Source organism: Aegilops tauschii, chromosome 3, assembly GCF_002575655.3.
Source record: "Aegilops tauschii subsp. strangulata cultivar AL8/78 chromosome 3, Aet v6.0, whole genome shotgun sequence".
Lineage (NCBI taxonomy): Eukaryota > Viridiplantae > Streptophyta > Magnoliopsida > Poales > Poaceae > Aegilops > Aegilops tauschii.
Genome location: NC_053037.3, coordinates 139,826,529 through 139,898,617, shown reverse-complemented (window position 1 = coordinate 139,898,617; position 72,089 = coordinate 139,826,529). Strand labels below are relative to the sequence as shown.

The 72,089-nt window shown below is 46.2% G+C and overlaps 1 protein-coding gene and 3 long non-coding RNA genes across 8 annotated transcripts; all 4 read right to left on the bottom strand.

The window, feature by feature from the left end:
* Positions 1–15,309: 15,309 nt before the first annotated feature.
* On the bottom strand, positions 15,310–18,446 carry LOC109768406 (uncharacterized). 5 transcript variants are annotated; one of them, XR_012204476.1, is made up of 3 exons: positions 17,832–18,446; positions 16,756–17,192; positions 15,310–16,671 (listed from the first exon to the last, which is right to left on the bottom strand). It is a non-coding gene; the product is annotated as an uncharacterized lncRNA (long non-coding RNA). The 5 variants fall into 5 exon arrangements; XR_012204477.1 differs by having other exon boundaries at positions 16,756–17,173; XR_012204475.1 differs by having other exon boundaries at positions 16,756–16,884; positions 17,832–18,442.
* Positions 18,447–29,820: 11,374 nt separating this feature from the next.
* Positions 29,821–34,491, bottom strand: LOC109768423 (putative ubiquitin-conjugating enzyme E2 38). Its single transcript, XM_020327147.4, has 7 exons — positions 34,334–34,491; positions 34,124–34,214; positions 33,071–33,472; positions 32,882–32,945; positions 31,681–31,820; positions 31,289–31,600; positions 29,821–30,446 (listed from the first exon to the last, which is right to left on the bottom strand). Exons 1-7 carry the CDS (start codon positions 34,342–34,344, stop codon positions 30,111–30,113), a joined length of 1,356 nt encoding a protein of 451 aa, XP_020182736.1. The 5' UTR covers positions 34,345–34,491; the 3' UTR covers positions 29,821–30,110.
* A 1,968-nt stretch (positions 34,492–36,459) lies between these two features.
* LOC141042309 (uncharacterized) lies at positions 36,460–37,301 on the bottom strand. The gene is made up of 2 exons (XR_012204474.1): positions 37,074–37,301; positions 36,460–36,704 (listed from the first exon to the last, which is right to left on the bottom strand). It is a non-coding gene; the product is annotated as an uncharacterized lncRNA (long non-coding RNA).
* A 2-nt stretch (positions 37,302–37,303) lies between these two features.
* Positions 37,304–39,927, bottom strand: LOC120976559 (uncharacterized). The gene is made up of 5 exons (XR_012204473.1): positions 39,602–39,927; positions 39,337–39,487; positions 38,062–38,429; positions 37,872–37,968; positions 37,304–37,590 (listed from the first exon to the last, which is right to left on the bottom strand). It is a non-coding gene; the product is annotated as an uncharacterized lncRNA (long non-coding RNA).
* Between the last annotated feature and the right edge of the window lie 32,162 nt (positions 39,928–72,089).

Genomic DNA, 72,089 nt, shown 5'->3' with positions numbered 1-72,089 from the left:
AGTTTGAATACAAATCTGTTTGAATTCAAATTTTAAAACTTTCAAAAACATGTTTAAGTTGTTTATCTGGATAGAGGGGATCATAACGAAGACGAGTAAAAAGATGCTGGTTTCGTTGGATTTGGACAAACGAGTAAAAAGATGTGGTCGTGTGAAGTACAGGGACTAATCTGTGAAGAAATTTATCACGAATAGGTCCCTGGCCAAAAACTAAAATAAAAAGAAAAATCCTATCGAACGAACGTTCGCTAAATAGATCTACAGAAAGAAAATGTTCACTAAAACTAACTAAACAGAAAACGTTTGTTACTTAACTAAAATATATATATAAAGAAACAGTTTTAAACAAAACCGAAGAAACCCTAAACCTAAAAGAACCGGCGAACCAGGGACGATTTTATACCGGACCGGAAGGAACCGGCGGGTCGGGCGGCGGGCGGTTCCCGCGATCTGCGTCGACGGTGGGCAGCAGCTCCGGCGGCGGCGACGGCGCTAGCGGCACGGGGCGGCGCGACAGCTGCGGGAGGTGGCGCGGCAACGGCAGCTGCGGCGGCGAGCCGCGTGCGGCGGCGGTGGCGGATCTCGCCGGCGGCGGTTGGCGATCCGCAGCGCGGGGCGGTGGCGTGATGCGGGAGAGGCGGCGCGGCGCGGCAGACAGAGAGGCGGGGCCCGGGGCCGCTATTTAAGGAGGGGAGGGGGCGCGAGGCGTGGGCGAGGGGGCAGAGGAGGAGGCGGCGCGGCGGACTCCAGGGAAGGAGTCCCCGTCGGAGACGGCAGGGACGGCGGTGGGGAGCTGGGCTGCGGCCTGGGGAGATGCTGGGCCGGCCCAGTCGGCGAGGGAAACTTTAAAAAAACATTTTTTTCAGAGAACTAAAATAATAAAAACAAAATAACTAAAAATATTATATAGGCATATAATATATCAAAATTTTCAGAAAAATATTTCTATAACTTGAACATTTTTCTAGCGTCAAATAAAATCCACACAAATTTTTAATAAAGCAAAGAGTGCTACTGCTGCAATAAAACCTAATAAAAAATCATTTTAAAAATACCAAAATTAATTCAAAATTATTTCTCTCCAATTTTCTGATGTAGGGAGTCATTTTACCCTATTTTCTGTATATTTTATTTTAGGAGAAAAATAATTTGAATAAAAACCAAATAACTCCAAATTGAGAATAGTTTCAAAGGGACTTTAAAATTTGATTCTTTGAAACTCCCAACTCATATTTCATAAGTTTTGAAGAAGTCATTTTATCTTCTCTCTTGAAAATCATTGAGTTGCATAAGTTTCAGAATTGGAAATATTTTCAAATGAAATTCAAATATTTTCAACACCCCTTTTCATTTAAATAAATGGAAGAAGTCATGTCATCTTCTCTCCAGGGTTTTGTGGTGAAAAAAATTTGAATTCACGGAGATCATAAAATGCAAAATGAAACTTTGGGAAAGTCCTTTTATTCCCTCTCATTTAACTTTCAAAAAGTTTCGAATTTCACTCAATCAATCATCACAACAATCAAACAATCAATCTATCTATTTATTATAACATTCCAAAATTTAGAATTTTGGGATGTTACAGTATCACGGTGAGTTCTATGACCTTCATAGACGTCAGAGAGTCGGTCCCAGATAAGCTTTGCATGGCTGAGATGCATAATGTTCCTGAACTGATTTTGAGACAGACAGGAGCAGACGGTGTCCTTCGCCGTGAGGTTGAGAAGAGTGTACTTGCGAATGTCATCAGCCTCCGCCATCTTGCACAGATCGGTAAGACCAATTTTAGTGACGGTCCACAGCTCGCTGTTCATCGCCATGAGTCGCTTCTTCATCATGGCCTTCCACTTGGGATAATCATGACCGTCAAAGATGGGGCATGACACAGTCTTCAAACCTGCGATTGACATAACTAAAACTCCAGGTGGTTAAACCAAAATCACACAGAACAAGGGAGTACCTTGCTCTGATACCAATTGAAAGTGCGTTAAGTCGACTGGAGGGGGGTGAATAGGCGATTTTTATGAATTCTTCATTGAGGAATTTCAGGGTGAGGAAATTCCTAAGCAAAGAACTACTAGCAGCAGAATAAGTACTCAGATGCACACATAACAGAACATAAGCACAGTCATCATGATGAAATGAAAACAAGCACAGAGTACAAAAAGCGTAGACACAGGATAAGCAGGCCGAAGACAAACTGACTGAAGAAATTGAACTGAGGAAATTGAGAAAGTATTCAGTCAAAGTCTTCAAACAGTAACGATCAAGTACATAACACAGTAATGAGGAAATGAAAGGGTTGAGGAAATAGAACCAGATAGCTCGTTGAAGACAGTGATTTGGTAGACCAGTTCCAACTCCTGTGACAGTTGTACGTCTGGTTGGAGCGGCTAGGTATTTAAACCTGAGGACACACAATCCCGGACACACAGTCTTCATTGTATTCTCCTTGAGCTAAGGTCACACAGACCTCGCCCAATCACTCGTGGTAAGTCTTCAGGTGACTTCTAAACCTTCACAAACTCGGTCACTCGGCGATCCACAATTTCCTCTGGGATGCTCTACACCATGACGCCTAACCGTCTGGAAGATGCATAGTCTTCAAAGGTAACAAACGTTGGATCCACACAGGAACAATCTCTTCAGTGATACTCAATCAGTTCGTGTTTGTAGGTGTTTGGATTTGGGTTTTCCTCACTTGATGATTTTCGCTCAAAGTCCTCGGAGGATGGGATGCTCTCAATGGCAAGTGCCAGTTTCTCTCGGAGCAGCCAACCAGCTAGTGGTTGTAGGGGGCGGCTATTTATAGCCTAGGGAGCAGCCCGACATGATAAGACATAAATGCCCTTCAATGATATGACCGTTAGGTGGATAAGATATTTTGGGACAGCTGGCGCATAGCACAGCAACGGTCGGAAATTTGAGGTTCAAATTCCTCAGGGCTATCATGTTCCTCACTTGTAGGCAATCCGCACTACCGAATTCCTAACTCCTCAGTCAGAATAAATTCCTCAGAGACCAGAAGAACTTCGTCTCTATCACTGAAGAAATTGACTGAACTGGAGATTTCCAATGGCTTCACTCGAAGGGATTTGTAGGTGTAGGATTTTGAGTTGAGCATCACATGGAAACTTTTCCTTAGTATTTCCTCGACCCCCTTTAACAGTACGGTGTTTCCTATGACTCAAGAAATAGAAAATGAAACTATGAAAACAAAAGTCTTCACGCTTCATGTTCCTCGCATGAATATCAAGTCTTCACGGCCACACCAATTTCTTCACTTTCAAAGTCTTCAGAAAGCCACAGTCTTCAGTTGAAGACATTCATTTTTAGGGGTCAACTTTCTCTGTAAATATCAAACTCCTCATAGACTTATAGACCTGTGTACACTCACAAACACATTAGTCCCTTAACCTATAAGTCTTCAATGCACCAAAATCACTAAGGGGCGCTAGATGCACATACACATAGTTTTCATTTGCTTGCTTGATAGTTTGCCACAATCACTGTTTGCTGGACACACCTTTTGAGAGAGACACGCATTCATTATGATTTTTTAGAGTACTCTATGTGCTTCTCTTATATCTTTTGAGCTAGGCAGTTGCTCTTGTGCTTCACTTATATTTTTAGAGCACGGTGGTGGTTATGTTTTGTAGAAATGAGTGTACTCTCATGATTCACTTAAATCTTTTTGAGAGTCTTAAATAGGAAGTGGTAATGAGCACGGGTTATAAGACTAGTCGGAAAAGGATAGGTATTTAACATTGATATAATAAAAACTTTCATGTAGGTCACTAAATATGAAACATATGGTTTAATTATATGGATGTCGTAATATGAAAGAGTATGAGTTCATGATCATTGGTTAGTAGGAATATAGATATTAAAGCTTGTTATTAACTACTCATTTAAGTGTCTGACATGGCATGACGGGATGAGTGAGCATTTTTATATCTGATTGAAATCCTTGAGTGTTGTTATAATCGGACGGTGCGCGATGGTTAACTCCTACCAACCTCCCTCCTAGGGACATGCGAGTAGTACTTTGCTTCGAGGGCTAATAAACTTCCGCAATAAGTATATGAGTTCTTTATGACTAATGTGAGTTCATGGACAATTACGCATTCCTACCTTTCCGCAATTTGCTAGCCTCTTCGGTATCGTGCATTGCCCTTTCTCACCTCGAGAGTCGATGCAAACTTCACCGGTGCATCCAAACCCCGTGATATGATACGCTCTATCACACATAAGCCTACTTATATCTTCCTCGGAACAGCCACTATACCTACCTATCATGGCATTTCCATAGCCATTCTGAGATATATTACCATGCAACTTCCACCATTCTGTCTTATAACATGTGTGTTCATCATCATATTGCTTTGCATGATCACACAAAGCTGACATGATATTTGTGGCAAATCCACCGTTCATCATTGTTATACATGTTACACTAGATTATTGCACATCCTGGTACACTGTCAGAGGCATTCATATAGAGTCATATTGTTTCAGTTCATCGAGTTGTAATATTGAGTTGTAACTAAATAAAAGTGTGATGATCATCATTATTAGAGCATTGTCCAAGTGAGGAAAGGATGATGGAGACAATGATTCCCCCACAAGTTAGTATGAGACTCCGGACGAAAAAAAGAGAGGCCAAAAGAGCCCAACAAAAAAGAGAAAAAAAGAGAGAAGGGGCAATGTTACTATCCTTTTACCACAGTTGTGCTTTAGAGTAGCACCATGCTCTTCATATAGGGAGTCTCCTGAGTTATCACTTTTATATACTAGTGGGAATTTTTCATTATAGAACTTGTCTTGTATATTTCGATGATGGGCTTCCTCAAATGTCTGAGGTCTTCATGAGCAAGCAAGTTGGATGTACACCCACTTAGTTTCCATTGAGATTTCATACACTTATAGCTCTAGTGCATCTGTCGCATGGCAATCCCTACTCCTCGCATTGATATTGATTGATGGGCCTCTCCATTGCCCGTTGATCCGCCGAGTTGATGCGAGACTTTCTTCCTTTTTGACCTTTCCTATATATCTCTACCACCGTATTCTATTCCACCTATAATGCTAATGTCTGTGTCTCACGCTCATGTATTGAGTGGAGTTGAAAATGTTGAAGTGCGTTAAAAAGTATGATACAATTGCCTAGTTTAACACCGGGGTGCTCATGATTTATACTTATGCGGTGAAGGCGGAATCATGCCATGCTTACATAATTCAATGAGTAGGGATAACATTCGTTGAGCATCGTATATTCTGAAATAGTAATGATTATGTTCTTATATTCATGGATATTATTGTGTTGATGTTAATTACTTCATCGTTTCTCAATATTTATGTCGTAGAAGAGATTACATGACAAACATGCTAGGTAACATTCAACATCAAAAATTCTATTTTTTATCATTTACCTACTCGAGAACGAGCAGGAATTAAGCTTGGGGATGCTCATACGCCTCCAACTTATCTATATTTTTTTACTTTTTCATGCCATCATATTATCAATTTTAGATACTTTATATGCAACTTTATATCATTTTCGGGAACTAACCTATTAACTCAGTGCCTAGTGTTAGTTCTTGTTTTCTGCATGTCTTTGGTTTTTCAGGAAATCAATACTAAACGAAGTCCAAACACGATAAAAACTTTACGATGTTTTTTTCTGGACTAGAAGGGACCCTAGGAGCCTGGGGAGGAGACCAGGGGAGCTACGGGAGCTCCACAAGCTCACCAGACGCACCCCGTGAGCTTGTGGGACCGACGGGTCTCCGATTGAGTTAATTCCAACTCCATAAATTCCAATAAATCACGAAACCAACATAGAGCCACAAGAAACACCTTTTCTGCCGCCGCAAGCTTCTTTCCGTGATCCCATCTGGAGACCTTTTTCGGTACTCTGCCAGAGAAGAATCGATCACGAAGAGTTTCTACATCAACCTTGTTGCCCTCCAATGATGTGTGAGTAGTTTACCACAGACCTACGGGTCCATAGCTAGTAGCTAGATGGCTTCTTCTCTCTCTTTGATCTTCAATACAAAGTTCTCCATGATCTCCATGGAGTTCTATCCGATGCAATCTTCTTTTGCGGTATGTTTGTTTGGATCCGATGAATTGTGGGTTTATGATCAGATTATTTATTGAAAGTAATTGAGTATTTGTTGTACTTTATTATGCATGATTGTTATATCTTTGTATTTCTCTTTGATCTATTCGTTTAGTTTGTCCAACTAGATTGATTTATCTTCAGTGGGAGAGGTGCTTTGTAATGCGTTCAATCTTGTGGTGTCCTCACCTCGTGACAGAAGGGGTTGCGAGGCATGTATTTGTATTGTTGCCATTAGAATGAAGGGGTTCGTTCATACTGCTTGAGTTTATTCTGTCTACATTATGTCATCTTGCTTCATGCATTACTCTGTTTGTTATCAACTTAATACTATAAATGCATGCTGGATAGTAGTCGATTGGTGGAGTAATAGTAGTAGATGCAGTATCGTTTCGGTCTACTTGTCACGGACGTAATGCCTATATACATGATCATTGTCATGAATAACATGATAACTATGCATTTTTCTATCAACTGCCCAACAGTAATTTGTTCACCCATCGTATGCTATGTTTCAAGAGAGAAGGCTCTAGTGAAATTTATGGCCCCGGGGTCTACTTTTATCATATTACAAAAACCAAAAATACATTGTTGCAATTCTTTTACTTTAATTTTGTTTTGCGGTTTATATATCTACCACTGTCTGATTTAATCCTTGCAAGTAACGAGTTCAAGGGGATTGACAACCCTCTTGCCTGCGTTAGGTGCAAGTATTTGCTCGTGTGTGCAGGTGCTATACACTAGGCTTCGTGTGATTCTTCTATTGGTTCGATAACTTTAGTTCTCATCGAGGAAAATACTTATCAGCTACTATATTGCTTCACCCTTCCTCTTCGGGGAAAAACCCAACACAGCTCACAAGTAGCAATCTGCATTCTCTTCTTTCTTTCTTTTGATGTCAAATGGTAAAAAGGGATTATCAAAGTAACCGTCATCATCTTGTCTCCAAATTCAATACCACGAATGGAAGAACCACTTATGTGACCGCATTGTCGGCCGGTGACGTCCCCTCCTCACCACTGGTCCAGTATGCTGGTGTTTGCTGCTACTCGTCGCGTCGGATAGTGTTGCTCATGCACACTGCAACTGCTCCGGCATCTATAGCTCCTCGTCCACCTGGCAGCTATAGCTCCTTGTTGGTTAGCGCTAGTGCAAACACGCGTACGGTCACATTGTATTAGGGTCCTTGGGCTCGATTACCATCTCTCGAGTGAGAAAAGAAAGTATTAAGAGGATTGGCGGGTGGCTTTATTTCCTTTTGTAATATACTTGAAATCTTGTTGCAACCATTATATCTTGAAAACAATTTCGTGCTTTAATGTTTTATATAAATCAATTTGTGTTAGAAAAATAGGAGAGAGACCATACAGGTGCATTTGAATTTTCACCCCAAGTTACTTATAATTTGATGTTTAACCCATCTTGCAGTCATTTGCCCTCTCGTAGAATGAACTTTGATCTTTTGTCCATTTCGGAATAATCTAAATTCTTTGGTTTTCTTTTTTTAAGGATAAATGGTAAAAATAGATTACCAAAGTGTGCCTCATCATCTTCTCCCCGAATTCAATACCATAAACGGAAGAACCACTTTTTTAAGAAACCCGCGGGTATCAAATAAAGTTAGCAATTATAACATACGCGAATTGCACTGGACAACACCAGAGGGGACAACTGTCATGGCACATAAGCAAAAACCACCCTCGCATAAACAATATTTGTAAGCGGGCCTTGAAGGGGGTCGATTGTTGAACCAAATCATCATTATCCGCCAGCACGCCGCTAACGTCATCATCGGCCACGTTGTCGGTCGGTGCCGTCCCTCCTCACCGAGGGTGCTCATCCACGACGCCGGTGGGTGCTGGTACTCGCTGCCGCCGGATAGCGCCATTCATGCACGCCGCAACTGCTCCGCGACGCCGGTGGGTGCTGGTACTCGCTGCCGCCGGATAGCGCCACTCATGCACGCCGCAACTGCCCCGCGTCGGTAGCGCCACCGCCCCTTGTTCGGTAGCCGGCGCGCAAACACGCGTACGGTCGCGGCGTATTAGCGTCCTCACGCGGGATTACGGCTCGAGTGAGAACATAAAAAAATAAAAGAGGATGGCTTTAATTTCCTTTTGCAATACACCAGAAATCTTGAGGCAGCCATTAGATCTGGAACACAGTTTTGTGCCTCTGAATGTTATATATACAGCAGTTCCTTCGGAAATAGGGCAAACGCACAGGAGTTGAGAGGAGAGGAGAGGGATCGAATAAACCTCGGGGCCCTGCGGTTGTGTTGCCAATCGGCGAAGTGCACCGCGGCGCCGCGGATGGGGCCTCTCAAATCTCCCTTCTTGTCCCCCTCTGGCCCCAGGCCAACTTCCCCTGCAAGCAGAAGGCCACCGCCGCCCGGCCATCGTCATCACCGTCTGCCGCCGCCCCCTCCGCTGCCTCCTCCGCCCCCGCTTCCTCTGCCACCGCCGCCACCCCTTCCCTCGTCTTCCCTGCCATTGCCGCCTCCGTGCCCTCCAGCCGATGCCCTCCAGATGCCGCCGTCACCACCTCTGCCCCCGCCGCCGCCGCTACCCCCCGTCACCTCTCATCTGTCCCGTCTCTCGTCGTCTCCGCCATTGCCGCCTCCACGGCGTACCCTCCGGAAGCCGGCGCGCCGTCGGACTTCGCCGGTGGGGGGAGCCTCCTCGGCCTCCGACCTCCCCACCATCGTGCTGGCCCTCGCTTGTACTGCCCCTGCCAAGCGGGCGAGAGAGGGGCATTCTGTCGAACAACTGGCGCCCGCGCGTGGGTCTCCGAAGACCCTGCCCGCCTGCGACACCACGCCCGGTGAGGAGCTCGCCGGCGTCCCTCTGGAGCTGCTCCCGCCCAAGAAGAGGCTCGTGCGGTGCCTCCCATACGAGGCGGCCTCTACGATCCAGGAGATCGCCAGCCACGGCCGCGGCGACGGGTTCGGGGATCGGCCCGCCTCTCCCACCGTGGAAGGCGACCGCAACGCCGACGGGTTCGGGAATCGGCCCGTCTCTCCCACCGTGGAAGGCGACGGCAACGGCGACTGGTTCGGGAATCGGTCCGTCTCTCCCACCGTGGACGGCGACGGCGAGGGGTTCGGGAATCGGCCCTGCTCTCTTACCGAGGAAGGCGAATGGGACGGCCACGGCGACGGCGAGGTGTTCGGGAATCGGCCCGTCCCTCTCGCCGTGGACGGCGACGGCGGCAGCGACGCCGGCATCCACGGGGAGGAGCCTCAGGTCTACCGGGACGACGACGGACTTCGCGCCGAGCTTCACCGCCTCCACGTCCCCCGGCCGTCGCTGGTGCTGACGAAGCGGCTGACCCTCTCGGACCGCAGCCGCGACAAGGCGCGTCTCGTCCTGCCGGACGGCCTGGTGAGGGCCTCGCCGCTGCTCAGCACGATGACGCCGGGGGAGCGGCACATGGTCCTGGCCGGCGGCGGGCTGGCTGTGCCGGCGTTCGACCGCCTGGGCAGGTCGTACCACATGATGCTGAAGCGCGACCGCCTCGCCCGCACGTACCGCCTGACGGGCGAGTGGTCCCTGTTCCTGTCGCGGCACGGCGGCATGCGTGACGGGGACGCGGTGGAGGTGTTCGCCTTCCGGCCGCCCGGATGGCAGGCGCGCCTGGGCAGGTGCGGCCAGGGCGGGCTCGGCATGGCGCTGCTCCACTGCCGGCGCCCGCGCGCGGCCCCGGCGCCGGCCAACGCGGCGGACTGGAACGGCTGGGGCTGCGACGCGGCAGACGACGGCCTGGTGCTTCCCGACGAAAACCCTGCGAGGCGGGAAAGGCTGGCCCGGCGGCGCCGGCGGCGAGGTCGACCCGTGAATCACAACGGCCCCTTTCGTCCTTCCTAGGCGTGCCTGAGGCCCTGAGCCAGAGAGAGTGGGGTCGACGGAGAGGTAAGGAGATCCATATAGAGTAGAGTTTGTGCTGAAGCTGATGAGGGTGTGGCGGCCGCCGGCGACGTTGGTGGGCGGTGGCATGCGGTGGTTTTTAGCGATCAATGGAACCGGCAGCAATAGTAGTTTTCTGGAGTGGGCAGGAGCGATCAATGGATGCAGTTGCAGTACAATCCATCTCACTTGTAAGCTGCGCATTTTGGCATATGCATATGAAACAGTGGAATTTGAGGTTGAACGAGGCGCATCTGCCTGCGCTCGTTGTTTGGTTTTGGCTGGTGTTGTGTTGTAGTATAACCTGAAGCTTCCATTGCGGCCTTTGCACTCGTTGTTCGCTGTCTTAGAGCAACTCCAATGGGGCGACTCATTTCGTCCGCGGCCGTCCGTTTGGGTCGATGCGGACACAAAAGGCGGTCCAACGCGTCGACTTAAACGGACGGGCGTTCGTTTTTCGTCCGCGGGCAACCCATTCCCGGCCCATTTTTGAGCCGGATTTGTGTCGGCGCGGACATGCGACGGACGCGCGCGCTCGCCTACTCCTGTTCCCGGGCCCGTTGGTCTGTGGCACATTGGCCTCCCCTCTCACCCCCCGGCCAACAAGTAACCCTCGCCCGCCTCCTCCGTCGCCGACGCCGCAGCCCATTTTTGCCGGCGACTCTTCCATCTGCCACCGCCTCCACATCCGCCCAGCAACGCCGCCCCTCCCCCCCGTCGCCCTCCGTTGTCGTTTTGCCGCCGGGGAGCAAACTGCTTCCCACCACCGCTTCCCCCCACCGCACAGCCGCCCGCGACCAAGAAGCCGCCTCGCCGCCCCTGCCACATCCGACCGGCACGCTCGTCGGACGTCGTCACACTCGTCGGACGCCGACAGGGCAGCTAGCGGGTCTGTGGGCGACGCGACTCCCCTCGCCGGCCGTCTCCTTCAACGCCCGCGAGCTGTTTGACAGTTTGCCAAGGTACGAAATGGACTCCGCTGACGAGTTCTTTTTTCACAATTTCCTTTTCGACTCCGACGATTCGTCGTCCGACGATGAGGAGGAGATATTGGCTGCCGTATTGGTCCATCACCACCTCAACAGCCAGCGGCCGTTGTTTCGTGGCTCCATTCCGGGCCACCTTCCGGCGTTGAATCGCAACCGAGAGAGCGGGCATTTCCTTCTCTAGAAGGACTACTTTGATACAACAAACCCGTTGTTCAAACATCACAAATTCCGCCGCCGTTTCCGTATGAGTAGGCATGTTTTCAACCGTATTAGAGAGGGAGTGGTCGGCTATGACGACTACTTCGAGTGCAAAGAGGATGCCGTCGGCAAGATTGGTTTCTCCTCTTTCAGAAATGCACTGCCGCCATCCGAATGCTTGCATACGGAGTGTCCGGTGATCTCATTGACGAGTACGTCCGTATGAGCGAGTCTACATGCCTAGAGTCCCTGTATAAGTTCTGCAAGGCTGTTATTGTTATGTTTGGCCCTGAGTACTTGAGAGAGCCGACAGCTGAAGATACAGCCCGTTTGTTGGCAATGAATGCCAGCAGGGGCTTCCCGGGGATGCTTGGCAGCATAGACTGCATGCACTGGGAGTGGAAGAACTGCCCTTCTGCTTGGCAAGGGCACTATAAGGGACATGTCAGGGCTTGCACTGTCATACTAGAGGTCGTGGCGTCTCAAGATCTCTGGATCTGGCACTTTTTCTTTGGCATGGTTGGATCACACAATGATATCAACGTGCTTCAGCGCTCGCCGGTGTTTGCTAGGCTTGCCGAAGGCAACAGCCCACCGGTGAACTTTATTGTCAACGGACACAACTACGACAAAGGGTACTATCTGGGTGACGGTATCTATCCTCAGTGGACCACTATTGTCAAAACAATACCCAACCCTGTCGGAGAGAAAAGAAAAAGATTTGCCCAAGAGCAAGAGAGTGCTAGGAAGGATGTCGAGCGTGCCTTTGGTGTTTTGCAATATCGATGGGGCATCGTTCGGTATCCTGCTAATACTTGGAGCATGCAGAAACTGTGGGAGGTGATGACTGCTTGTGTGATCATGCACAATATGATCGTAGAAGACGAGCGCTCGGAACATCTGTACGATCAAGGCTTTCAGTTTCAGGGTGAGAATGTTGTGCCAGAGCATGGAGTAGCGGCAACATTTGAGCAGTTCACTCAATTTCATGAAGACATGCGTGATTGGGAAACTCACGTGCAACTGCAAAATGATTTGGTTGAGTATATGTGGGCTCATGTTGGCACCCAATAGATGTATCTTCTTTTATTCGTTTGCAAAACTATGTGAAACATTTTTATTTGTATTTGGTTTGTAAAACTATACTATTTATTTGGGCGGCCAGACTATTTGGCTTGTAAAAACATTTTCATTTGACAATATGTTGAATGCAAATCAATGTAAAATTGGGCGGCCAGCCGGCCACGCCGGCACATATGGGTCGGCGCGTTGGGCGCGCTGCCGACCCATATCAAAAACAGGGCGGACGCCGGGCGGGCGGTCAACCCAGACGGACAAAAAACGGACGAAATCGTCGTCTGTTTGGGGTGGCCCATTGGAGTTGCTCTTAGCAACTCCGATGCTGATTACCAAACAACCCGCAAATGTCTGGGCTGGATGATCAGAACCAGTGGCGGAGCCAGAAAAATAGGATGAGGAGGGCCGAGTATTGTTCAACCTTGTTGGGGTGGGCCAATCCATCAAAAACACCCATTTTAGCAAAAAAATCACTGCTACTATTCATCTATTAGGCCTAAATCACAGATGCTAGGGGGGCAGGGCACCCCTGTCTCCGCCACTGATCAGAACACTTTAGGTCATTCAACGGCGCTCATCGAATTTATCCGGTCCAAAGTCCAAAATCCTGCGACTCAGCATCGAATTCCGCTCTCTCTACGTCGTCTTGAGAACCGTCTGCGCACTCAGAGCGGACGTGATCGGCCGATTGCCTTCATTCTTGTTGGCTGGCCGGTCGTTCGCCTGCACGACACTCACACCGGGGCGGAGCCATAGAAGCCTACGCTGACGCTCTGCATTCAACCCGACACTCGCCCCGCCTCAGCTATTTAAGTTGGCTGACCACGTCCCAAAACCCTATCCCTCATAGCCCTTCTACCATCTGAGCAGTTGTCCAATCACTTGTTCTCATCCTCGCCCGTCGTCTCCCGTCACCATAGCCTGATCCTTTGCAATGTGGAACAAGAGCGTCACGTCGGCGCGTCTCGCCCAAATCGCAATGGAGGTCCGTGACGCGAAGCCCCGACTCCAAGCACGCATTGATCCCGACCAACCGGTCAGCTCTCCAGAGCGCTCAGAGGAGATGGAGGACGAGGAGGAGGGTGACCCATGATGGGGATCACCATGGAGGAGGGGCATGAGTCCGTGTCGGTGGAGGAGCCGTCGGTGTTCGGGTTCAGCATGGTGCAGGCGAGGTAGCACTACGAACGGGTGCTAGTGGAGGAGGAGCAGGCGCCCGTGCCGGTGGAGGAGGAGCAGGCGCCCGCGTTCAGGCAACTGCTGGCGAAGCAGCACTACAACCTTCAGCTTCTAGAGGAGTACCGGCCAACGAAGGACCAACTAGAGGCGGAGCGCGTGTCCAGAGTTGTCGTCGTGACCATTGTTGGTCGTGCTCGACTCCATTCACAACCTTTGCGCCATCCGTCGCGAGCATTGGAGGTTCCGCGTCCACAAGGCAGAGCGCAACCGCCTCTCCGAGGGGTTGGAGGCTGAGTACGATGACGTGTAACGGGCGATGATGCCAAAAAGGCATTCATTGTCACCACTGCCTCCTTCGTGCTGGCCCTCACCTCCGACGACCACGTCGATTTCCAGAGCAACGGAGGCGAAGATTTAGATTTGTTTTTTCTGCGGATGTTTTATTACTTGTTTCTAGGGTCTTTCCCATGCATTATTTTCAAAAATCAATGCAAAAATCGGTGCCAGCGGCCTTTAAATGACTCGGTTGGATGGAGCTCCTCGTCCGTAGGATGTCCATTTGATGATCCGTGTTGGAGTTGCCCCTAAATTGCCCGTGATGTCCATGAACAAGGTTGCATGCAAGATGGCGGCGAGGCTTGATGACGGCATGACAAGGTACCATATGATGTACGCTGGTTCCGCAATTGTGTCTATGGCTGAAGGCTATGCAAAGCGAGTCTTTTTGTTAACTTCTGTGACTTCATTAAACAATAATCATATCTGTTACATGGGAGGGGATTAAAAAGTCAGAAGGATAATTATGTCAGTCCTCAAAAAGTTTCTGTCTATAATTTGCTCACGCTAGCCAATGCGTAACGGCATTACTTTCTCGGACACAATACACAATCGCCGCCTTGCTGAAAGAAGTCATCAACTTCCGATAACCATCAATAATCACTGCTCCCAAAGCTCGGTATTCTAAAAGATCCAAGATGGCCTACACAATTTCCAGCCAGTCGCATTCAACAACCATTTGGAGGAATACCCATCTTATCAGCGAGACGCGACCCTAAGATTATGCACTCCAAAAGTTTCAATGGTTTTTTTTCCCCTTTGCAGCTAGCGCATTCGTTACAATGCCTCTAATGCTTAGAGCTGAACGTACAGGGGAGCCCGTGTTTTCATTATGAGGAATTTGACGGCGCTTCCATCAAATGTACTCTCTCTGGTCCATATTAATTGTTCTTGATTTAGTATAAAATATTATAATATTGATTTAGTATAAAATATTATATTTTATACTAAATTAATAACAATTAATGTAGATCGGAGGGAGTACCAACCAGCCACCATAATTGTTTCGATTTGGTTGGGTAATTGGGAGACGCCATATCTCCTGGTAGCTATCACACGGTAGTTGCTCCGGAATCACCGATGCAGAGCGCTCGTATGAAGATGTCATTTCAATGTACTCTTTCAAACCCAAGTTCCATCGCATCGACACAAGCCAAGTGAAAACTGAAAAGCATGTGCGGAAGGTCGTCAGGGTCAATAAGACACACGCGGGACAGACGACCGGAGATTTGATATCCCGGTCCGTCAAAGTACAGTAGCAAGGGATTTCATATGCCCATCCGTCAAAGTACAGTAGCAAGCGAGTCGTTTGTTACGTATTGCTAAGTGAGTGCTGGCAGTGTGTCGTCACATGGCCTGATTATTATGGGCTGCACGAAGATCTGCCTGCGCCGGTGGGTGTGATTTTTCCTATTTGTTCTTTCTTATACTATTAATGAAACTAGCTGAATGCCCGTGCGTTGCCACGGAACAATAAACTTAGACATAAGACATTGCTAAAAAAAATCAAATAAATTTTCATTCATATATGTTTTGAGAATAGAGTTGTATGTGCCATACATGTATTTCTTGCAATCAATTCAAAACAAATCAAACATATATCCCTTCCATGTAGTTCTTTGGGAAGTCAATTCGCTGCATGCAAGAAAATTAGAAAGTAGGTAGCATGCTCATAGTTTCCTGTCAATCGAGTGTTGCTCCACTAGTTATTGAACATCCGATCTTGTTGCCAGCCTCTTGGATAAGTAGATTCATTTCCAAAAGCTTAGCTTCTTAGTGTCTGAATTCAGGAGGAACTGTACATAAGTACTTGGGCCGGTGTAGTAGCAGTACACACGTAGCACGTTTTCCACTCATATCTAGACACAACATAATGATTGCTATCTTTGAACATTGTCCATTCTGCAAGGCTATTTGACTGTCGTCAATATGACTGCACTTGGTGGCATTGGTATTGGTACCAACAAAGGAAAGTGATTTTTACCAATTTATTATCCCATCTTGAAACAAACCATGTGGCAAACAACTGAAAAAGCACATCTCACTTCAAAATACTTAAACTATATTTGTTCCTGATTTAAAAAAATACAAATTCTATATGTGATGAGTCAAATATAAAAATTAGCCCATTTGATACACTGCAATCACAGCCCTAATATTACACATCAACTTTCAGTTACTCTGATCCAGAAGACTGGTTACAAACTGGTCAAAGAAGCAAACAAAAGAAAAACTCATCACTGAAACAAACAAATGAATATGATTTAAACTTCATTATGCAGTTACTGTCTTTCGCTCCAAGGATGTTGAGAATCATATAAATATGGTTATGGTTTATCTATATTAGCAAGACCACAAAAGACCCCTCACTTGAGAGTACCACAAAAGTCCAAAACAATTGTTCTCGAAGGGCTCTTCTCGGGGTGAATTAAACTTTTTCCGCCTGCACTATGCAATAAATTAAAATTTCTCAATAGTTTTTCAATGGCACGAGAGTTTTAGTACTATCCTCCTAGAACTAATTTTGGTACTATCATGTTTGTTACTAAAGGCAAGTTAAGAGGAGGTCATAATATACTCCCTCTGTTTGATATTAGTTGTCGTTGATTTAGTACTTTAACTAAATCAGCAATAACTAAAAAGGAGTGCCGAAGGCTTCATGTAACTTCAGTATACACTCAAAGTTTGAAACAAGATTTATCTTCTATTTCTTCATGCAGTTGAATACATTTCGCAATCACCAAAAATAATACGGGCTTAAAATAGACTATGACAACCATAGAAATAAATAAAAATGGGAAATATTTTTGTCCTTACCTTGATACCTCAGCAGCCAAATTACTATTCCATTGCCAAACACAACCTAAAGAATGAATCACATTACTGCTATAGTTGGTGAGATGTTGTCAAGCTTAGTGACAAACAAAAAGATCAGAATGTACCATACCTTCAGCTGGTGACCTCTTGGAGTTAAATAAAGATAATTTCCAAAACGAAAAGTGAGATGTTGTATCTGGTGCCTCACCCAAATACACTTATGTTCGTTCTCTTGCAAGAACTGTATATATTCAGTAGCCTGCAATAGAAAATGGTGTCAAGAAAACCCAACTTAATAAAATGGGTTGCAGCGTATAATCAATAACCTTCTAGGTGTGTGCCATATTACTTTTATGAAAACCAGAACAAAGTTATTTATATGCATCTCTAATTAGAACCCAACCGAAATTAATAAAATCTCTTAGGCGAAGAACACATACAAATTAATGGACTAAAAAAATAGCAGGATTGAGCAGAACAACCCCACTGTTGCTTGTTGGAAAGGGTAATCATTAAGACTTTAAGGTCGATCCATCACGAACCAAAGCCTGCACAAATGGTCAAATTCTGTACAAAAAAATCAATACAGACTACCGTTAACTAATACCTCAGGGAGCACTTTGAAGCAGGGAAAATATCATGACAGCTTTATTAACATGATTCTCGACAAGTCGGGTATTATACATTTTTCAAGCTTGACCTCCTATATGGAGTATCTTATACATCAGAGCAAGGTAGAAATAACAACTGGGACAATAAAAGGAACTACTACTTTTCTTTGAGCAGATTGTTAGAGTTCACCAACGATTGCTTGTCAAAGTAGTATAGAAATCATAAGTCTACTTTTCTTTGAGCAGTAATCGTAACTCTACCTAGCCAGGTGATACATGTAGCTCCTAGGTTGTATCAACGTGAGTTGAAGAAGTATAAACAGCAAATAGCGTTACATGCCAGTGTGTGCGTGTGTGTTGCTAGCTAGTCCATCAACAGAATCCACCTGCTAGTCGACCAATCAATCCATCGACTGGATCCATCTCAAGGCAAAGCTAGCTAGCTACGTTGTTAGCTGATTCAGTCCATCCCAAGACAAGCCAGGTTTGCTCTGTGTTCGTTTTGCCATCGGCCGAAAGCGCGCCAAGAGGAATATTGGTTCACGGGCACTTAATTAACCGACCAGAACGAAGGAAAGGATCGAGATGCACGCACCTGTGACAGAGTCCTGACGGGGGCAAAGGGCTTAAGTCTGAGCTGTTTGCCTTCTACGCGTCCTCGTACCCCATCTGCTCCGCCACATGTGTCCTCCCCATGGCCGCCTGCGATGAAGACGACCCGTCGAATTCACATAGAGGACGCACACCCCGGACCCTCCTCGCATAGTTCACGCCTGCCACAAACCCAAATCGTGGAAGCTGACGGCCGCGGAAGACGTCTTGGAGCCAAGTGGGTGGAGGGCGGAGGCGGAACAGGGCTCAACAGCGAGAAAGCCAGACGGCGAGCCGCCGGCCATCTTCGCCACGGCCGAGTCGAGTGAAGTTTCTCGGGAGAGATTAGATTGGAATCGAGCGGGGTGGAGGGAATTGAGACGGAGAATAGATGATCCTCATGCAGATGGGAGTGCGGGGCCGGCGGCGACGTCCACGGCCAGGACCGCAACCACGACGACCAGGAGAGGACGATGAGGGGAGCAGCGGCGGCGAATTTCTCGAGAGCGGAGAGATTGGTTGGGCTGTTTCTCTTTTCTTTGGGGTGAGGGGAGATGGAGGATGGGACGTGTGTTCGTCGGTGGGTCGTGGGCTCTGTTTTTCTTTCCTTTCTCTGCGCTGTTTTTTCGAAGCGGTGGGTAGTTTTTCTGATTTTTTTTTTAACGTACGAAGGGTGGGGGAAAGGGTATCGATAGGTAGGAGGTCGAACCATCACGACATTCGATTCTCCTTTAATAATAGAGATTTTTTTTAACGTACGAAGGGTGGGGGAAGGGGTATCGATAGGTAGGAGGTCTAACCAGATTGACTTTGTGTTTGAGAAAAGAGATCGATGGTTGTTGACGCGGCTACATAGAATGCACGTGGCATGTGGTCTGCTCGTGCTGTTGTTCTAGTAAAAAGAAAATTGGTTGTTCAATAGGATGCACGTAGGCTGGTTGACTGCACTCTAGTCGATCATCGCCAGTGTACGTTGAGGCTGGACGCGGCGGCGGCACGGGTAGCCACGTGGTTCCCCGCGTCCCTGGATCTGCCAGTACGGATCCACCTGGGCATGGCAAGACAGACGCTGAGCAATTGAGCATGAACAAGGCACCACAGCCTGACAGTAGAGCCGCAATGCTAAACCGGATGGAGCTGCCAATCCGCCCAGCAAGCATCAGCCTTTGCCGTCGGACTGGGCATCTTCCATTCCAATGGTGCTCCTTTCGGACTTTCACCGCCGCATTTTGATAATAGGACTTTACGTGTCACAGGTTCTGTTTGGATATTCTAACTCGGTTAGAGGTTAGAGTTAGATTCTAACCCTGAACTAACTCTAGCCAATGAGGTGTTTGGATGGCAGGGTTAGATGGAGCGCGGATACGGCGAGGTGCCTACACGGACGGTGCGAGAGGGAGGGAGAGGACGAGAAGCTTCAAGGAAGTGGGGAGGGATCTGCTGCGGGGAGAGCGAGAGAAAAAGGTGTTTTTTAGTGGTCCCGAGAAGAACTAACCCAAATAAGCACCTCTTGGGTGGGTTAGATTTTTTAATGGATTAGATGCATCTAACCCAAACTAACCCTCCTGTTTGGATATTTTTGGGTGTGACGCCCCCGACTCGACCGTACACTAATCATACACGCAAACGTGTACGATCAAGATCAGGGACTCACGGGAAGATATCACAATACAACTCTAGACACAAATGAAAGTCATACAAGCTCCATATTACAAGCCAGGGGCCTCGAGGGCTCGAATACATAGCTCGATACACAAGAGTCAGCGGAAGCAACAATATCTGAGTACAGACATAAAGTTAGACAAGACTGCCTTAAGAAGGCAGACACAAACATCAATGATCGAAGAGGCAAGGCCTCCTGCCTGGGACCTCCTAACTACTCCCGGTCGGCGGCGGTCTCCAAGTAGCAGTATCCGTCGGCAATGGCATCTGGCTCCAGGGATCCACCATCTGGTTGCATCAACCGGAAAGAAGAAGAAAGGGGGGAAAGGGGTAGCAAAGCAACCGTGAGTACTCATCCAAAGTACTCGCAAGCATCAGATCTACACTAAGTATGCATTGGTATCAAATGGAAGGGTTGTATCTGTGGACTAAACTGCAGAAAGCCAGAATAGAGGGGAAGGCCTAGCCTATCGAAGACTAGCATCTTCAAGCAGCTCCAAGCATCTTGCAGCATGTAGAAGAGTAAAGAATAGCAGTTTAATTAACAAGCATGTTGTAACATTAAGGCCCAGAGATCCTTCCTCGACTCCCTGCGAGAAAGCAATCCCGGAGCAACATATCTCAAGTATCCATTTCTAGTTGTAATTGATCAGGATATAAGTCTGAACGTCCATTACCGTGGACACAACTATTAATAGATAATCTTCCCTGCAGGGGTGCACCACGTTTTCCAACACTCTTGATTACTCTGGCCGGACACACCTTTCTGGGATCAATGTCCGGCCTTCGGAAGATCAACACGTCGTAGCCCTACCTAGGCTCAGCAGAGAGGTCCCCGCCGGTCTACATCCTAAGCACTCCAGGGTCTGGGCCCATCGCCCGTTGCACTCCGGGTCGTTGCGCGCAGGGCGGGTCCAGGCTCCACCTCTACATGGATGGTGCCGGCCCAACCGTGCCGCAATGCTGAACTGGACGTCTGACAAAGCTTCGGCTGATACTGCGACGTCGAGGCCCATAACTATTCTCGCGTGGTGGTTAGTGCGTAAAGGTCAAAGGCCAACTCAGAACAAATACCCAAACCATAGTGTATTATTAGCTTGCAGAGACGAACAGAGACTCACGATAATGTGACTCCGTCGCCCCGTCTCGAGGAAATACGGCAAGGGCTAGCCCAGCCCACTCGGGGGCGGCCTGCCGGCCCGGCCGTGCCTCGTAACCATCTTGCGGGTGCTCTCCGGGCCCGCCCGACTTTCCCAAGGGCCTCAAGTAAAGTCAAGGTAACCGTGTGTCCAGACATCAAGGGGAAAACTCGAGGAATCACCCCCAGTGGATTCCACTCAATGTAATCATGAAGGTGAACGTAAGAGGGACCACCCTCGAGGTTCACACTTGAGATGTTGCACGCCAGAGCCGTATCGGGAATGGTGAAAGAGGAAATCACCCTCGATGACCACGGCCGAATAGCTACACTACAGAATTATCATCAGGAGTGCGTTATGAGGGATCACCCTCGGCACTCGATAGTAGCTCTGCAGAGTCGAGCAACAAAAGGGGTGTGATGTGATGTGAGGTGTCGGGCTCTGGTCGTCGATCATGTTGATCGAGTCATCGTCAGGGGCAACAAGGACAAGGTGGGGGTCACTGATGGATCACTAACCAACCTATACTAAGCAGTTTAGGATAAGCAGGTAGGTAACAATAAGCAGGTTACAAAGCAGGCTATGCATCAGAATAGGAGCAAACAATAACAGTAGCAAAATCTAATGCAAGCATGAGAGAATGGACTGGGCGATATCGGGATGATCAAAGGGGGGGGCTTGCCTGGTTGCTCAGGCGAGAAGGAGGGGTCGTCGTCGACGTAGTCGATCACAGCGGCATCGGCAGCGGTCTCGGGGTCTACCGGAGAGAAGAGGGGGAAGAAACAGTAAATACAGAGCAAACAGATGCATGACAGGCAATAAGCAGCGCTAGGCGTGCTCTAACGCAAAGCTACACGATACCGGCGAAGGGGGAGAACATCCGGGAAAGTTTTCCCGAAGTTTGGTATTTTCGGACAGATGAAACGGAGGGGAAAGGTTGCATGTTCGCTATGCTAGGGGCATGTGGCAGACGAACGGACCACGTATTCGGAGTCGTCTCGTCATTCTGAGCAACTTTCATGTGTCAAACTTTTTCATCCGAGTTACGGATTGATTTCTATGAATTTCTAAAGTTTTAGCAATATTCTGAAATTTAATATTAATTCAAAAATAAATAGGAAAAAGCTAGGTGTACCCAGCCCTGTGTACACAGGTTGTACACAGAGGCTGACAAGTGGGCCAGGGGGGTCCCATTTGACCAGTCAAAGTTTGACTGGTCAACAGGGCGTGGGGCCCCTATGTCATTGACTGTTTTGTTAACTAACTAGTTAATTTAGTCTAATTAGGTTATTAGGCTAATTAACTTTAATTAGTTTAATTAAACCTAATTAACTAATTAATTAATTATATCTATTATTATTATTTTAAATCCTTTTTTAATTGGGGCGTGGGACCCATCGCCAGTGGCCCAGGCCAAACGGGCGGCTACCGGGCGCTGGGCGCGGCGGGCGCCCGACAGTGGCCTCGGGCGCGGCCAGCGGGAAGGCGCAGCGAGGCCGGCGCCCACGGCGCACGGCCGGCCGGCCGAAGTAGCACACGGGAGGGGCGGGTAGCGGCGCGGGTGGCAGAGCAGCGGCGGCGAGAGGGAGGTGACAGGGCGAGGCAGGGCGCGACGGGGCGTAGTGGAGAGGTTTCGCGGGCGGAGCAGCGGACAGCGGCGTGTGCGGGGTAGGTGCAGGGTGCGGTCGGCGGCCTACGACGACCGGGCCGGGCGCCGAGAACGATGGCCGGGGGCGACGCGGGAGAGGAGGCCGGAGGCGGGCGGCTAGCACGGGAAGCGCCGACGGCGAGGGCCAGCCGCGGCTACATGCGCGAGCGGCAGCCAGCGGCAGCGCCGGCGACAGCAGCAGCAAGCAGCATCGGGTGGTCGCGGGCGTGCGACGGCTGCGGTGCAGCACGCGCGGGCGCACGAGAGCAAGGCACGGCGGACGGCGTACTACGACAGAACAGAGAGGAGAGGGGGAGATGAGCGCGGGGGGGGGGGGGGGGTCTCACCGAGAAGGCACAAGGAGGCCCGTCGAGAGGTTAGGAGCTGTAGTGGCGAGGGATTCGTCGAAGGAGCGCCGACGACGGGGAGGAAGAAGCAGTCAATCCGCGGGAAACGAAGGCGTTGAGGTCAACCCCGTGGTCGTAGACGACGTAGCGGAGGTAGACGGGGCTCGTGGGCTCAGGGCGGGGTGGTCGTGGGCGCGTGGACGGCGTAGGCCATGGCGACGACGGCGTCGGGCTCGACCAGATCGAGAGCAGGGAGCGAGGAGCGAGGAGAGGGGCGAACACGAGTGGGAGGGGGGAAAAGATCCTGGGAGCTGACGAGGCCGAGAGGGGGGGCTCGGCCTTATCCCTCTGGCGGCGCCGACGAGGGGGTCAGACGGGGACAGCTCGGGCGCGTGCCTCGGTCGCTCGCACAGTAGGGAGGAGGAGGCGACCGGTAGGGGAGGCTAGTAGGAGGGGGTGGGCCGGCCTGGTTGGGCCATGCAGTTGGGTGGGCTAAGGCCCAGGCGGAGGGAGGGTCTCTTTTCTGTTTATCTTTTTCATTTACCTTTTCTTTTATAGTTTTCTATCTTGTAACTAATTCAGATAGCAAAAGACTTTTATGTAATATGAAACTTTGTCCATAAATCACATTGCAGCTTTAGGCATTGCCACAAAAGTTTGGGGAGGGATTTAAAATAGTTTGAAATTTGTTTAATAATTAAAAAGCATTTAATAATTGTTTTCAACCACTTTTATATTCACAAAAGGGCATTTAAATACTTTCCAAAAGTGTTGCCTCACCACCTAAATTAGTTATGGAATATTTGCCACACTATGAATATTTTATTTTAGACATTTGAAAACTTTTGAGTTTGACTTGATTTTGAATTTTGAATAAAGGGCGGGTTTGAAACACCGCGAGTTTAATAACATTAATCATGATGACGTGGCATCATTAGTATAGGATTACTGTAGCTTAATTATCCAGGCGTTACAATTCTCCTCCACTATAAGAAATCGTGTCCCGACATTTTAGGAGGTAGAAGAAACAACGCTGGGTATTCATCACAAAGATGATCCTCGCGTTCCCAAGTGGTTCCATCTTCAGAAGGATTTGACCACTGAACTTTTAGAATTTTGAAAGCCCTCTGATGGTGTGACGTTCAGCTTGAACGAGAACGCTGGTCGGATGCTCTCGGTAAGTGAGATCATCTTGCATGGGTTGAGCTTTATAAGCCATGTGGTTGTTGCAATAAGACTTGTGACTCAAGGCATCGGCCATGAAAATTAGCCTTGCCAGGGGTATAAGAAATACCGTAGTCATAGTCTGTAATTGTTCCCATACATCGCTGCTGACAGAGATCCAGATCTAGCTGAGTAAACAGATACTTCAGACTTTGATGATCAGATGAAGATCTCACAACGATTACCAAGAAGGAAATGTCTCCACAACTTCAGTGCAAATTTAACTGCAGCAAGTTCAAGGTCATGGACTGGGTAGTTCTGCTGAAAAGACACCTTGGAATTCACAAACGACCGTAGCATTTTCAATTCTCACAAGAGGAGAAGCATTTACGCGTTCAAGGAATTACTCTGTGCTTCGGCATTACGAACAAGATGAGCATGGTAGCTCACTATCTCACTCGAAGGGTATAGAAGATGGACGGTCTTAGTGGCGCAAATGATAGAAGCGGTATGTGTTTTCAACCATTCCATTCCTAGAATCAGGTCGATATTGGACGACTTCAAAACAATGGGGGAAACATGAAATTCCAACCTTTCAATTTCAGCGGGAACATTGTGACTAACCATGGTGGTTCGACATTGGCCCGCAGAATGCAGCTTAAAATTCTGGGAAAGTGATGGCGGTTCCAACAGGTAAGGAACGCATGTGGCTATCCCACTATTGAGCAGCGGGACCTTTTAGGTAATAAGCCGCAAAGGTGACATAGTTGGCAGGGGCTACATAAGCAGACTCCAACTCGTAAGTGATGTCACAGAGCCATTCATCAGCATCAAGGGGCTGAGTTGAGATGTGGTAGATGACAGGGTTGAGACGCGCAAAGTCTTGCAGGGTTACTGGGGTTGGTTGCTGATTCATATTGGGGCGTGTGAACTGAGCCGTTACGTATCCATAAACTGGCGATTCAGCTCAATTGATGTGTTATTCCTGCCATGTATTCGGGCGATGGTGGATTGTCGCCACCACGGTCATGACCAGTGGGTCTAAACATCCTGCTTAAATGCAACAGGGGGTAGTTCAGTAAAGGTTGGAGCAAGCGTATGGAGTCATTCATGACGTATCTTGGACAACGAGCAAAGGCACAGTATGTACAAAGCAGTAGTCATGGAAGACATACTGATACATATATAGAGCCAATCACATGTTGTTCATATGAGTTCGCACAAGAGAAACATACTAGACTTACTAGGCAGCATGCATGCATCAATGGAAGGATACTACAACGGGACATAGCAAAGGCTACATCAACGTCAGGGAAAACCTCTGGAGCGAGGTATTTGAAATTGACGACGCATGGTGCCCTCGATATGAGGATCCTGTGGTTAGTGAACATTGTGAAGCAGAACTTTGCCCTCAATTCGAGAAAGGGATAATACAAATCTCCGGATGGATGTGATCACGAGATCCTAATGTTAGTTTTAGCAAAATCGTTTAACCCGAATAGAAGAGAGGTCAGAGTTCCAGAGTATAGACGAGGAGTAAAAGATCCTAATACCACCCAATTGGCGACGTGGGCCCATAAGCCACACAGCCATGTTAGTAAAATAGTTTTTGAAAGACTAGACTCAACTTCGGCCAAGGAGTTGGAAAGGGGGGTTCCTACAGGCAGTCGGCTCTGATACCAACTTGTGACGCCCCCGACTCGACCGTACACTAATCATACACGCAAACGTGTACGATCAAGATCAGGGACTCACGGGAAGATATCACAACACAACTCTAGACACAAATGAAAGTCATACAAGCTCCATATTACAAGCCAGGGGCCTCGAGGGCTCGAATACATAGCTCGATACACAAGAGTCGACGGAAGCAACAATATCTGAGTACAGACATAAAGTTAGACAAGACTACCTTAAGAAGGCAAACACAAACATCAATGATCGAAGAGGCAAGGCCTCCTGCCTGGGACCTCCTAACTACTCCTGGTCGGCGGCGGTCTCCAAGTAGCAGTATCCATCGGCAATGGCATCTGGCTCCAGGGTTCCACCATCTGGTTGCATCAACCGGAAAGAAGAAGAAAGGGGGAAAAGGGGTAGCAAAGCAACCGTGAGTACTCATCCAAAGTACTCGCAAGCATCAGATCTATACTAAGTATGCATTGTATCAAATGGAAGGGTTGTATCTGTGGACTAAACTGCAGAAAGCCAGAATAGAGGGGAAGGCCTAGCCTATCGAAGACTAGCATCTTCAAGCAGCTCCAAGCATCTTGCAGCATGTAGAAGAGTAAAGAATAGCAGTTTAATTAACAAGCATGTTGTAACATTAAGGCCCAGAGATCCTTCCTCGACTCCCTGCGAGAAAGCAATCCCGGAGCAACATATCTCAAGTATCCATTTCTAGTTGTAATAGATTAGGATATAAGTTTGAACGTCTGTTACCGTGGACATGACAATTAATAGATAATCTTCTCTGCAGGGGTGCACCACGTTTTCCAACACGCTTGATTACTCTGGCCGGACACACCTTTCTGGGGTCAATGCCCGGCCTCGGAAGATCAACACGTCGTAGCCCTACCTAGGCTCAGCAGAGAGGTCCCCGCCGGTCTACATCCTAAGCACTCCGGGGTCTGGGCCCATCACCCGTTGCACTCCGGGTCGTTGCGCTTTGCGGGTCCAGGCTCTACCTCTACATGGATGGTGCCGGCCCAACCGTGCCGCAATGCTGAACTGGACGTCTGACAAAGCTTCGGCTGATATTGCGACGTCGAGGCCCATAACTATTCTCACGTGGTGGTTAGTGCGTAAAGGCCAAAGGCCAACTCAGAACAAATACCCAAACCATAGTGTATTATTAGCTTGCGGAGACGAGCAGAGACTCACGACAATGTGACCCCGTCGCCCCGTCTCAAGGAAATACTGCAACGGCTAGCCCAGCCCACTCGGGGGCGGCCTGCCGGCCCGGCCGTGCCTCGTAACCATCTTGCGGGTGCTCTCCGGGCCCGCCCGACTTTCCCAAGGGCCTCAAGTAAAGTCAAGGTAACCGTCTGTCCAGATATCAAGGGGAAAACCCGAGGAATCACCCCCTGTGGATTCCACTCAATGTAATCATCAAGGTGAACGTAAGAGGGACCACCCTCGAGGTTCACACTTGAGGTGTTGCACGACAGAGCCGTATCGGGAATGGTGAAAGAGGAAATCACCCTCGATGACCACGACCGAATAGCTACACTACAGAATTATCATCAGGAGTGCGTTATGAGGGATCACCCTCGACACTTGATAGTAGCTCTGCAGAGTCGAGCAACAAAAGGGGCGTGATGTGATGTGAGGTGTCGGGCTCTGGTCGTCAATCACGTTGATCGAGTCGTCGATGATGAAGCAGGGGCAACAAGGACAAGGTGGGGGTCACTGATGGATCACTAACCAACCTATACTAAGCAGTTTAGGATAAGCAGGTAGGTAACAATAAGCAAGTTACAAAAGCAGGCTATGCATCAGAATAGGAGCAAACAATAACAGTAGCAAAATCTAATGCAAGCATGAGAGAATGGAATGGGCGATATCGGGATGATCAAAGGGGGGGGCTTGCATGGTTGCTCAGGCGAGAAGGAGGGGTCATCGTCGACGTAGTCGATCACAGCGGCATCGGCATCGGTCTCGGGGTCTACCGGAGAGAAGAGGGGGGAAGAAACAGTAAATACAGAGCAAACAGATGCATGACAGGCAATAAGCAGCGCTAGGCGTGCTCTAACGCAAAGCTACACGATACCGGCGAAGGGGGAGAACATCCGGGAAAGTTTTCCCGAAGTTTGATATTTTCGGACAGATGAAACGGAGAGGAAAGGTTGCATGTTCGCTATGCTAGGGGCATGTGGCAGACGAACGGACCACATATTCGGATTCGTCTCGTCATTCTGAGCAACTTTCATGTGTAAAACTTTTTCATCCGAGTTACGGGTTGATTTCTATGAATTTCTAAAGTTTTAGCAATATTTTGAAATTTAATATTAATTCAAAAATAAATAGGAAAAAGCTAGGTGTACCCAGCCCTGTGTACACAGGTTGTACACAGAGGCTGACAAGTGGGCCAGGGGGGTCCCATTTGACCAGTCAAAGTTTGACTGGTCAACAGGGCGTGGGGCCCCTATGTCATTGACTGTTTCGTTAACTAACTAGTTAATTTAGTCTAATTAGGCTATTAGGCTAATTAACTTTAATTAGTTTAATTAAACCTAATTAACTAATTAATTAATTATATGTATTATTATTATTTTAAATCCTTTTTTAATTGGGGCGTGGGACCCATCGCCAGTGGCCCAGGCCAAACGGGCGGCTACCGGGCGCTGGGCGCTGCGGGCGCCCGACAGTGGCCTCGGGCGCGGCCAGCGGGAAGGCGCAGCGAGGCCGGCGCCCACGGCGCACGGCCGACCGGAGCAGCATACGAGAGGGGCGGTAGCGGCACGGGTGGCAGAGCAGCGGCGGCGAGAGGGAGGTCACAGGGCGAGGCATGGCGCGACGGGGCGTAGTGGGGAGGTTTCGCGGGCGGAGCAGCGGGCAGCGGCGTGTGCGGGGTAGGTGCAGGGTGCGGTCGACGGCCTACGACGACCGGGTCGGGCGCCGAGAACGGTGGCCAGGGGCGACGCGGGAGAGGAGGCCGGAGGCGGGCGGCTAGCACGGGAAGCGCCGACGGCGAGGGCTAGCCGCGGCTACAGGCGCGAGCGGCAGCCGGTGGCAGCGCCGGCGACAGCAGCAGCAAGCAGCATCGGGTGGTCGCGGCCGTGCGGCGGCTGCGGTGCAGCACGCGCGGGCGCACGACAGCGAGGCACGGCGGACGGCGTACTACTCCGGAACAGAGAGGAGAGGGGAGACGAGCGCGGGGGGGGGGGGGGGGGGGGGCTCACCGTGAAGGCACAAGGAGGCCCGTCGAGAGGTTAGGAGCTGCAGTGGCGAGGGATTCGTCGAAGGAGCGCCGACGGCGGGGAGGAAGAAGCAGTCGATCCGCGGGAAACGAAGGCGTTGAGGTCAACCCCGTGGTCGTAGACGACGTAGCGGAGGTAGACGGGGCTCGTGGGCTCGGGGTGGGGTGGCCGTGGGCGCGTGGACGGCGTAGGCCATGGCGACGACGGCGTCGGGCTCGACCAGATCGAGAGCAGGGAGCGAGGAGAGGAGCGAACACGAGTGGGAGGGGGAAAAGATCCTGGGAGCTGACGAGGCCGAGGGGGGGGGGGGCTCGGCCTTATCCCTCTAGCGGCGCCTGCGAGGGGGTCGGACGGGGACAGCTCGGGCGCATGCCCCGGTCGCTCGCACAGTAGGGAGGAGGAGGCTAGCGGTGGGGGAGGCTAGTAGGAGGGGGTGGGCCGGCCTGGTTGGGCCATGCAGTTGGGTGGGCTAAGGCCCAGGCAGAGGGGGGTCTCTTTTCTGTTTATCTTTTTCATTTATCTTTTTTTTTATAGTTTTCTATCTTGTAACTAATTCAGATAGCAAAAGACTTTTATGTAATATGAAACTTTGTCCATAAATCACATTGCAGCTTTAGGCATTGCCACAAAAGTTTGGGGAGGGATTTAAAATAGTTTGAAATTTGTTTAATAATTAAAAAGCATTTAATAATTGTTTTCAACCACTTTTATATTCACAAAAGGGCATTTAAATACTTTCCAAAAGTGTTGCCTCACCACCTAAATTAGTTATGGAATATTTGCCATACTATGAACATTTTATTTTAGACATTTGAAAACTTTTGAGTTTGACTTGATTTTGAATTTTGAATAAAGGGCGGGTTTGAAACATCATGAGTTTAATAACAGTAATCATGATGACATGGCATTATTAGTATAGGATTACTGTAGCTTAATTATCCGGGCGTTACATGGGTTTAGTTGAGTCCAAACTGACCCGAACTAACTCTAACCCATGGATCCAATTGTCCCAGAAAACTTGCGGCTCAGAGATCCCAGGACAAGGTAGCTCTATGGAACAAGCGACTGATTATCCACTCATCAGCACTGGTGCAATGAGCAGGAGCAGGGGGCATTCAACTGTGCAACTGGCTTACGAGATGCAAAATACACTTTAGGCATAATATAATATAATATATGCCTAACTTGAATACGGTACCGTCAGAATCGGCACTCGGTTGATTCAGGTCGTTCCTCCGGTGAATAAGTTCGAGTTCCAACAATTACTGAAAGTCGCTACTATCTACAAAACCTTCCCTGCACTTAGGAAAGCAAACTACTACCACCACCTTGTTACCTATTTCTAGTTACGGAGCCTGCAGCTATCACCCCCATTACCAGGCAAATTATCTCCTACCGCAGTCTTCAGGCTGCGGGCAGGTTCTTCTTCACCTTGTCTTCCAGGAACTTCCTAGTGTCAGCGCCCTTCACGTTGAACTCCATCAGAAGATCTTCAAACAGCGTCTTGAGGTTGTCAATGAACATAGTGCGCCTACCCAGTGGATCCACCCTCATCACTTCTTGCTTCTTTGGTACACTGCTGCTGCTGCTGCTGCTAGATGCTCCAGTGCCGTCGTATTCCACTTCTTCCTCTTCGGGGACCTCCGATCCAACCATGTTACCCTCTAGGTAGTGTTTGCATGCTGCCAGAATGGTGCGTCCACGTTCCCGGAAGTGGCCGGCGACAAGGTCTCCAAAGTGCTGCAAGTAGAGCCAACAACAAAGGAAGGTTACTAAAAAGCAGTAGATAATAGAGTTCTATGTGACTTAACTGTTTGTTAATTACAAATAAGGGCTGTCATCTTGCAAAATTAAATTAAAACTTATCACATAGGAAGCACCTTCCTGTTATTCAGGATCAGAATGACCTCTTTCTATAGTAACAGAACCAGGATATATACTATTAAACCAGGATCAGGGAATACTCAGCAAACCTGCATGTTCTTCCCCTTGGCTATAAATCTATAATATGTTTGGTCTGTCCAAAAAAGAAGCTGTGGCATGTCACATCCTACATTCCTATCTTCTAGTACTTATCATTTTGTTCTGTAGATAGATGGCCGTCTTTGCATACTGAAAATTTTCTTAAACTCCATTCATTCAGTCAAGTATGCATACTAGGTATCAAGCTGCCCTTGCCGACTAAGAATACGAAAAAATGAGTAACCAGGCATTGCATTACTCAGGTAATCATGTACAAGGCTGGCTGCTTATTTAGGCCTAAACTGGAACAAGCCCAAAGGCCCACCAAAAATCCACTACAAGGTGGGGCTGACCAAGCGCATACCGGCCACCGTGTTTTAGAACATTGATGATGAAAACAAACCTTCATATAGCATATTCAAGCATATAACAGCAGCAAATGCAGTAAACCACTGGAAGATCCAGAAATTGGAGGAAATAAAAGGGCAAATCTCTAATAGTCTAGCATGTCACAAGTAAGTTTCTTGTTTCAGCATGCATTAAAAGGACAGGAGAGAGACTATTATTTTGTTTTTGCCCGTTAACAGCCAGAACTGTAGGTACATATAGCAAAACATTACCTCCGGAGGCCTTCTAAGTGAATACAGCATAGTCCTACAGGAGTGCAGAAATGTGTTCTTGTTATACTCTACAGAATGCTGTTGTCCAGTTGCGGTATTCGCAGAGCCTGCATATCCCGGTTCATTGAAGTATGGCTTCTCATTCAAAATGAGAGCCTGAATGGACACAAGCACCTGCAGCATGGTTGAGTGAGCTGAGTTCCACTTCTCGCAACCACTACCACTCCAGGTACCAAGGAGGCTAAGGCAGACTTTTCCACAATTATACAAGTTCGGATTAAGTCGAAGCCCTCCAGAATGGTAATACACCAACTGCAGCACCATCAATGTTAAGCATTTTAGTAAAATGATAAAATTAATCACATAAAGAGAAATGCTGGAAGCTTACGTACCGGAGGCTCTGAAGGATAATTAGAGGTAAAATGTGCATCAAAGAAGAAGAGACCATCATGATAGGGTGTTCCCTTAGGGCCAATAATCGCAGCCCTAAGAAGATCCATTCTATCTTCAGCAACACGGACAAAGATAGAAGCTACAAAAAAGAGTAGTTTTCACAATTTATACTTCTGATTTGAGAAAGTATACTGAAAAGGTGCGATAAATAAGCCATAGCTTGCTCAACTTCATAATATCAATCCGTTTGCTAGTGCTAAGTCAAATGAGAATTAACTAAATTTCATAGAGTAAATTTAGCTGCCGATTAGCCGTAGGATTTGATTCTTTATCCAGATCTCAAATTCATGTATGTATAATTTTGGTGTTATTGCCCCCACTGTTGGATGAAAGATTCTAGGGCTCACAGCATTGACTGGGCATTAGAAATCAAATATGCTATTTAAGCCTCACTAGTCATTCAGTACATAGCTACGCAAAACCGATGCCAAACAAATCACTGAATTGTTTTAGCCACACTAGATTAAGTATAAGTCCAGATCTAATAGATTTCAGAACTCACTCCAAAATCTTAAGATTGTACAGAGATACTTAATAAGCTTAGAGCATAAAGTAGAATGCTTCCATAAATTGACAGTTCTACTAAGATTATAATCCTAAGTGTGTAAATATATCACAAGAACAATGAATACATCCATTTTTAAGTAGTTTAATCAGATGAAACAATTAAGAAACCTATAAAATAGAGAAAGCCACATTAAAATTACAATATTATACTTCTATCAAATGATGGGATGATGGTCTTGTGCACCCTGTGCAGACATACTTAAGTGTGCAGCACGGAGAATTGAATAACAAGGTCAATAGATGTACATTAACTCTCCATGCATGCATTATATTACGAGATAAGCTTGAAAGACTGATGTCCTTTATGAGCCTTAAGTAGGCTAAAGGGGTTATGGTTTGTGTGCCCCAAGAACCTAAATTTCTACCTCGGACACTCATAAGAACATGACAAAAGACACGTGCAGGCAGTAGAGCCAATTGTGTTGGCTAGAGAAAATCTAGTTCGCCAGAGTGTTATGGAGGTGCTAGGTTAAATTTTAAGTGGAATATACCTTTGTCCCACTTATTATTGGTAAAACTGAATAGTTAACTTACAGAAAACTAAAGAGAGAAACCGAGTTGTTAACAGCTAACCTGGTAGATCTTTCTCTAAAAGTTTCCAGTCATGTTGAATTCTCTTTGCCCATTCCCTGCTTGTCTGAAATAATATGCACATGGAACAAGACGTAAGTATCACACGCTCCGCAAGAATAAAATAAAATAAGAAGGGATTCGTATACAAAATGAGCATAATGTGTGAAATCAAATAATTCAACACATTACCTTCCCCACTGATTTATTAGCATAATGGTGGTCAGAGAAATTTTGAACAGTGTAGAATTGTTGAAATGCCTTATATTTCCTTGTAATTTCATCCTCAACTAACTCATCTGACGCTCCGTCCTGCTCGTCATTGGCTGCAAGTTTCTGAAGCCATGGTACAGTAGCCTCCACACCTGGAGGCAGATCTAAATCATCAAATTTATCAGCAAGCTGCTGATTAAAGTCAGCTTCATCAAATTCATATTCAGAGTCATCGCCGTTGTCATCATCACAATCATCATCATCATCATCCATATAGTAATCCTCTTCCTCATTTTCTACGTAATCAGTATCTGGTAGCTCTGATTCAGTCATTTGCACAGAAGCACTTGTGCTGGATCCAACTTGGTCGCTGGAAGAACCCTGTTAGATAGTGACATGTCAGTAGAAAACAGAGGTAATTATGCTGTTGTATGGTGAGACTAAAACTAGCAGAGTACTTCATTCTGCAATTAACTCTGTGATGTCTAATTAGTATTGTTTGTGACATAATTAAATGGAAACCCCATCCTCATGATCCGTACCATACAGATAAGATAAGAAATAACAGAAAAGCCGATCAGAATAGAAGAAACAAACAAAGATCAGAACTAATTAGGCATGCAGATGGCACCGACACCCCTAAAATCTTCAAACAAATCGAATTGGTCATAGACCTCAAGCCAATTATGACCGGCATTGCATCAATCGACCTGACAAAGGGTAGGCGCCCCAAGATCGCATCCACAAACCCCTCAAATCCCGGACCTAATAAAGAAATTAACCCCAATAAAGACCTATAAACCCTCCTAAATTTCCGCCCAAAACTCGAAACCCTAGCGTCGAGATCGCGGCTTCTCACCGCATAAAAACCCCAATTCCGACTGAACAAAACCCTAAACGCGACACCTCGGGCGCAACGTAGGGACTTGGCACGCGAAAATTCCAAGGCCGCGCACCGCGATCGGTGCGGAGGAAACCAAAATCAACTGGGGATGCGGAACGAACGGAACCCGAGGAACCGTGCGAAATTACCTCGCACCGCTGGCGCTTCTGCTGCGATGAACTCCAAGCCGCCGCGCCCGTCGCCCAGCACGACGAGCCCCCCTGCTGCGGCCCGCGGCACCTGCACGGGAACAATACCCCTAAGCCGATCACCCAACGACGAAAAGGTTAACAAACCACCGAAAGTCAGAGGCGCCGGTCGATCGCGGCGGCGGCGGCAACGGGGAGGAGGTGCCGTACTCTGTGTCCATGGCCGCCGGCGGAGGCCAGGCTGGGGGCGCCGCGAGAGGCGTAGGAGGCGGGGTGGGGTGGGAGCTCGGGCGGAGTGCGCGGGTGCGACGGAGGGGAGGCGAGGCGAGACTGCGAGAGGGGAAGGGGAACGCGTGGCCGTACCGATCTATTTGGCCCGGGGGGTTGGCAGAGTCCCGGGACCCACCGCGCTGGCGCTCCTACGCCCGCCGCACTCGCTCGCTGTAGCCTGGGGCCACGGTGGAGGGAACACCGTTCCAGGCCCACGTGTCAGCGGGTCGGGTTGAGTCCTGGCGTGAGGGGAGAGGAAGAGGGGAGGAAGGTTAGGTTCCGCGACGGCGACGCGCTTGCGCACGGGTCAGGGTTGGTATTGACGGTGGACCCGGTATGTCAGGGTGGAGGAGCTGGACCGGGTCGGCGGCTACCGGTTTGGCCTATGTTTATGGGTTCTGGAAAGGCTGGAAAACCGGAGCGTTAGCTTTGATTTCATAAGTTGATGTTTACTAAATATGCCCGTGCGTTGCTACGGGTGACAATACAGCTAAACGAATCGAACAAATGATTAAGTTACTTGAATGACTTCTTAAAGATGGAATGCATGGATAGTATCATGAGGTAGACCTACAAAATTTTATTTAACCATTGACTGCTTAGGCGCATCAATCAGTCTTTTTTCAGTTTGATATGTTGATGTCCAAGAGCACAATTTTAGTTTAGGGGTTGTTCGGATCTCCTTCAACGCCATGCTTCACCAACTACACGAATCAGAGGCCTCTCATAGTACAATTTGGTGAAGTTGCCGAAGCTTATCTTCGTGAAGTCGAAATCACAGAGCTTAATATATTTACGATGACAGTGCCATCGCCAACTGGCTTTACACTTACTTGTGTATCTCCATTTTCATGAACTTTCATGAACCCCGTCGAAGCACTATCCATTACGTTGGATTGTTTCCTTATCACAAGTCCGCCACGAAGCGCTATCGATGGCGTCGCCATTGTTCCATTCTCACAAGCTCACCAATATCCAGCCACCAGCCCTCCACCTCAATTCTATTTGTGTCGTCGCCCCACCATTGCCTCCCTCTCCTCCCGTCGTCCTCCTCCCTCCATCACCCTCTTTCACACCATTGGCCTCCTTCCTAGTGTCACCCTCTTCACCAACATAGACCCCCTCCCCGCCGTCGACCTATGCTATGTTCGTGGCCAACCCCTCATCCAACAGAAGTCCCAAATGGTGCAAGTCCTCCACGAAAGCTGGACCACGGCATTGAAGCTTCAACATTTCCATACATTTAAGATTAGGCTTATATGTATGTTTCTTTCCCTGGAGTTGTTGCATAGTGAAATAGTTTAGCATAGCAATGTTAACTTCAGCTAGAAATACAATATATCTGCTCGGGTAATAGCTCATCTAAATAAATGTTATTTTTCACTTGTATATATACTTTGCAAGTAATCTTTCATCAAGTTCCCACACATAGATGTAAAATCACTGCCACTTGCATTCAATCGCCAATTGTAATAATTCTCTAATAAACCTTTTTATTCTAATTTTTTGCTGGCTCTACAGGGAATATCAAGGTCACGGCTACCAGATTTTTAGATCAACATAATGTGTCAGTATATCATCGCTTTTAAAATAAAGAAATTTGCGGATATGATATAAACTTCAGTGTCACTACATTTACAATCCATATGATAAACAATAATGGCCCATAGCTCGTACATGTACAATATGAATGTTAGAAGGTCCACCACACTTTCCTGCTCCATCCTTGCTACAGCTAAGAGAGAGAATAGGCATACAATGTGTTACCCTTGCAATATGAGAAGCAAAGTACAGAGCCACAACGGTATTTCAAGTAGGCACAAGAGAGAGAATATATTGCATTACTTCTATAAGGAATATAATGGTTCCAATGAATTGGTATCCAGGTTTGACTACTTCCATAAGAAACTTATTTCCTGTAGTGTGTAGACACTTGAAGAAACATGTTTCATGTAATCTAGACACTTGAAGAAGGCAAATGTATATGAAGCTCTGCAATTCCCTCATTGGTCCTGACATATTGGATCCTTCGCCATGCATCATGGGTTCAGGGGCTCATTCTTTCCTTTGCTTTAGTTGCTTGTTACCTGGCATACAACGTGTCATCTCATTCCAAAAAATATTGAAGGACTAATAGACATGGTCTTCATGAGTTTATCCATTGCTTGCATCTGTATGTACATACTGACATGGAGTAACTCCTCTCTCAGTGAATTTCAGAAAAGGGTCATTTGGCGATGACTCATGTGAGCTGTGCTCAAGCCAGTTGACCAATGCTGCAGCTAAAGCATGTTTGGAGAAAGTAACCATGCTGAGATATAGGTTAGAAACAAAATAGAAGCCAATTTTTAAGATAAAACATGGTAAACATGATAAACATGGTATTAGCACAACTGGAGCAAAGATCACAACATGGAAAAATGATCATCATTATAGATAAAAAATAGGATGGTTGAATAAAATAATTATTTCTCCTCAATTTGACATAGCAGAGCACGAGTACACCCAAATAGATACATAATTTGCCTGCTTTCCATACTACCTAGATAATTATAATTGCTTGAAGGCAAAGTCTGTAAGAAAGGAATATGTAGAAATTTGAAAACCAACATAAAGTAATCTGACATTGTTCTAACCTTACAAATTGAGGTGCATTAGTAAGAAAAGTGAAACTTCTTACCCTGTTGCTTGCACAAGTAGCAGGCTTTCCTAGGTTTGAATCACTCCAAGAAATCAATGGGTAAACTGCGGCATCTGCTCTGTTCTGCTAATTGTGCGGTAGTACGAAGTGGTTAAGACATCGACATAGGGACGGATTGCATCACAAATTTGACAACCAACAACGACAGGAGCACATCTCTGAAGAAAGCACAAATCCACAATGTGATCTCTACTCTCTGATAGCCGGTGGAGAAAGTAGACGGAGAGCGCCATCACCAGCACATACATGGGGTTCATCACGAGCACTGGCGGAGCTCTGTCCAGGCTACAGAGGCGACGACGCGGGGTTCATCTCCGTCGCGCACATTCAGGCGTCCACCGGCGGGCTGCATGCCCTGTCGAGCCGGCCCTAGTGCTCTGTCAAGGCTATTAGTGCAGTAGCGCAGGTCGTTGCACACACCGGCTCAAGATTCATGCCCCTGTATCGCTTCTCGGCGTAGTATACTCGCCGCCTACTCACTGGCCCCGTTTGCACCCTGCACACACACCAGCCACCAATTAACATATATGCACAGCCACCAATTAACATATATGCACACACACACACACAAGAAGCTACGCACCGCATACTCTACACAACCAGGACAACATCTTCTACACACTCTGAATTGATTACATAACATCACAGAAAACAATTTTGTTGTCAAATTTCAATATATTATGGAAAGCATGCTGAAAGAAACTTTGATAGTTGAAAATGCCTAATTATGTTTCCTATGGGCATCGGTTAAAATGTCAAGAGTAGGGTTAAGAATACCATGAATATATAGCCTTCTTGCCATAACGTATCATCAATCTAGTCAGTTGTCCTTTTTTGTATGGGCGCATGATCCATAGCTTTGAGATCCATATGTCTATTCTACCAACAGAAGACTATGCATATTAGTGAAAATGATATCGATACATTTGGAAGGTTTGTTTAGTTGTAAAATTATTGTACAACATACCTTTGATTATTCTTAAAGACTGAATGAAGTTAATGTGAGATCCGAAGTGTCTTCAGAATTGGCGAGTGGGGAAGATCAAGATCAATTAACATCAGATGGTGGCTGAAGATTGTGAGAGAATATTAATTGCCTTAGCAATCATCTTGGGCAGTTGGCATGGATGTTGGTCCCTGACTGATGACGCTCTGCTTGTTTATTTGTTCCCGCAGATCCTCTAAATAACTGGCAGGGTGCCGCCGATGAATAGCTCATCTGTGAGGCCCTCCAGAAACGATAAATAAGCCGTGTTGACGGGAGTTTTTTACTATGCTGCTGGTACAAACGCCGTGAAATACCATCAGAAGCACACCATACCACCAATTAGATGGCTGCAATGGTATACCAATTTCGTTAACAAACTATGAATTAATTCTAAAAACCTATTCTGATTAGGTATCAAAATGCATGCATACGTATATGTAAACACCTTTAGATAGAGCTCAAGGACTACAACTGTAAGATCCAACAACAATCGGAAAAAACTGAAATTCTGCTGCCACAAGGCCCACAACCGCAGGAAGAAATTCTAGATCAAGACTGCTCTATCCCTCCACGCAGGCTGGGGGCCAAGGTGCGGGCTGTGATCTCGAGCAACCAGAACTGGGCGGTAGGTGCAGGCATGAAGTTTGAAACCTAAGGTTAATCTGAGAGCTCCCCGTTGTGTACTTCGTGGACACCTGATCGACCAGTCGTGGGTACTGAGGTGTACGCAGTGGTGGCAGTATGTGTGTAGTGAAGCTATAGGGAATCTGTTCATGCATGAGTCAAACTGAAACCTGATGTCTATGCTTTATGATATAATGCACAAAAGATTAGTAACTGGAATCTTAATTTATTTCTATAGTATTAAGTGGGCAATTATGCCCCATGCCCCCATCTATAAACTGTAGGACTGCCCCAATGACAGTGCGACCGTGTGCTGGGAGTAGACATTCACAGGAGCTCTGGAAGGTGCTTATTAGCAGATGGTTGGTAGGCATTGCATGCTATGGTTTCTCTTTTCTTAATATAATTACATGAAAAAAGCGATTGGCTACAGAGCATAGAGTCTGATCTCTGATGTGTTCATGTTCTCACTTCCTCACCAAATCTGAACCTAAACATTATATTAGTTTGCACTTCAAACATCTTCCGTCTAGTAATTCTATTCATGCATGATCAAGATTGTAGAAACACATACATGTGATTAATAAATCTCGAAAAAATACATGTGATTAAGGATGGGAAAAGACAAACCTGAGGGTTGAAGTAAGATGGAGTTGCATGAATTCTCCATCTTCACGATTGCTAGTTTGACTCTTGTCAGAATATTAGAAATCCCTATCGGCAAAAATCAAAACACATATGAAAGCCTTGCGGTATCCATCCTTCCCCTACTAAATTTTGGCTGCAATCAGAAATATTTAATCATTGACAACTGCAGAGATGGGGTAGGGGTCAAGTCAACAGATCTTGGCGGTGCCGGTGCTTGTCAATCATCTATGCAACAGGGGAGACATACCATGCGGCAAGTTGGAGAGGCGCGCTGTCGAGGAGGCTGGGCACGGTTGTCAGCGGGGCTGCGGGATGGACGTCGACGAGCAGCTCGTCCGTGCTCCCCGCATGGACGACGAGCAGCTGCGGCTAGGTGTCGCGGGACATGCGGCGGATCCTGCCGATCTCGTCCAGATTTGGTGACCACGGGTCGAGGACGGGTACCACAGGGTGGAGGGACGGCGGCGGCGGAGGGATGGGGGCACGGCGGCGGAAGAAACCCTCGTGCGGGGCAGCAATTTCAGCAACGGGCGAGTCAGGGCTGCGTACGAACTATTTTTTACACTTATGTTTGGGCTACGGTGGACTGCGGGTTGATTTCTAAAACCACAGGGACGCGGCCCGAAGGAAGTACTCGCTTCAGGTCGAGGCCCAGCCGGTTGAGCCTGCTGGTGACCACGAAAATCGACGGATGAAACGGTTTCCGAAATAGTACCGCCTCGCATATATGTTTTAAATTCAAATTGAAAGCGTAAATTCACAAGAAGAAGCGTATTGTGACGGTGAACCCGACAAAGTCAATCCGTGCTTTATTATTAGGGAGAGATTAAGGGCGATAAGACTGACTTAAGTAATGTAAAAAAATATCTTACTTCAGTGGGTTATTTCTCAGTTGTATCTTTTTGATAACCAAATATCCCTAAGTGGTTGTCTGGATACAGGGAATTAGATGTGGGATTTTAGAAAATGAGTTTCTATAGGATTTTTAGGAAAACCGGTTTTGGTTAGTTATTCTGGTAAAGTAAGTACATACAATACTTTGTTTGGATGAGAAATATAGTAAAGCATGGATACACAGCTCCATCACACAACGACTTAGTCAAAATTCCAATACGTTCCTTCAGTCGATCTATTGAGTTGCTGGCGCTTAGCGGGAGCGTCTCCGTCGAGCACTCTTGTCAGCCTCGCTGCGGCCGCCTCCCCAAATACGGCGACAGAGACAAGGGCGCCGTCGGTGGCGTCGTTGAGGACAAAACGAACCAGGCGGCCGGCCATGCACAGTGTCCTCTGTGCGCCGCTGGGATGACTAGGGAGGGAGCAATGCTTACGATGTGATGCCATTCGCCGCTCATGTTCATTGGGAGATCAGGTTGTAGCAACCGCCGGTAGGATGAACACATTGGCTATGACACTCTGTGCTCCACGGCAGCTCCCACCTCGCCAAGTCGCCATGCCACACGGCAACAGGCACATCCGAGCCCCGAACAGCATGCTCGCCGATGCTTGTAGAGGACGTCGCGAAGCATGCGATTCGTCGCCGTGTCACACGACGACGGCCACGTCCGGGCCAGAGCGGCTAGCCGAGCGGCACTGACTGCCAGCGTCGCCTCGCATGTGCCTGCAGAGGAAGTGGCGGCGCTCTGATGCGTCGCCGTGCGACATGACGGCGACCACGTCCGGGCCCAAGCGGCGAGCTCACCCACTCAGCGGCGACTCGCTCATGCCCGAAGAGGATATTGTGGGGCGCTCGTGATGCTCCCAACGCGTCTCTGTAGCGTAGCATCTAGCCAGGTCAGATTGCGGCCGTCGTCGTCGGCAGAAGGAAGAGCACGTCAGCCATGGCACCATGCGCTCCGTACGTGGCCGCCGTATTCATAAAACTCGTTTATATAGAAACGCCAAATAGTCGTTTTCTATAAGCCGGGTTTTTGAGGTTTTGTAGAACTCAGTTTTCTTTATCCATGATTTGGTTAGGTGATCCAAACAAGATTTTTGGTTGTTACAACCGAAATTGCTTTTAACTAGAACTTAGTTCTCTATAATCTTGCTATCCAAACAACCCCTAAATATGTGATGAGACAATTGTTGTTGGTTTTTTGCATGGTAATATAAGCCAAGTGGATATCGATATCAACTACAAAACTGAAAAGACAACAAAACAAGGATCGTCAGCCAAGAATAAAATTACAATCAGGACCGACGACACCCTTAAGCTTGACTCCAACATTCGTCACCACCGTAGCGGCCACCAAAGAAATAAAACTGTCACCTCTTCATCCAAGCTCCACGCGTCTCCATCGCTGATATGTAACTTTGCGAACCACCAAAGTAGTTTACCAAGGCGGAGTCATTACCGTTGAGAGAATCTAGCCGAGGCAGCACCCGGATATGCCATCGAACTCCAGATCTGGCACCCCTCACAACTAAGGCGTCTGAGAAAAAAACATAACTGCCAGCCACGAACCACGAACTCAGCACACGATCCACCATCTTCCAGATTGATGAGTGTTATTATTACGCTCATCAAACCTGAGTTTAAACCAAGATATTTCGTAACAACCAAGATATTCGCTCTGATATTGCCACTAATGACTAATGAATGCAAATGATTGAAAATATCCTATATTTATTATGTTTCCACGAGAAATGGGCTATTTATGGACGAAATCAAGTCAATACATGGAAAGAAATAAAGAAGAGATATAGGAGACCAAGTGGGAGACATAACAGAAAGACTAGTGCGCAAGTGACGTTCCATATGACCACATACGCTCATATGCGCGGGCGTATGGACTACCAAAGGCGCCCCTTGTGTAACGCCCAACATGTGGTCCTAGCCCGAACAGAGACTTTGCAAGCCTCGCTATGGATGGAAGCGCATATTGATAACGCCCCAACATGTGACTAGTATCATACACGTAAGTGTCACATGTCGGTAACATGGTGGACATCACAACAATACAAAATCAACCGAAGAGATGAGAGAATACAAGAGTAGTAACGTGACATACAAATGTCACACATAGCTAAATCACCAAACAGAGGTCACATGACCCAACATTATATTACAATCATCACTTAGAAAGCACAATCCGAGTAGCAGATAAGAAGCAAATTGATGCAGCTTGAACTACGTCGGTATTTCTCCAAAGAGGAAGGGATGATGCAGCACAGCTACGGTAGGTATTTCCCTCAGTTATGAAACCAAGGTATCAATCCAGTAGGAAAACCAAGCAACACTATGTAAAAGATACCTGCACACAAAGAACAAATACTTGCAACCCGACGCTTATGAGGGTTGTCAATCCCTCTTACGGGTAAAGGCATGGGAAATTGGCAACTTCACGGGATAAAATTGTGATAGATTGGATAAATAGATCTCGCTAAAACGCGAAATAAAAGAAGTAATAAAAAAGTGCAGCAAGGTATTTTTGGGTTTTTGGAATAATAGATCTGAAAATAAAAGCGAATAAAAATAGATCTCACATCAAATATGATAAAGAATAGACCCGGGGTCGTAGATTTCACTAGTGGCTTCTCAAGAAATAGCACACAGTGGGTAAACAAATTACTATTGGGCAATTGATAGAACTTCAAATAATTATGACGATATCCAGGCAATGATCAATATATAGGCATCACGTCGAAGATTAGTAGACCGACTCCTGCCTGCATCTACTACTATTACTCCACACATCGACCGTTATCCAGCATGCATCTAGTGTATTAAGTTCATGGAAAAACAGAGTAATGCAATAAGAACGATGACATGATGTAGACAAGATCTATTCATGTAGGAATAGACCCCATCTTGTTATCTTTAATAGCAACGATCAATACGTGTCTTGCTGCCCCTTCTGTCACTGGGAAAGAACACCGCACGATCGAACCCATCACAAAGCACCTCTTCCCATGGCAAGAAAAATCGATGTAGTCGTCCTAACTAAACCAAAGATTTGAAGAAGAAATACGAGGCTATAAATAATCATGCATATAAGAGATCAAAACTCAAATAACTTTCATGGATAAAATAGATTTGATCATAAACTCAAAGTTCATCAGATCCCAACAAACACACCGCAAAAAAGAGTTACATCAAATAGATCTCCAAGAGATCATTGTATTGAGAATCAAAAGAGAGAGAGGAAGCCATCTCGCTACTGCCTATGGACCCGTAGGTCTACAATGAACTACTCACGCATCATCGAAGAGGCACCAATGAGGATGATGAACCCCTTTGTGATGGTGTCTAGATTGGATCTGGTGGTTCTGGAACTTGCGACGGCTAGAATTATGTTTCGTCGACTCCCCTAGGGTTTCTGGAATATTTGGGTATTTATAGGGCAAAGAGGCGGTGCGGGAGGCCACCGAGGTGGGCAAAACCCACCAGGGCGCGTCTGGGCCCCCAGGCGCGCCCAGGTGGGTTGTACCCCCCTCGGGGCACCCCTCTGGTAGTTCTTTGGCCCAACAGGTGTCTTCTGGTCCAGAAAAAATCTCCAAAAAGTTTCGCTGCGTTTGGACTCCGTTTGGTATTGATTTCCTGCGATGTAAAAAACAAACAAAAAAACAACAACTGATACTAGGCACTATGTCAATAAGTTAGTCCCAAAAAATGATATAAAGTTGATATAAAATGATTGTAAAACATCCAAGAATGATAATATAACAACATGGGACAATCAAAAATTATAGATACGTTGGAGACGTATCACAAATATAACAGAATTAAAGTGGCTAAGCTATGGCTCCTCCCATGCGTTCGAGGCTTTGGGCTTGTTGGCTACTGTGCTGGCACATGTATTGGTTTTTACCTTGGTTTGCTTTTGGTTTTCTGTTTTTTCTTTTGGCTGACCTTGTCGGTCCATCGTATTTTCTATCTGATACGTTACCAGCGCTTCTATCCATCTGTGATTTTTTCACTGCTCCATAAATTTACTAATAGAGCCTACATAAATATCTAGAGCTATGTTACCGCCTACCGACAATCCATCTCCTTCCTTTTCTTCATTCTTCTAGAGAGAGACGACGAGAAAGGGAAAGAGAGAAAGGGATAGATCGGTTGGCAAATCACTGCTTCCATCGATCCATCCCTCGCCATCCCACACCCACCGTCTATCGTCGTTGATTGTCGCTGACATCCGTCATCGTACGCCACTGTCATTCACTGCTGGCCATTGTTGACACACCTCCACTGACAGTGCTTCGATTTCGTTGCCACTCGCACCATCCCCACCGCGACGCCTCCTCTCCTCTCCTTGCTACTTCTTGAGCTTGCGTTGGTTTTTTCCTTGAAGTGGAAAGGGTGATGCAACAAAGTAGAGATAAGTATTTCCCTCAGTTTAAGAACCAAGGTATCAATCCAGTAGGAGACAATGCACAAATCACCGAATACCTGCACAAACAATCAAACAACTTGCACCCAACACGATAAAGGGGTTGTCAATACCTTCATGGTTACTTGCAAAAGTGAGATCTGATAGAGATAGATAAACGATGAAGTAAATATTTTTGGTATTTTTCGTTTATAGATTGGAAAGTAAAAGATTGCAAAATAGTAGATTGGAAACTAATATGATGGAAAATAGACCCGGGGGCCATAGGTTTCACTAGAGGCTTCTCTCAAGAAAGCAAATAATACGGTGGGTGAACAAATTACTGCCGAGCAATTGATAGAAAAGGGCAAAGTTATGACGATATGTAAGGCAATGATCATGAATATAGGCATCATGTCCGTGTCAAGTAGACCGAAATGATTCTGCATCTACTACTATTACTCCACACATCTCGCGTCGTCTTCATTGTGCGGGCGACCGAGCACCCGTGCCCACGGTCGCCGCCCGACCGGCTCGCCGCCCCACGCCGCGGCAACGCCGGGGATAAGGACGAGCCCTCCCCCCTTGACATCGTCCTCGTCAGCCCCCTCCCCGCGCAGATATATTTCCTCTCCTCCCCCAGATCCACCTCTCCCCTCTCCTCTCGCTCGATCCCGAGCTCGGTCGCGCGAGCTCGTCGCCATCCATCGCCGTCGACGTGGCCACCGTCCACACCGCACCTCGCCAATGCGTTCCCGAGCACCGCCGTCGTCGACTACGTCCTCTACAGCAAGCCGTTGGGGACGGGAGCCACTACATCGCCGTCCCATCTTCTTCTTCTTCCTCGGGCACCGTCGCCATCGTCTTCGATTCCGGCTACCTCGCGCCGTCCCCGAGCTCGCTGCCACTCCCTACGGCTCCACTGTGAGCTTGCCCTCCTCTCCCCGCTCTCCCCTATCCCTCTGCCTAGTCGTAGCCGCTCCATCGCGTTGCCGACCTCCGCCGCCCGCCATGGTCGCCCTCTGCGCGCCGTGCGCGCTCCCGCACCCCCGCGCGAGTCACTGGCGCCCTCCAGGGCACGCACAACACCGAGCTACAGCCCCAACCGCACCCCTAGGCCGCTCCCGACGCGATTCGAACGGGGCCAGAGCGCCACCGTCGCTCCCCGTCGTTGCTCCGGCCAGCTCCGCCCCCCCATCGTCGCCAATTACCACCACGTGACACGGCGTCGACCTGGCGTTCGAAAGAGCCCACCCGCGCCTCCGTTCATGCTCCCGGTCGCTGACTCCATCCTTGCCCAACTCCGGCGACCGCAAACCTCGACGCCGGCGCGCACCCGTAGGTCCAAACCGCCGGCCTGGAGGCCCTTTGTGGCCTTTTTCCGGCCGACTCTGGCGCGTCGCCGCCGTTGTAATGTTCGCCGCCGGCGCGCCACCGCCGCTACTGACATGGTCGCCCGGGGCCACCACCCTGGGTCGCTGACCGGTGGCCCCAGTGGCCCCCGCTCGTCCCATTGACCGGGTTGACCTAGTCAACATGCTGACTGGGCAGTCCAGAGCCACTGACAGGCGGGCCCCATCCTTTAATCAATGTTTTAGTAATTAAAACTTATTTTGTTAAGCTAATTAGCTACTGACAGGTGGGGCCTACTAACTAATTAATCTCGTTTAGTTAAATTAACCACTGCTAATTAGTCCAGTCACTGACCAGTGGGACCCACTGGGCCCACTTTGACTAATTAGCGAGTCCGTTGACTTGCTGAGGTCATCTCCATGTCATGCTGATGTCATATACCTTTTCTGTTAATTTAAATAATTTCAAAAAGCCTTTAAATCTTTAGAATTCATAGAAATTAAACTGTAGCTCCGATGAAAATGTTTTCTACATGAAAGTTGCTCAGAAAAATCCAGCGAATCCGAATACGCGGTCCGTTCATCTGTCACATGCCCCTAGCATGCTGAACATGGAACTTTCCCCCTCCGGTCATCTGTCTGACACAGGTCCGGAACCGGGAAAACATTCCCGGTTGAATTCCCCCTTCACCTATATCATGTAGCCATACGTTAGGTTACACCCGGCTCAACATATTGCCACATTATGCTTTGTGATGCTATGTTTTGCTTTATATTTACTATTTCTTCCCCCTCTTCTCTTCGGTAGACCCCGTGACGATGCTGATGCCCCTGTGATTGTCTACGTCTCCGACGACCCCTCCTTCTCATCTGAGCAACCAGGCAAGCCCCCCTTTGATCATCCCGATATCGCCCATTCCATTCTATCATGCTTGCATTATATTTTGCTACTGTTATTGTTTGCTCCTATTCTGATGCATAGCCTGCTTTTGTAACCTGCTCATTGTACCCTGCCTGCTTATTCTAAAACTGCTTAGTATAGGTTGGTTAGTGATCCATCAGTGACTCCACCTTGTCCTTGTTGCCCCTGCTTCATCATTGAAGACCCGATCTACGGGATCGAAGACCAGGCCCCGGCACCGCACATCACTTTCCCCTTAGTTGCTCGACACTACTGGGTTACTATCGAGTGCCGAGGGTGAGACCTCTACAACACTTCTGATGTTAACCCTGTAGTGTAGCTATTCGGTCGTGGTCATCGAGGGTGATTCCGCCTTAACCACTTCCGATACGACTCTGTCGTGCAACCCCTCAAGTGTGAACCTCGGGGGTGATTCCTCTTACGTTCACCTTGATGATTACATCAAGTGGAATCCGTCAAGGGTGATTCCTCAGGTTTTCCTCTTGGTGTTAGACACACGGTTACTATGCTTACTATGACTTTACACTGAACCATGTTACTAAAGACGGGTCGACCCTGAGGGGTACCCGCGCGAGCTTAATTGCGAGTGATGTGGAGTCGGGTTGACCTGGAAGGTGCCCGCGAGATAATTACGAGGCATGGCCGGGCATTCCTAGCCCTTGCCGCAAGTCCTCGAGACGGGGCGACGGGGTCACATCTTTCGTGAGTCTCTGCTTGTTACCGCGCGTTCCTAATCCACTACGATTTGGATATTTGATCCGAGGGGCCTCTGGCCTGATAGCACTAACCATCACGTGGGCATAGTATGGGCGTTCTGCGTCGTATGCATCAGCCGAAGCTTAATAGACGTCATGCGACTGAGCGACGCATGCCGGGTTGGACTGGTAAGCTCCCGCCTTTTTAAGGAGGTAGCTAGGTCTGCTCACCGGCCGCCCACGCAACGTGCAGGAGTTCCCGGTGCGATGGCCCATGACCCCTGGGGGCATAGGTTTAGTCCGGCGTGCTTGACCTCTCTATTAAGCCTAGGTCGGGTTGAGGCGTATTGTTTGGCCGAGGCCGGGCATGACCCAGGAAAGTGTGTCCAGCCGGAGTTAATCGAGCGTGGTGGGTAAGTTGGTGCACCCCTGCAGGGAAGAAAACATCTATCGATAGCCTATCCTACGGTAACAGACACTTGGAGTTGTATCCCGATCGATACAACTAGAATTGGATACTTGTGATGAGTAATGGATTGTGATGATAACTGGATAGTATGGCTCTGGGATTGCTTTCTCGTAGGGAGTCGAGAAAGGATCTCTGGCCGAGGTTGATAACACTACTACTACTTTACTTTATGCTACTCTACTCCCTCCTGTTGCTGCAAGATGGTGGTTTCCCGAAGATGCTAGTCTTCGATAGGACTAGGCCTTCTCTCTATTCTGGCATTTCTGCAGTCCAGTCCACATATACAGCCCCTCTTTGATAATGTTGCATATGTAGTGTAGATCCTTGCTTGCGAGTACTTTGGATGAGTACTCACGGTTGCTTTGCTCCCCCTTTTCCCCCTTCTTTCTTCTTTCTGGTTGATGCAACCAGATGCTGGAGCCCAGGATCCAGACGACCCCACCGACGACTATTACTACCCCGAGGGTGCCTACTACTACGTAGAGACCGCTGACGACCAGGAGTAGTTAGGAGGCTCCCAGGCAGGAGGTCTTTCCTTTTCGATCGATGTTGCTTTTGTGCTAGCCTTCTTAAGGCAGACTTGTCTAACTGATGTCTGTACTCAGATATTGTTGCTTCCGCTGACTCTTGTGTTTTCGAGCTTATGTATTCGAGCCCTCGAGGCCCCTGGCTTGTAATATAAAGCTTGTATTATTTTAATTTGTGTCTAGAGTTGTGTTGTGATATCTTCCCGTGAGTCCTTGATCTTGATCATACACATTTGCGTGTATGATTAGTGTACGATTGAATCGAGGGCGTCACAACATCCCTCCGGGAGGGGGAAATCATAGCCATCGTCATCAGCAAGGATCCCCTCATCGATGGGGGGTCAATCTCCATCAACATCTTCACCAACACCATCTCCTCTCAAACCCTAGTTCATATCTTGTATTCAATCTTTGTCTCAAAACCTCAGATTGGTACCTGTGGGTTGCTAGTAGTGTTGATTACTCCTTATAGTTGATGCTAGTTGGTTTATTCGATGGAAGATTATATTTTCAGATCCTTAATGATAATTAATACTCCTCTGATCTTGATCATAAATAAGTTTTGTGAGTAGTTACGTTCGTTCCTGAGGACATGGGAGAAGTCTTGTTATAAGTAATCATGTGAATTTGGTATTCGTTCGATATGATGAGATGTATGTTGTCTTTCCTCTAGTGGTGTTATGTGAACGTCGACTACATGACACTTCACCATTGTTTGGGCCTAGGGGAAGGCATTGGGAAGTAATAAGTAGATGATGGGTTGCTAGAGTGACAGAAGCTTAAACCCTAGTTTATGCATTGCTTCGTAAGGGGCTGATTTCAAGCTATGGTTAGGTTTACCTTAATTCTTCTTTCGTAGTTGCGGATGCTTGTGAGAGGGGTTAATCATAAGTGGGAGGCTTTTCCAAGGAAGGGCGGCACCCAAGCACTGGTCCACCCACATATCAAATTATCAAAGTAACGAACGCGAATCATATGAGCATGATGAAAACTAGCTTGACAACAATTCCCATGTGTCCTCGGGAGGGCTTTACTTTATATAAGAGTTCGTCCAGGCTTGTCCTTTGCTACAAAAAGGATTGGGCCACCTTGCTACACCTTGTTTACTTTTGTTACTTGTTACCTGTTACGATTCATCTTATCACAAAACTATCTGTTACCGTTAATTTTAGTGCTTGTAGAGAATACCTTGCTGAAATCCATTTGTCATTTCCTTCTGCTCCTCGTTTGGTAAGTGGAATTTGGTAAGGGAACATTTATATAGTGTGCTGAAATTTACTATCACTTGTTACTATGGAAAATAATCCTTTGAGGGGCTTGTTTGGGGTATCTTCACCTCGACCGAAAGAGCAAAGAGTTTCTCCTCAACCTACTACACCTACTAAAAATATTTATTATGAAATTCCTTCGGGTACGATAGAGAAACTGCTAGCTGGTACGATAGAGAAACTGCTAGCTAATCCTTATGCAGGAGATGGAACATTACATCCTGATATGCACCTAATCTATGTGGATGAAGTTTGTGGATTATTTAAGCTTGCAGGTGTGCCCGAGGATGTTGTCAAGAAGAAGGTCTTCCCTTTATCTTTGAAGGGAAAGGCATTGACATGGTATAGGCTATGTGAGGATATTGGATCATGGAACTACAACTGATTGAAATTGGAATTTCATCAGATGTTTTATCCTATGCATCTGGTTCATCGTGATCGGGATTATATATATAATTTTTGGCCTCGTGAAGGAGAAAGTATCGCTCAAGCTTGGGGGGGGGGGGGGCTTAAGACAATGTTATATTCATGACCCAATCATGAGCTCTCAAGAGAAATTATTATTCAAGAAATTTATGCTCGGCTTTGTCATAATGATCGATCCATGCTCAATACTTCTTGTACTGGTTCTTATATGAAGTAGGATATTGAATTCAAATGGGATTTATTGGAAAGAATTAAATGCAACTCTGAATATTGGGACCTCGGCGAAGGTAAGGAGTCTGGTATAAACCTTACGTTTGATTGTGTTAAATCTTTTATGGATACCGATGCTTTTCGTGATTTTAGCACTAAATATGGACTTGACTCTGAGATAGTAGCTTCTTTCTGTGAATCATTTGCTACTCATGTTGATCTCCCTAAGGATAAGTGGTTTAAATATCATCCTCCCATCGAAGTTAAAGTAGTAGAACCTATTAAGTTGAAGAAGAAACTATTACTTATAATGTTGATCCTATTGTTCCTACTGCTTATATTGAGAAACCACCTTTTCCTGTTAGAATAAAGGATCATGCTAAAGCTTCAACAGTGGTTCGTAAGAGTTATACTAGACACCTACACCCCCTGAACAAATTAAAGTTGAACCTAGTATTGCTATGGTTAAAGATCTCTTGGTTGATAATATTGATGGGCATGTTATTTATTTCTGTGATGAAGCTGCTAGAATTGCTAAACCTAATATGAAAGATAAACATAGACCGGTTGTTGGCATTCCTATTGTTTCCCTTAAAATAGGAGATCATTGTTATCATGGCTTATGTGATGTGGGTGCTAGTGTGAGTGAAATTCCTTTTTCTTTATATAAAGAAATTATGAATGATATTGCACCTGCTGAGATAGAAGACATTGATGTTACTATTAAGCTTGCTAATAGAGATACTATTTCACCAATTGGGATTGTTAGAGATGTTGAAGTCTTGTGTGGGAAAATAAAATATCCTGCTGATTTTCTTGTTCTTGCTTCCCCACAAGATGACTTTTGTCCCATTATATTTGGTATACCTTTCTTGAATAATATTAATGGTAAGATAGACTATGAGAAAGATATTGTTACTGTCGGTTTAGGGGATATGTCTCATGATTTTAATTTCTCTAAATTTCGTAGACAACCCCATGATAAAGAATTGCCTACTAAAGGTGAAATTATTGGTCTTGCTTCTATTGTCGTGCCTCCTACTGATCCTTTAGAACAATATTTGCTAGACCATGAAAATGATCTGTCTATGAATGAAAGAAGGGAAATAGATGAAATATTCTTTAGTCAAGGGCCTATTTTGAAACACAATTTGCCTGTTGAAATCCTTGGAGATCCTCCTCCACCCAAGGGTGATCCCGTGTTTGAGCTTAAAAAATTATCTGATACTTTGAAATATGCTTATCTTGATGAAAAGAAGATATATCCTGTTATTATTAGTGCTAACCTTTTAGAGCATGAAGAAAAGAAATTATTGAAAACTCTGAAGAAGCACCGTGCTGCTATTGGATATACTCTTGATGATCTTAAGGGCATTAGTCCCACTCTATGTCAGCACAAAATTAATTTGGAGAAAGATGCTAAACCAGTTGTTGATCACCAACGAAGGTTAAATCCTAAGATGAAAGAAGTGGTAAGAAATGAAATACTAAAGCTTCTGGAAGCAGGTATAATTTATCCTATTGCTGATAGTCAGTGGGTAAGCCCCGTTCATTGTGTCCCCAAGAAGGGAGGTATCACTGTTGTTCCTAATGATAAGAATGAATTGAGCCCGCAAAGAATTGTTAGCGGTTATAGAATGGTAATTGATTTTCGCAAAATGAATAAAGCTACAAGAAAAGATCATTATCCTCTACCTTTTATTGATCAAATGCTAGAAATATTATCCAAACATACACATTTTTGCTTTCTAGATGGTTATTCTGGTTTCTCTCAAATACCTGTGTCGAAAGATGATCAAGAGAAGACCACTTTTACTTGCCCTTTTGGTACTTTTGCTTATAGACGTATGCCTTTTGGTTTATGCAATGCACCTGCTACCTTTCAAAGATGTATGACTGCTATATTCTCTGATTTTTGTGAAAAGATTGTTGAGGTTTTCATGGATGACTTCTCCATTTACGGAACTTCTTTTGATGATTGCTTGAGCAACCTTGATCGAGTTTTGCAGAGATGTGAAGAAACTAATCTTGTCTTGAATTGGGAGAAGTGCCACTTTATGGTTAATGAAGGTATTGTCTTGGGGCATAAAATTTCTGAAAGAGGTATTGAAGTTGATAAAGCTAAAGTAGATGCTATTGAAAAGATGCCTTGTCCTAAAGATATCAAAGGTATAAGAAGTTTCCTTGGTCATGCCGGTTTCTATAGGAGGTTTATTAAAGACTTCGCTAAAATTTCTAGGCCTCTCACTAATCTCTTGCAAAAAGATGTTCCTTTTGTTTGTGATGATGATTATGTAGAAGCATTTGAAATACTTAAGAAAGCCTTGATTTATGCACCTATTGTTTAGCCACCTGATTGGAATTTACCCTTTGAAATTATGTGTGATGCTAGTGATTATGTTGTTGGTGCTGTTCTAGGACAAAGAGATGATAATAAATTGAATGTTATTTATTATGCTAGTAAAACTCCAGACAGTGCCCAGAGAAATTATGCTACTACTGAAAAAGAATTTATTGCAGTTGTATTTGCTTGTGATAAGTCCAGATCTTATATTGTTGATTCCAAAGTGACTGTTCACACTGATCATGCTGCTATTAAATACCTTATGGAAAAGAAAGATGCTAAACCTAGAATTATTAGATGGGTTCTCTTGCTACAAGAATTTGATTTGCATATTGTTGATAGAAAGGGAGATGAGAACCCCATTGCAGACAACTTGTCTAGGTTAGAAAATGTTCTTGATGACCCACTGCGTATTGATGATAGCTTTCCTGATGAACAATTAAATGTCATAAATGCTTCTTGTAATGCTCCTTGGTATGCTGATTATGCTAATTACATTGTTGCTAAATTTATACCACCTAGTTTCACATACTAGCAAAAGAAAAAGTTTTTCTATGATTTAAGACATTACTTTTGGGATGACCCACACCTTTATAAAGAAGGAGTAGATGGTGTTATTAGACATTGTGTACCTGAGCATGAACAGGGACAGATCCTACGCAAGTGCCACTCCGAGTCTTACGGAGGACACCACGCTAGAGATAGAACTGCACACAAGGTATTGCAATCTGGTTTTTATTGGCCTACTCTCTTCAAGGATGCTCGTAAGTTTGTCTTGTCTTGTGATGAATGCCAGAGACTAGGAAATATTAGTAGATGTCAGGAAATGCCTAGAATTATTCACTTGTTATTGAACCATTTGATGCTTGGGGCTTTGATTATATGGGACCTTTTCCTTCCTCTAATAGGTATACACATATTCTAGTTGCTGTTGATTACGTTACTAAGTGGGTAGAAGCTATTCCAACTAGTAGTGCTGATCATAACACTTCTATTAAGATGCTTAAAGAAGTTATTTCTCTGAGGTTTGGAGTCCCTAGATATTTAATGACTGATGGTGGTTCACATTTTATTCATGGTGCTTTCCGTAAAATGCTTGCTAAGTATGATGTTAACCGTAGAATTGCATATCCATATCATCCTTAGTCTAGTGGTCAAGTAGATTTGAGCAACAAAGAGATTAAATTGATTCTGCAAAAGACTATTAGTAGATCTAGAAAGAATTGGTCTAAGAAACTTGATGATGCATTATGGGCTTATAGAACTGCTAATAAGAATCATATGGGTATGTCTCCGTATAAAATGGTTTATGGAAAAACATGTCACTTACCTCTTGAATTAGAACATAAGGCATATTGGGATATTAAAGAGCTCAATTATGACTTCAAACTTGTCGGTGAAAAGAGGTTATTTGACATTAGTGCACTTGATGAATGGAGAACCCAAGGCTATGAGAATGCCAAGTTGTTTAATGAAAAAGTTAAAAGATGGAATGACAAAAGGATACAAAAGCGGGAGTTTAACGTAGGTGACCATGTTTTGTTATACAACTCTCGTTTAAGATTTTTTCCAGGAAAGCTTCTCTCTAAATGGGAAGGTCCCTACATTATCGAGGAGGTCTATCGTTCCGGGGCCATCAAAATCAACAACGCCGAAGGTGGTAAACGGTCAGAGAATCAAACATTATATCTCAGGTACTCCCATAAATGTTGAAACCAATGTTGTTGACACCATAACACCGGAGGAGTACATAAGGGACACTTTCCAAAACGTTTCAGACTCCGAAAAGGAATAAGTATGTGGTACGGTAAGTAAACCGACTCCAAAACGTTTCCAATGATAATTTTTCTCTGTTTTGGAATATTTAAAAATTAGGAAAGTTAAAAGTAGTCCGAAAGAGACACGAGGCCACCACAAGGGTGGAGGGTGCACCCTACCCCCTGGGCGTGCCCCCCGACCTTGTGGCCACCTTGTGTGCCCTTCAGACTCCGTTTTCTTGCACAATACTTCTTATGGCCGGTAAAAATTCATTATATAATCTCCCGAAGGTTTTGACCACCGTACCACAGCAAAAATCCTCTATTCTTGTTTTGAGTTGTCTTTGCAGCAGATTTAGAGCAAGATGTCTTTGCAAGAGTTGGTCGGGGAGAGTCGGGTATCTCATCCGACACCTAGCCCAAGAGCATACAACGAAGCTGACCACTTTGAGCAATCAAGAAGTTACCTCTCGTCTTCAAAAGACTTATGTTGGAGGAACTTCAGAGCTCAGCAATACCAAATTCGGTTATTCCTCCCAATGCTAGATTTCTCTCTTATGAAAATATGAAAGAGTGTTGCTTTTTCTCCCGCAGCTAGGAAACATCCATGGGTGGATGGATCTCTAGCCGTCACGGGTAAGCTTCACAAGGAAGTAATGGATCTTAAGCAGAAAATTAATAAACTCGAGGAAGAGAATCATATCTTAAGGGGTATCATCGCCAAGAATATCACATCACCACCTCCGAAGAAAGAGACATAAATACATGGGTATGGGCACTCCCCTTGGCAACTGCCAAGCTTGGGGGAGGTGCCCCGATATCGTATCACCATCACATCTTTATCTTTATTGTTTTTCTTAGTTCGATCCTTTTGGTTATATCTTGATCTATTAGTATAAAGTTTCTAGTATGATCTAGCTTTGAGTTTTGTTTCAATCTCTATCTATGTAATCGAGTCCGTGAGCTATATGTATAATAAAGAGTAGTTTTGAGTTGAGGGCTTTGTTATGTTGCTATGATCTTGAGGGAATTAAATAAAAGAAAGAATAAAAAGATCATATATTTATCTTATGGAGAGTAATGACTTCACATATAAAGAGTATGATGAATAAAAGTTGTTGAGAGTTGACAAACATAGTTTTGGTCATTGTTGCAATTAATAGGAAGTAATAAATAAAGAGAGGCTTCACATATAAATATACTATCTTGGACATCTTTTGTAATTGTGAGCACTCATTAAAATATGACATGCTAAAAGGTTGATGTTGGACAAGGAAGACAACATAATGGGTTATGTTTTCTTATATCCGAATAGAAGTTATATTGTCATGGATCATCCAACATGTTGAGCTTGCCTTTCCCTCTCATGCTAGCCAAATTCTTTGCACCAAGTAGAGATACTACTTGTGCTTCCAAACATCCCTTAAACCATTTTTGCCATGAGAGTCCACCATACCTACCTATGGATTGAGTAAGATCCTTCAAGTAAGTTGTCATCGGTGCAAGCAATAAAAATTGCTCTCTAAATATGTATGATCTATTAGTGTGAAGAAAATAAGCTTTATACGAACTTGTGATATGGAAGAAATAAAAGCGACGGACTGCATAATAAAGGTCCTTATCATAAGCGGCAATATAAAGTGACATTCTTTTGTATTAAGATTTTGTTCATCCAACCATAAAAGCGCATGACAACTTCTGCTTCCCTCTGCGAAGGGCCTATCTTTTACTTTTATCTCCTACCTTATACAAGAGTCATGGTGATCATCACCCTTCCTTTTTACACGTTTTCCTTTGGCAAGCACTATGTGTTGGAGAGATCTGGATATATATATCCACTCGGATGTAGGTTTTCATAAAGTATTATTGTTGACATTACCCTTGAGGTAAAAGGTTGGGAGGCGAAACTATAAGCCCTTATCTTTCTCTGTGTCCGATTGAAACTTTGTGCCCATAAGTATCGCGTGAGTGTTAGCAACTGTTAAAGATTAAATGATAGTTGAGTATGTGGACTTGCTGAAAAGCTCTTTTATTGACTCTTTTCGATGTTATGATAAATTGCAATTGCTTCAATGACTGAGATCATAGTTTGTTAGTTTTCAATTAAGTTTCTGATTCATACTTTATCTTGTGAACGAATTGTTACTTTAGCATAAGAAATTATATGATAATATGTGTTTCTGTTCTAAAGATGATCATGATGCCCTCACGTTCGTATTTTATTTTGTCGACACCTCTATCTCTAAACATGCGGACATATTTTTTGATATCGGCTTTTCGCTTGAGGACAAGCGAGGTCTAAGCTTGGGGGAGTTGATACTTCCATTTTTCATCATGCTTTTATATCGATATTTATTGCATTATGGGCTGTTATTACACATTATATCACAATACTTACTCCTTTTTCTCTTATTTTATAAGGTTTACATGAAGAGGGAGAATGCCGGCAGCTGGGATTCTAGTCTAGAAAATGAGCAAATATTAGAGACCTATTCTGCACAACTCCAAAAGTCCTGAAACTTCACGGAGAATATTTTTGGAATATATAAAAAATATTAGGCGAAGAAAGCACCACAGGGGGGCCACCAGCCAGCCACAAGGGTGGAGGGCGCGCCCTACCCCCTAGGCGCGCCCCCCGTCCTTGTGGGCCCCCTGGTAGGCCTCCGACGCCCATCTTCTGCTATATGGTGTCTATTACCCTGGAAAAAAATAAGGGGAAGCTTTCGGGACGAAGCACCGCCGTCTCGAGGCGGAACTTGGGCGGAACCGATCTAGGGCTCCGGCAGGGCTGTTCTGCTAGGGAAACATTCCTCCGGGAGGGGGAAATCATCGCCATCGTCATCACCAACGATCCTCTCATCGAGAGGGGTTCAATCTCCATCAACATCTTCACCAGCACCATCTCCTCTCAAACCCTAGTTCATCTCTTGTATTCAATCTTTGTCTCAAAACCTCAGATTGGTACCTATGGGTTGCTAGTAGTGTTGATTACTCCTTGTAGTTGATGCTAGTTGGTTTATTCGATGGAAGATTATATTTTCAGATAATGATAAATAATAATCCTCTGATATTGATCATAAATATGTTTTGTGAGTAGTTACGGTTGTTCCTGAGGACATGGGAGAAGTCTTGTTATAAGTAATCATGTGAATTTGGTATTTGTTCGATATTTTGATGAGATGTATGTTGTCTTTCCTCTAGTGGTGTTATGTGAACGTTGACTACATGACACTTCACCATTGTTTGGGCCTAGGGGAAGGCATTGGGAAGTAATAAGTAGATGATGGGTAGCTAGAGTGGCCGAAGCTTAAACCCTAGTTTATGCATTGCTTCGTAAGGGGCTGATTTGGATCCATATGTTTCATGCTATGTTTAGGTTTACCTTAATTCTTCTTTCGTAGTTGCGGATGCTTGCGAGAGAGGTTAATCATAAGTGGGAGGCTTGTCCAAGGAAGGGCAGCACCCAAGCACCGGTCCACCCACATATCACATTATCAAAGTAACAAATGTGAATCATATGAGCATGATGAAAACTTGCTTGACAACAATTCCCATGTGTCCTCGGGAGCGCTTTGCTTTATATAAGAGTTCATCCAGGCTTGTCCTTTACTACAAAAAGGATTGGGCCACCTTGCTACACATTGTTTACTTTTGTTACTTGTTACCCGTTATGATTCATCTTAACACAAAACTATCTATTACCGATAATTTCAGTGCTTGCAGGGAATACCTTGCTGAAAATCACTTGTCATTTCCTTCTGCTCCTCATTGGGTTCGACACTCTTACTTATCAAAAGGACTATGATAGATCCCATATACTTGTGGGTCATCAGGGGCCCAGGCGTGCCCTGGTGGGTTGTGCCCACCTCGGCGGCCTTCCGCACCGCCTCTTTGCTCTATAAATACCCAAATATTCTAGAAACCCTAGGGGAGTCGATGAAACACAATTCCAGCCGCCGCAAGTTCCAGAACCACCAGATCCAATCTAGACACCATCACGGAGGGGTTCATCATCCTCATTGGTGCCTCTCCGATGATGCGTGAGTAGTTCATTATAGACCTACGGGTCCGTAGGCAGTATCTAGATGGCTTCTTCTCTCTCTTTGATTCTCAATACAATGGTCTCTTGGAGATCTATTTGATGTAACTCTTTTTGCGGTGTGTTTGTTGGGATCCAATGAACTTTGAGTTTATGATCAGATCTGTTTTATCCATGAAAGTTATTTGAGTTTTGGTCTCTTATATGCATGATTAGTTGTAGTCTGTATTTCTTCTTCGGATCTTTGGTTTAGTTAGGCCGACTATATTGATTTTTCTTGCCACGGGAAGAGGTGCTTTGTGATGGGTTCGATCTTACGGTGCTTGATCCTAGTGACAGAAGGGGCGACAAGACACATATTGATCGTTGCCATTAAGGATAACAAGATGGGGTCTATTCCTACATGAATAGATCTTGTCTACATAATGTCATCATTCTTATTGCATTACTCCGTTTCTCCATGAACTTAATACACTAGATGCGTGTTGGATAGCGGTCGATGTGTGGAGTAATAGTAGTAGATGCAGGCAGGAGTCGGTCTACTAATCTTGGACGTGATGCCTATATAATGATCATTGCCTGGATATTGTCATGATTATTTGAAGTTCTATCAATTGCCCAACAGTAATTTGCTTACCCACCGTATGCTATTTTCTCGAGAGAAGCCACTAGTGAAATCTATGGCCCTCGGGTCTATTCTTTATCATATTTGCTTCAAGATCTATTTTTATTTGCTTTTGTTTCAGATCTATAATTCTAAAAACCCAAAAATACCTTGCTGCACTTTTTCTTTCTTTATTTTATTTTGTTTTATCGAGAGATCTATTTATCCAAAATCATACAAATCAATCTATCATTTTGCCCAGGATGGATTGACAACCCCTCTTACGCGCCGGGTCGCAAGTATTTGTTCTTCGTGTGCAGGTACCGTTTACATAGTGTTGCTTGGTTCTCCTACTGGTTCGATAACCTTGGTTTCATCACTGAGGGAAATACCTGCCATAGTTGTGCTGCATCACCCCTTCCTCTTCGGGGAAAAACTGGCGCGGACACGAGCCATCACCTGCTCGGCTGGTAGCGGCCTCTAGCAAGGCGTGCCGACCACCAAGTAGATAATGAAGCCGGTTGGCGAACCTGTACAACATGTCACACTTTTGTTCCCTTTGCCACATGATATATGTTGTCGGGCTCAAGGCGAGTCTGTCATCCTTGTGCTAGCCCGACCTCTTTCTCGTTCCAGTGATACCGACCACAAACCATATTATCTCATGATCGTTGTCGCATGGCCATGCTTATCTTGGCCCGATCACAAGAGGGGGCCCAGAGTATATCTCTCCTGATCGGAGGGGCAAACCCCATCTTGCTCGACCATGTCTCGCAGCAGGGGTCTGGACAAGCCCGAAACCTACCTTTGTAACTACCCAGTCACAGAGTAACGTTTGGTTGGCCCAAAGCAAGTCTGTCACCATCCCAAGTACATGCGCCAGCTCAGGTCTTAGGACATAGAACGTATGTTGTACTAGAGACTCAGAGATGACATATCACTCCGTCTCATAGTTGGGTCTCTCCGACTTGGACCTTATCTCAACTCGGGTCTGACTACGTCGAATCCGACCAGATCCTTCCGAGTCCATATTATCTGGTTAGCATCCAATGCTCCATGGCTAGTGAGACCAAGCCATCGACCGTGTCATATGCTAGTCTAGTCGGCTGCGCGTCATGCCCTTTCGACTAGGGAGCTTTTAGGACAGTCATCATACAATGCATAGTCCCACAAACAAGTCATGTACTTGTTGATACACATCATTGATAATGTCCAAGGACTATTTTTATTCATAAACACATTGGAAATATCATCATACATGATTGCCTCTAGGGCATATCTCCAACACCCCTCCCCTATATTTATATGCGTGGGAGGGCTGGGAGTCCGGCCCTACTCCTAATAGGAGTTGGCGCCAAGGGGGGGGGGGAGGACTTGGACTCCAAGTCCAATCCTATTCCTACTAGGACTCCCTTTTTCCCTTCCCTAGCTGCATGGGCTTTTGAGGACTTGGTGCGCCTGGCCCAAATAAGGCCAGGGCACCTCCCCTCAGCCCATGCCAGCCCTTGGGACGTGGTGGACCCACTTGTGGACTTCCGAAATCCTTCGAAACCTTCTGGAAGCTTTCTGGTACAATACCGAAAAACTGCACCTTTTTCCGGAACCCAAAATATGACTTCCCATATATAAATCTTTACCTCTCGACCATTCTGAGACTCCTCGTGACGTCCAGGATCTCATCCGGGACTCCTAACAACATTTGGTTACCAATCATCAAATATCCCAATACTACTCTAGCGTCAACGAACGTTAAGCGTGCGACCCTGCGGGTTCGGGAATCATGTAGTCATGACTGAGACACCTCTCCGATCAATAACCAATAGCGGGACCTGGATGCCCATATTGCTTCCTACATATTCCAGAAAGATCTTTTATCATTTGAACCACGATGTCAAGGATTCGGTTCATCCCGTTTGCAATTCCTTTTTGTCCAGCGATATGTTACTTGCCTGTCGACCGTCGGTATCTCCATACCTAGTTCAATCTCGTCACCGGCAAGTCTCTTTACTCGTTCCATAATACAAGATCTCGTGACTAACTCATTAGGCACATTACTTGCAAGCTCTTTACGATGTTGTATTATCGAGAGGTCGCAGAGATATCTCTCCGTCACACGGAGTGACAAATCTCAGTCTCGATCTGTGCCAACCCAACAAACACCTTCGGTGATACCTGTAGAGCACCTTTATGATCGCCCAGTTACGAAGTGACGTTTGGATACACACTAAGTATTCCTCTGGTATCAGGGAGTTGCATGATCTCTGATACGTCCATTTTGCATCATGTTTCCTTACTGTTATTTATGATGTTTTTATCCATAATAATACTTTTTGGAGTAATTCTAATGCCTTTTCTCTCATAATATGCAAGGTGTATACAAAGAGGGAGAATTCCGGCAGCTGTAAATCTGGACCTGAAAAAGCTACGTCAGACCACCTATTCTGCACAACTCCAAACAAGCTGAAACTTCACAAAGATTTTTTTATCAAATATATGATGAATATTGGAGCAAATAACTACCAGAGGGGGCCCACCAGGTGGGCACAACCCACATGGGCGCGCCAGGGAGCCCAGGCGCGCCCTGGTGGGTTGTGCTCACCCAGGCCCACCTCCGGTGCCCATCTTCTGGTATATAGGTCATTTTGACCTAGAAAAAAAATAAGGAGAGAACTTTCGATACGGAGCGCCGCCATCTCGAGGCGGAACTTGGGCAGGAGCACTTTTGCCCTTCGGCGGAGCGACTCCGCCGGGGGAACTTCCCTCCCGGAGGGGGAAATCATCGTCATCATCATCACCAACAACTCTCCCATCTTGGGGAGGGAAATCTACATCAACATCTTCAACAACACCATCTCATCTCAAAACCTAGTTCATCTCTTGTGTTCAATCTTGTTACCAGAACTATAGATTGGTGCTTGTGGGTGACTAGCAGTGTTGATTACATCTTGTAGTTGATTACTATATGGTCTATTTGGTGGAAGATTATATGTTCAGATCCAATATGCTATTTAATACCCCTCTGATCTTGAGCATGATTATCATTTGTGAGTAGTTACTTTTGTTCTTGAGGTCACGGGAGAAATCATGTTGCAAGTAATCATGTGAACTTGATATGTGTTTGATATTTTGATAGTATGTATGTTGTGATTCCCTTAGTGGTGTCATGTGAACGTCGACTACATGACACTTCAACATATTTGGGCCTAAGGGAATGCATTGTGGAGTAGCAATTAGATGATGGGTTGCGAGAGTGACAGAAGCTGAAACCCCAGTTTATGCGCTATTCCGTAAGGGACCGATTGGATCCAAAAGTTTAATGCTATGGTTAGAATTTATTCTTAATACTTTTCTCATAGTTGCGGATGCTTGCGGGAGGGTTAATCATAAGTAGGAGGTTTGTTCAACTAAGAACAACACCTAAGCACCGGTCCACCCACATATCAAATTAGCAAAGTACCGAACACGAATTAAACCAACATGATGAAAGAGACTAGATGAAATCCCGTGTACCCTCAAGAACGCTTTGCTTATCATAAGAGACCATTTTGGCCTGTCCTTTGCCTCAAAAGGATTGGGCTATCTTGCTGCACTTTTGTTACTACTATCGTTATTTGCCCGTTACAAATTATCTTGCTATCAAACTACTCAGTTACTTACAATTTCAGCACTTGCAGACATTACCTTACTGAAAACTACTTGTCATTTCCTTCCGCTCCTTGTTGGGTTCGACACTCTTACTTATCGAAAAGAGCTACAATTGATCCCCTATACTTTTGGGTCATCAAGGCTATTTTCTGGCGCCGTTGCCGGGGAGTGAAGCGCTTTTGGTAAGGAAACATTTATATAGTGTGCTGAAATTTATTGTCACTTGTTACTATGGAAAACAATCCTTTGAGGGGTTTGTTCGGGGTATCTTCACCTCGACCGGAACCACAATTAGCTACCCCTCAACCTACTGCACCTACTGAAAATATTGAATATGAAATTCCTTCGGGTATGATAGAACAACCGCTAGCTAATCCTTATGCAGGAGATGGAACCGAACATCTTGATATGCACTTGATATATGTAGAACAAATTTGTGGATTGTTCAAGCTTGCAGGTTTACCCGGAGATGAAGTTATGAAAAAGGTTTTCCCTTTATCTTTGAAGGGAAAAGCATTGGCATGGTATAGGCTATGCGATGATATTGGATCTTGGAATTGGAATTGGTTGAAATTGGAGTTCCACCATAATTTTTATCCTATGCATCTAGTTCATCGTGATCGGAATTATATATATAATTTTTGGCCTCGTGAAGGAGAAAGTATCGCTCTAGCTTGGGGGAGGCTCAAGTCAATGTTATATTCATGCCCCAATCATGAGCTCTCAAAAGAAATTATTATCCAGAACTTTTATGCTCGGCTTTCTCGTAATGATCAAACCATGCTCGATACTTCTTGTGTTGATTCTTTTATGAAGAAGACTATTGAATTCCGGTGGTTTCTTTTGGAAAGAATAAATGCAACTCTGAAGATTGGGAACTCGAAGAAGGTAAAGAGTCAGGTATTAAGCTTAAGTATGATTGTGTTAAATCTTTTATGAATACTGATGCTTTCTAAAAGTTTAGCACTAAAATGGACTTGACTCTGAGATAGTAGCTTCCTTCTGTGAATCATTTGCTACTCATGTTGATCTCCCTAAAGAGAAGTGGTTTAAATATCACCCACCAATTAAGAAGAAATCAAAGAACTGGTACCAGTTAAAGAAGAAACTATACTTTACAATGTTGATCTAGTTGTTCCTTCTGCTTATATTGAGAAACCACCTTTCCCTATTAGGATAAAAGAACATGCTAAAGTTTCAACTGTGCTCAAGAAGAGTTACATTAGAACACCTAAACCTGATGAAAAAATTAAAGTGGAACCTAGTATTGCTATGGTTAAAGATCTCTTGGAAGAAAATGTAGATGTGCATGTTATTTACTTCTGTGAAGAAGCTGCTAGAATTGCCAAACCTGATAAAAAGGATAAACATAGACCTGTTGTTGGCATGCCCGTTGTCTCAGTTAAAATAGGAGATCACTGTTATCATGGTTTATGTGACATAGGTGCTAGTGTGAGTTCTAATCCTTATTCCTTATATCAAGAAATTATGAATGACATAGCACCCGCAGAGATAGAAGACATATATGTTACTATTAAACTTGCTAATAGAGACACTATATCACCAATTGGGATTGTTAGAGATGTTGAAGTCTTGTGTGGGAAAATAAAATACCCTACTGATTTTCTTGTTCTTGGTTCCCCACAAGATGATTTTTGCCCCATAATCTTTGGTAGACCTTTCTTGAACACTGTTAATGCTAGAATAGACTGTGAGAAACAAACTGTCGGTGTTAGTTTTGGTGATGAGTCTCATGAGTTTAATTTTTCCAAGTTTAGTAGAAAGCTTCATGAAAAAGAATTGCCTAGTAAAGATGAATTAATTGGTCTTGCTTCTATTGTTGTGTCTCCTACTGATCCACTAGAACAATATTTGCAAAATAGATAAGATTTTCTTTGAACAACGTCCTCTGCTTAAACACAACTTGCCTATTGAAACTCTAGGAGGTCCTCCTCCACCTAAAGGTGATCCTATGTTTGAATTAAAACAATTGCCAGACACTTTGAAATATGCTTATCTTTATGAAAAGAAGATATATCCTATTATTATTAGTGCTAACCTTTCAGAACATGAAGAAGAAAGATTATTGAATGTTCTAAGGAAGCACGGAGCTGCTATTGGATATACTCTTGATGATTTAAAGGGCATTAGTCCCACTCTATGTCAGCACAAAATTAATATGGAACCTGATGCTAAACCCGTTGTTAATCACCAACGTCGGTTAAATCCGAAGATGAAAGAAGTGGTAAGAACGGAAATATTAAAACTTCTAGAAGTAGGTATAATCTATCCTATAGCTGATAGTAGATGGGTATGTCATGTTCATTGTGTCCCTAAGAAAGGAGGTATAACTGTTGTTCCTAATGATAAGAATGAACTTATTCCACAAAGAATTGTTACAGGCTATAGAATGGTAATTGATTTTAGAAAATTAAACAAAGCAACTAGAAAAGATCATTACCCTCTGCCTTTTATTGATCAAATGCTTGAAAGATTATCTAAGCACACACATTTTTGCTTCCTTGATGGATATTCTGGTTTTTCCCAAATACCTATTTCTCAACCTGATCAAGAAAAGACCACTTTTACTTGTCCCTTTGGAACCTATGCTTATAGACGTACGCCTTTCGGTTTATGTAATGCACCTGCTACCTTTCGAAGATGTATGACTGTTATATTCTCTGACTTTTGTGAAAAGATTGTTGAGGTTTTCATGGACGACTTCTCTATTTATGGGAAGTCTTTTGATGATTGTTTAAGCAATCTTGATCGAGTTTTGCAGAGATGTGAACAAACAAATCTTGTCTTGAATTGGGAGAAGTGCCACTTTATGGTTAATAAAGGCATTGTCTTGGGTCATTGTCGGTGTCAAAACCGGCGGATCTCGGGTAGGGGGTCCCGAACTGTGCGTCTAAGGCGGATGGTAACAGGAGGCGGGGGACATGATGTTTACCCAGGTTCGGGCCCTCTCGATGGAGGTAATACCCTACTTCCTGCTTGATTGATCTTGATGATATGAGTATTACAAGAGTTGATCTACCACGAGATCGTAGAGGCTAAACCCTAGAAGCTAGCCTATGGTATGATTGTTGTTGTCCTACGGACTAAACCCTCCGGTTTATATATACATTGGAGGGGGCTAGGGTTACACAGAGTCGGTTACAAGGGAGGAGATCTACATATCCGTATTGCCAAGCTTGCCTTCCACACCAAGGAGAGTCCCATCCGGACACGGGACAAAGTCTTCAATCTTGTATCTTCATAGTCCATCCGTCCGGCCATCGCAGCTCCTCCTCTCGCACCCGTAGCCCTAAGCCCGGAGATTGGAAGAGGTGTTCCGTCCGTCACAGCCAATTAGTAGAGTTACAGACCCAGGGATTTCTCCCTCCAGCGTATATGGTTCCCGTTCAAGCCGGGCTCGCCACCTATAATGGCGGGGAGCAAGCGGAGAGCTCCCCCAATCCATCCAAGGGGGAGCGGGTATGCCTTGTCCCTTTTTTACTAAGGGGACTTGAATTCCCAATTCACCCGTTCCTCCGCGGGCTCCTGGAGTTCTACGGCCTCCAGTTGCATAACTTTACCCTCGCTTCCATCCTACACATCGCTGGCTACGTAGCCCTTTGTGAGCTGTTTCTGGGCTGCAAAGCTCATTTTGAGCTATGGCGGAGGCTATTCTGCCTCGTGCCCCGTACACAGAAGGGGTCACTATATCAAGTGGGCGGAGCCGAAATATGGCGCATCGCCGGTACCGGATTCCTGTCCGGTACACCGAAGAAGATGTCTGAAGACTGGCCTTCGGAATGGTTTTATATGGAGGACGTCCCCCTTCCAGATCCTATTCGGATGGGCCTTCCTGAGTTTGATAACGCCCCTTTGAAGAAATGCCGCAGCTGGTGCCCTCGGAGCCCCCAGGAGGAAGATAACGGGGAAGTCCTTTATCTGATGGGCCGGATAGATATGTTGGCCAAATCAGGATTGACAATAACCGAGGTTATGTCCATATGTATAATGCGGGGGGTGCAACCACTTCAATATCGGGGACAACCCATGTGGCACTTCAATGTGGAAGATGACGCCACCCGCTGCGGTCGTAAAGGTCCGGACTCCGTCGCTGCCCTAGCGAAGATACTGTCCGATTTGTATAAAGGAGAAGAAGAGGAGTTCGCCCGTATCAAGCCACGGGATGGATTCTCCATGTACAAACCCCCAAGCTGGGTGAGCTGCTACTTTCTGCTCCAGTCCTTTCCGCATTCTTTGTCATAAGTATTTACCTTGTTATTTCATAACAGGAACTACGAAAAGCCGTGAGGGAGGTCCACAGCCCGTGTCCACAACCAGAGGACCCTGACCGGGCCCTCGACCCCAGACTCGAAGAAGATCCGGACACATTTGTGGAGCTCATCGACAGAATGTTCTATCAGTTGAGCTGCGACGGTACCTTGGTGGCCATCATAGCCGATTATCCTGGACCGCTCCCCGCGTCGCATGTGAGTAAAACTGGAGCCCTAACTTCCAAGAAGGATCCCTTTTTCTGTACTTCACCTACCGCACACATATGGTGTGTTACAGGGAAGGCCCTCGGGACGCCATGCCGAACCCGCAGTGACCCGCCAATAAGGGGCATCGAAGCCGGGTAGGCTTAAAAGGAAGGCGGTCAGGACTAAGACGCCATCGCAGAGGTACGAAAGAGAACCCCGCTCCGTGGTGGTCGTCTTTTTTAGAATATAATAACGCCCATATTTCCTGGTAGGAAAAACGCTCGCCGGACTATATCCGGAGAGGCTGCCGGTCACGCCTCCACCAGTCGGGCTCCAGAGCCGGACATAGAGGCGGACGCTAACATGGGGCCAATGCCGGATGTTCCTCCTACAAAGGATGCAGATAGGCTATCCGCTACAAATTCCGAAGTGGAGAGCGCCATGAATCACAGGCGCCGCCGTGCCATACTCCGTGACGCTTGTTTCTCCCAAGAGGCGTTCGATGCCTTCAACTCAGGAGACGTGTACATCCGAGCTGCTCAAAATGGTCTTGCCAGAGCCACGGACCAGTATGTGAAAGATATACGGGTAATGAAATCTAATAATTATATATATCAGTAGCCCCTGAGACTTGAAACAGTTGACACAACTGATTTAAGGATCATTATTTGTGCAGGTTCTTACAGAGAAGAATACCCAATTGTCTCAAGAGCTGGAAGAGTGCAAATCCCAGCTACGGGCCGCAGTTGCCGCGCTGAAGGAGTTCGAGAAGGCCCCCTCTGGTAACACTTGTCTTCATTGCAAAGAATGACAGGTACCAGATAGTATGCGGCATGCATGCAAATCTAACAATAGATTCTGCAGATGACTCCGGAGTGAATCCGGAGGCCGTGATCGGGAATGAGCCTCATGCCCAACGACAGCTAAAGGCTGGTGAGCGCGTGCTTAAAAAGGTTAGGCAGGAGAAAAACAATCTCCAAGATGCCAATATCCAGCTGGGCGTGGAACTGAAAGATGTTCGGGCCCAGCTTGCTGACTCCGTGAAGGAGAATAAGAGGCTTCGACGCGGCATTTTTAGTAAGTGCTTGAACGAACTTTTTATAGAGTTCAGCAAAGAAACTGGCTAACAGAGTTATATCTGTAGGTATGCTGACGGGTCGTCCCGCAGAGGAAATGCCCGGGTCTGCAGGTGATCTTCTGCCAGAGCTCTCACAACTGCACGAACAAATTCGGCAGGTGATGCAGGGCATTGCCCAAGCCTTGTGGCCATCCGCCTCCCTGCCAGGAGGCATGGGGGAGCTCGTAGAGAAGCTCAAGGGAGCATGGCGGTGCTTCCGATTATGGAAGATATCAGCCTGCCGACAAGGTGCAAGGGCAGCCTGGGCCATGGTGAAGACGCGATATACCAAGGCTGACCCAAACCACATGGCCGAGGTCGGACCTGTGGGGCCCGATGGGAAAGAGATCCCCGTCAGTTTGGTGTATGACCAAGTAGAATTAGCCGCAAAGTATTCCCAGCAGGATTGTAGGCTAGACAGCCTGTTGGATGGTATAGAAGAAGAATTTAGTCAGCCTAAGTGACTGTGTACTTCAAGTGACATGTATTGTCCCTAGCCGGATTGTAAATCATTTGTCATGGCGGACCTTTTCGCTTCAACCTCTGGACCCGACAGTCCGGAGTGTATCCGAATACCCGCTCAGTAAAAACCGGGGTATGCGTGAAACCAGGCGTAGGGGTCATATGTGCTTGAACAGACATGTACCCAACTAGCTATGGTATATTACATGGATAGTAAGAAACATCTTCCAGGGAGAATAGTTCCGTTAAGGGTTTCTTTCCCTGGGTATGCATGCCCTAATGTGCATGTCCGAACTACGAAAAGAGACGCAGGCTATAAACATATGGGGGCATATATTAAAGTAAATAAAAGTCATCTTTTGTTCACCGACCGAGTATTCCCTTAAGAACGCTAGCTTTCGGCTTCACCCAGTCTGAGGTACACATCCGGCTGACCCGGCAGTAACAATCGCAGAGGTGCTCCCCTTATGCCCTAGCCGAATTAACGGGAATGTAGGGCATAAACACAAGAGCCAGGCAACCCAGCTTGGCCAAAACTTAATTCATATCGATGCATATAATGGCGAAACAAGGTACATGTGGAAGAATAACACATGTGTGGGGCATAGAGCCCGGAGAATAGTTATATTAAGCTTCTGTATAAGAAGCCCCCAGGTATAATGAGCACGGTTAGCGCGTCAAGATTGTGTAGTCAAGACACCCTTTTAAGGCCTCGAAGAAAAAGGAAAAAAGAAAGAGATAAAAGACAGATAACGGATATGTAAAAAATTGACGGAGGTAAGGAGACGAACATAGAGTCCGGCACTAGGCGTAGAACCTTCGGAGTCTGGCTGCGTTCCATGGGTTTGGCTCGAGTCGATTATCCGATGCATACCGCAGACGGTACGCTCCACCGGTCAGAACTTGGTCAATAATGAAGGGACCTTCCCATTTGGGCGTGAGCTTGTTCTTTTTCTTCTCCGGTAGGCGTAGAACGAGTTCGCCAACGTTATAGGTTTTGGCCCGTACTTCTCTGCTTTGATACCTTCGAGCCTGTTGCTGATAGAATGCGGAACGGGCTTTTGCCACATCACGCTCCTCCTCCAGGGCGTCCAAACTATCCTGCCGATCAAGCTCGGCCTCTTTTTCTTCATACATGCGCACTCGAGGTGAGTCATGCATTATGTCGCAGGGCAGTACCGCCTCTGCGCCGTACACCATAAAAAATGGTGTGTATCCGGTAGTGCGATTCGGCGTGGTTCGCAGCCCCCATAGTACGGAGTCGAGCTCCTCTACCCAGTCCGTGTTTGATTCCTTTAAGGACTGCACTAATCTGGGTTTAATGCCGCTCATGATAAGACCATTTGCTCGCTTGACTTGACCGTTAGTTTGCGGGTGATAGACAGAAGCATAATCGAGCTTGATGCCCATGTTGCTGCACCAAAGTTTTACCTCGTCGGCTGTAAAGTTTGAGCCGTTATCGGTGATGATGCTGTGGGGGACGCCATAACGGTGTACAACCCCAGATATGAAGTCTATCACTGGTCCGGATTCAGCCGTTTTAACTGGTTTGGCTTCTATCCATTTGGTGAATTTGTCCACCATGACCAGTAGGTATTTTTTCTTATGGGTTCCCCCTTTGAGGGGTCCGACCATATCAAGCCCCCAAACCGCAAAGGGCCAAGTAATGGGGATTGTTTGGAGAGCGGTAGGCGGCATATGGCTTTGGTTTGCAAAAAGCTGGCAACCGATGCAACGTTGAACAAGGTGCTGTGCGTCTGCTCGGGCCGTCGGCCAATAGAAACCTGTATGGAAGGCCTTGCTTACAAGGGCCCGGGCTGCGGCGTGGTGGCCGCCGAGTCCAGCATGGATTTCTGCCAAAAGTTTCCACCCTTCCTCTTCGGAGATGCACCTTTGAAGGACTCCGGTAGTGCTTTTCTTATAAAGCTCTCCCTCGTGGACCTTGTAGGCTTTAGACCGCTGCACTATGCAGCGTGCCTCATTTTGGTCCTCAGGTAGTTCCTGCCTAGTTTGGTAGGCCAGGAATGGTTCTGTCCATGGGGCGATGACAACCATTATCACGTGGGCTGAAGGTGTTATTTCGGTGGCAGAGCCTCCGATTGTGTCAGAGTGTTCGGTATCTGGTGTTGTGGCCGGGTTCGGACTATTGTTACCGGTGTCCCCTTCCCATACCACGGATGGCTTAAACAGCCTTTCCAAGAAGATGTTAGGTGGGACAGGGTCGCGCTTAGCGCCGATACGGGAGAGGATATCCACCGCCTGATTGTTTTCCCGAGCCACATGGTGGAATTCAAGCCCCTCGAACCGAGCTGACATTTTGAGGACAGCGTTGCGATAAGCTGCCATTTTTGGATCCTTCGCATCGAAGTCTCCATTTATTTGAGATATTGCGAGGTTCGAGTCCCCACGCACCTCCAGGCGTTGAATGCCCATGGAGACTGCCATCCGGAGACCATGTAACGGGGCCTCGTATTCGGCTGCGTTGTTGGAGTATGTGTATAGTATTTGGAGTACGTATTGGACTGTATCTCCGGTGGAGGACGTCAGGACGACGCCAGCCCCCAGACCAGCCAGCATTTTAGAGCCGTCGAAGTGCATAATCCAATTGGAGTACGCGCTGTACTCTTTAGGGAGTTCGGCTTCTGTCCATTCGGCGACGAAATCAGCCAGTACTTGAGACTTAATGGCTCGTCGTGGTTTGTATATTATGTCGAACGGGAGGAGCTCAATAGCCCATTTAGCAATCCGGCCCATGGCCTCGCGGTTGTTTATTATGTCGTTGAGTGGCACTTCAGAGGCCACCGTAATTGAACACTCTTGAAAGTAGTGTTGTAGTTTCCGGGATGCCATGAAGACCGCATATGCTATCTTTTGATAATGTGGGTACCGTGATTTGCACGGAGTGAGGACGGTGGATACATAGTATACCGGCTTTTGAAGCGGGAATTTATGTCTGTCCATCTCTCGTTCGACGACGAGCACTGCGCTTACAACTTGGTGTGTTGCCGCTATATATAGCAGCATTGGTTCGCCGACGTTAGGTGCGGCCAGGATTGGGTTTGTGGCCAAAACGGCTTTTATTTCTTCCAATCCGGCCGTGGCCGCGTC

Excerpts from the sequence above, each read along its gene's own strand:
- LOC109768423 (XM_020327147.4), bottom strand. Across the intron at positions 31,821-32,881 it reads TTTAGAGAAAGATCTACCAG|CTTCTATCTTTGTCCGTGTT; the intron begins GTTAGCTGTTAA and ends TCTTTTTTGTAG. Across the intron at positions 31,601-31,680 it reads ATTATCCTTCAGAGCCTCCG|TTGGTGTATTACCATTCTGG; the intron begins GTACGTAAGCTT and ends ATGGTGCTGCAG.